At 37.6% G+C, this 72,089-nt stretch overlaps 4 protein-coding genes across 4 annotated transcripts in view; 3 read left to right on the top strand and 1 right to left on the bottom strand.

The window, feature by feature from the left end:
• LOC137261241 (DNA repair protein XRCC4-like) overlaps positions 1 to 325 on the top strand; it is a 14,599-nt gene extending 14,274 nt beyond the window's left edge. The window contains exon 12 of the mRNA XM_067798955.1: positions 1 to 325. This exon is cut by the window's left edge and continues 1,973 nt beyond it. The gene's annotated coding sequence lies outside the window, so the exon portion shown is untranslated.
• Positions 326 to 8,463: 8,138 nt separating this feature from the next.
• Positions 8,464 to 44,458, bottom strand: LOC137261860 (soluble guanylate cyclase 89Db-like). Its single transcript, XM_067799664.1, has 12 exons — positions 43,820 to 44,458; positions 35,733 to 35,888; positions 33,733 to 33,911; positions 32,536 to 32,665; positions 31,799 to 31,945; positions 30,568 to 30,714; positions 30,208 to 30,367; positions 29,600 to 29,709; positions 28,386 to 28,475; positions 11,625 to 11,740; positions 9,963 to 10,099; positions 8,464 to 8,835 (listed from the first exon to the last, which is right to left on the bottom strand). Exons 1-12 carry the CDS (start codon positions 44,456 to 44,458, stop codon positions 8,474 to 8,476), a joined length of 2,373 nt encoding a protein of 790 aa, XP_067655765.1. The 3' UTR covers positions 8,464 to 8,473.
• On the top strand, positions 19,074 to 26,749 carry LOC137261634 (fibrinogen-like protein 1). The gene is made up of 4 exons (XM_067799412.1): positions 19,074 to 19,276; positions 23,306 to 23,427; positions 25,139 to 25,718; positions 26,455 to 26,749. Exons 1-4 carry the CDS (start codon positions 19,074 to 19,076, stop codon positions 26,657 to 26,659), a joined length of 1,110 nt encoding a protein of 369 aa, XP_067655513.1. The 3' UTR covers positions 26,660 to 26,749.
• Positions 44,459 to 45,579: 1,121 nt separating the features above from the next.
• LOC137260858 (uncharacterized) lies at positions 45,580 to 46,137 on the top strand. Its single transcript, XM_067798412.1, has one exon. It carries the CDS (start codon positions 45,580 to 45,582, stop codon positions 46,135 to 46,137), a length of 558 nt encoding a protein of 185 aa, XP_067654513.1.
• Positions 46,138 to 72,089: the final 25,952 nt, after the last annotated feature.

Genomic DNA, 72,089 nt, shown 5'->3' on the forward strand with positions numbered 1-72,089 from the left:
CCCATCCCATCCTTTTATGTACCCCACCCGTATATCTCACCCTGCCACACCACCCATCAACCCTTTCACTGACATCAGTCAACAAGAGGCAGCATGTGAGTTAAAATTCTTAAGATATAAATGTTTATGTACTACCGATTATACTATGTGTGGTATAAGTAGTGCTATAGATTTTAGATTGTATGCAAGCTTTTCACATACAATACTGTGATCATTGTGACTGAGAAAATGAACTGATACCATTTATTTCCTATTCTATATATTTGTTTTACTTCTTACAGCGTTATTACAACAACCTGAAATAGGATAATAAAATATAATACAATATGAGAGATGTTTTTATTGCCTGGGTACCATTGTAAGTAATGACACGGTCAAAGCTTCAGGTGCCTTGTAGCTTCATCGTGAGTCTGCTGTTCAAATATCTAGCCCCTTAGACTTCAGGTGTTCAGTCTCACAATGTCAGTGTAAAAATCTGATCAAGATATATCATGCAGGTCACAAACCACACAGGGCAATGACAGACTCTTGAAGACAGATCATTGGATCACTGCATTACTAATCATGAAATGTTACAGTGTGATAATGGTAAGCGTATTTCATAAAAACATAAATATTTGTGTGATAGTTTATTCCTTTCCTGCCTCCATTGAGCATTAACAACCAATTCTCCATCTTGTTTATTTAAATGTTTCCTTTGTTTGTTGTTTAATGCCGCTCTCAGCAATATTCCAGCTATAAAGTGGTGGTCTGTAAATAATCGATTCTGGACCAGACAATTCTGTGATCAACAGAAAGAGCATCAGTTTACGCAATTGGGAAATGACGACATGTGACAATGAATTCAGCGAGTCTGACCACTCAATTGCATTAGTTGCCACTTTTGACAAACTTGGGTTACAGAAGATCATCTCTAACCCACATTTTCACGGGTTAGTAAAAAGTAAAATGGCTTGTCTACAAGAACGCAATCACTTCCATGTCATAAAATATGGTGAGTGAAGCCAGCGCTTTAACCACCAGGCTCCCCCTGCCCCTCATAGGATATAAATATTCATATCAGAGATGAAGGATAACAAACACAACATTGTTCATTATGGCTTCATATTTATTTATTCATATCTCTACCACATGTTACATTCCTGGATGATGCAGGCACTTGACGTTTATAATGAGAACAAAATATCTCTGTTGGTATATCCTAGTCTGGGTTCATCATGAGGCCATACAAACTAGGACATCACTACCACTAAACCTTAACAACAGTTTGGGACCTTGACTACCAGAGGTGCCCATAATATGCAACCACTCATGACATACACAAAGGCAAAATTAGCTGTTATATCAATATGTAACAAATGTTTAGAAAGTCTAAGGATTTACACGTCTTTTTGCAATATAACATTATATTTGGAATTACACTTTCTTTGTAAACTACAGATTCCTGAACTTTTATTTGGTTGAGTCCCATCTTGGATTCGAACCTCTAGTAGTCTAGACTGTGGACTTTGTGTACCGTTCTGATAAGCTTTTAGTAATATTTTGGCAATAGCAAGGAATATCAGAAATGTGCTTCACATTGTACCTGTTGGATTCAAACTTGGGTCTTCAGCAAGATGAGCAAACACTTTAACCACTGTGCTACCCCATCACTCAAAAAGATTTCTGGAAGTCTCTTCTGGTATTTAATCATGTACAAGCTTGTAACAAACGAATGGATACTATTTTGAGGTCGCAGAAACTTGGTTTATATTTGTGGTCAGAATGCGAATAACACTGCACTTACAGCAATCTACATATATTCATTTTTGATACTATCAAAATGTTCTGAGACTAAACATTAGTCGACAGCTGAGTCACCACAACTCACCTCATCCCTGATGACAGTGACTTTATTGTTACGCCACACTCAGCAGTATTCCAGTTGCATTGCAGCAGTCAGTAAATAATCAAGTTTGGACCAGACAATCCAGTGATCAACAACATGAACATCAATCTATGTACATGGGATATGATGACATGTCAGCAACCATGACCACCTGATCCCATTTGTCGCCTCTTACAAGTATAGATTGATGAAGATCAATTCCTACCCAGATCTTCATTGTGTAGCAACACACAGAATATCAACATGTATATCTATGTACATTAGTATTATCATTCATTTTTGTTGTATTTATGTGATTACTGGACTGGATACTATTAGGTGTACAACTAATGAATAGAAGTTTTCTGTTGGTAATCTAAGATTATGTTGTGATGTTGGACAAAAAACAGGCTTTATGACAATGACATAATAGAGGTATTTTGAATAAATGATGACTACAGTTAATTGTGCCTTTGAGCATGCATCACAAGTAGTTGTTGTACAATAGTATTTCATATATGTTTTATTTCAGATCTCACTTTCCAAGACTTACAACTCTATATACACATTGAAATATACACTGATAAATAACACAATACTAATCATAAACAAGTTATATGCTCATCTTTAAATAATAAATATGACAATAATACAGATGAAAAATATCACAGATTCTATAGCGAATAACATGAGTATATATAAAACACTCTCAACCGAGAGTTTGTGAAAATGGCTGTTTAAAATTTAAAGTCACACATTTCATTCCTGATGTGTTCATTTCAAATTATTCCAGTATGTTTACTTAAAGACAACTAGAATAAACAAAACCAATGTTTCCATTATTCCTGATGAAAATATAACTGGCTGTAACAAAAGGAAATACTTCTCAAGTCTTCACTTACTCTGACATGGGAGGGTGACTTGATCCCAAATAATCAACACCTTGAATGGCATGCATGTTTAATATGATCTTGTTTAGTGTTGTTTGGTTTGATTAATGACACTCAGTAGAACTCAAGTTGTATGATGGCAGTCGGCTATAAGTGAGCCTATTTGGTGGTTTGTTATTGCTTTGTTTTTGCTTACTCAGCAATATTCAGGTATACTGGTTATCTTCATTGAAGAACTCTGATACCGGCTTTTATCTCATTCAACTTTTTTATTATTTAAAATAAAACATAAAATAATAACAATAACAATCCAGCATGTATCACTAATAAACTGATTTCCAGAAAGACAATGTGGCGTTTCAAATCAACTGAAAAAACTGATGTAGAATACATTATCTTGACATCTGTATCGGTTTAGTATCACTAAACAATATCAGTTCTTAACCAACAGTTGGCCTTCTGAGGTAATACATTGTACTTTTATATACACTAGACGGTCATTATATCATTCAGTTCTCATTATTACATCAAAATGATCTAATGATCAATGCAAGAGGAACCATTTCATGTACATCCTCTTCAAGACTGGTCAGTTATTTCAGGGTGTGTGTGTGAGATTGGTCTCTGGACAGAACAACATTCTGCAAACCTTCATACCACTTTCTCATGCCATCCTCTCCAATCTATGACTCTTTGTGAAAACTTTTCAAATTAATTTGTAAAAGCTAAAAAGCAACTAAAAATCATTTTTTCTTGTTTCCCACCCCCCATATACTTTTTGATGAACATTGCTGACCCCCTAATTTTTCAGTGTCATTGTTTTGGAATCCACTTTAAAATGATCTTCAACCTTTCTAGAGCCACAATAATCACAATTTCATAAACCACACTGCACCTGGTTTAAAAAAATAATACATAGTAACAATTTTTTAAATCATTTTAAAATATTTTTTAAAGATCTATTTTGTTTGTCTGAGTTTTTTAATTTTTAATGCAACACTCAGCAGTATTGCACCTAAATGGTGTCGGTGTGTCAATAGTAAAGCCTGGGCAACACATTCCAGTGATCAACACCATAAGCCTCAGTTTAAGCAATTGAAAACAATGACATGTCAGCCACGTCAGCCTGCCTGACTACCTGATCCAATTAATCGCCTCAAATGACAAGCACAGGTTGCTGAAGACCAATTCTCACCTGGATCTAAATATTACATTTCTCCCCTTAAAAATTACCCTCTCTTTTAGTATTATAAGAACATATATATTTTAAAAAAGTAATTTCATGAAGTTGGTTAAATCACAGTCAAGTGAATATTGTAAAATTAACTGATAATGAATCTATTTTTTTAGTAGAAAGAAATAAAAATATTTGGTTGTTCAGAGAACTGAAAAACATGCAATCAATATGTGAGTTAAAGAAACATCTCCCGAAACACATGCATTTAAATTGCCTAATGAAGGTGAGCTTCAGTACCTCCATGTCAAACGATATGATCAGCTATGTCTCTAAGTTGTTTCAAAGGCATTTAGAAGTTGGAGGAATCAAACTAAAAATGCCTTATGGTTCAACTTCTTTATTATAACGTTGTGACCTTGTATAATAAAGAAATTGACCCATAAAGCATTTTTAGTTTAGGTAGCTATGTCTCTGGTGAAATAAGAACAGCCAGACTGACACAAGAGAGTTAGCTGACTTTACGCTACTTCAGCAATATTCCAGCAATATCACAGCAAGGGACACCAGAAATAGGCTTCACACACTCTAGCCACGTGGGAAATCAAATCCAGGCCTTCGATCTGACAAGCAAATACTTTCAGCATGATGATGGTATCAATCAGTTTCCCAGAGCCAGACCAGTTGTATTTGTGACTTAGTGAACATGTTGTTTACTCATACCACTTAGGTGAAATTGATTGTTTGTTTAGGCAGGTAATATTTCTTCCAAACGAATCATCCACAAGTACTAGGTGTTGGAAGAAGGATTCAATCCAACATGAAGGAAGCCACAGTTCACAGTTTCTCATGGTCATGTACAATATGTGTTGATGGACATGTCAATCATTACCTGTCCACATCACAACTGAAGACACACCTCACCTATACATGTTGCATTGTAAGACAACATAAGAGGTGTCTCCTTTTTAGCTTTATCCTTAAACTAGATGATGTTATTTACAATAATTTATTGACAAAATGAACCTGAGAAATATGCCTTAAATATAATCATTAAGAAAATCTTATCCCCAGGGTAGTCCATTTTTGTATGCTTTTTTGCATTAATCAACAAAGTCTACGTTCTTCATGCATAATAATATGCCAGATTTCATGAGAGAAGCAGTATTATTTCAATGAATATTTCTACACTATGAAGTAAAAATTTAATTTCCTATTTCTTAAATTTCATTTGTGACATCATTCCATTGTCTGCTCACTCCATTACTTTTTAGGAATGGAGCGATGTGTGCTTAAGAGTACTAGATTATTTCATATTACTATGGTTATTCTGTCCTGCCATATTTAACTGTCTTCAGCAACCCAGTCAATATAGGTGATAAACAGGATCATACTCAAAGACTTCAGTGACAAATGACACAGGTTCCCAATTGCATGGATCGATGCTCATGCCGTTGATTACAGGATTATCTGGTACAGACTCAGTTATTTACAGACTGCTGCAATATAGCTGGAATGTTGCTGAGTGTGGCATTAAACAACAAACAAACGATGCATAATCAACAATAGTTATTGCAACAATCAGACAGTCCTTAAGCTGTTTCTAGTTGCACATAAAGAACAAAATAAATTTATGCATTGCACTTTTGTCATGTTTAGAAACAAGACAGTCGAGAACCAAATTTTATCATTAATAGTAGTTTGTACCGTAACTAGAACAAAGTGTTTTACTAAGACACAGGCACAGGAGAAACATTTTCACTGATACTTTATGATGTGGCACTCTTGAAAAATGTTAAATACTCAATTTAAAAATAACACCACTGTATATTTGCATACATCTGCATACATTTGCATACATTTGCATGTGTTTTGTTCATAAGCTATGTCATGGCATTTGGCATTGTGATGGATATATGACTCAATACAAGTGTAAGGGACTGGTCATTTAATATAGGGATGAAGGACGTGAGATTAATGGATGGGCCCATGAAAAAAATGACACTATGAAAGATAGATGGTCTCAAAACTTATGAAAACTATATTGGGGATAAGAGTGGATGAAACTATTACACAGTACAGTTTTTTTTTAAATAACTAATAAATTTGCACATTATGATCTAATGACTGAAATTTATAGTAACCCTAAGCAAACTACCTCCATAGTTTGGCTGCAATCACTCAAAACCAATTTTCAGAATTTTCAATAGAGGTCACCTTCAATATCAACTGCACACAACAAGTTGTTCAGATTGCTAAGATCGATTTCTGGCAAAGATATAACAGAAGTAAAAGTATCGTTTACCACTTTTAAAAAACCCAGCAATATCATTGCGGAGGACATCAGTACCACATTATACCCATGATGGGATTCAAACCAAAGAGCGAATGCTGTCTCTACCCAACTACCCCACTGCCCCTAACAGAGGTAGTTCTGTGAGAATTAAAGGAATTTCAAGAACATTTATATAAAATAGTTCAGCAAAATATGACACAATCATCATAGTACCCTACCCCTAAACCACCACTCATCCCCTACACTCCATCCAACATAAAAAGAGGCCAGTCCCTTACAACTATAAAGATTTTATACAAATGATATGCAAGAAAATAGTAGGTATATTGTACAACTCTTTGCATATACCGATACAGTGAAGGCAACAATTATTAACTACTGAGACAAAATTGATGATTGTCTGTCATACTGGAATGATTCCTGGGCTTCAAAATGATGTTAAGGGAGCATGTTTTCATGAGCTTTCAAGCACCTGACATGTACCTTAGAAAACAAAAGCACATGTGTGAGTAACAACAATCCCTCCTACAATTTGTTAACCATTTTGTCACCGGTATCGATACATTGTCTGGGAATGTTGTAAAAATGATACAATCCATTCATCAATAAAGAGACTGGGAATTTCACTTTTGCTTGGTTCCATGATCTGCCGATGTTTTCTCAGATATGACACATCATCTACATATATACAGTTTGGCCACTTATTTTTCCAGACAAGAGCAGGTGTCATTTTAAGAAAAAATTGAAAACATAATATTATGTCAATGAATATACTATTAAAATGACCACACAAAAGTTTTCCTTCATAAACACATATTCAAGAGACTATCTTTTCCCTTGATAATCTTATATTCAAGAGGCCACATAACTACAGTTTTCCTTGAGAAACTTTTAAGAGACAGCATAACAATATTCTCCTTGATAAACATGTACTTAAAAGACAGCGTAACTACATTTTTCCTTGATAAACATATATTTAAGAGACAGCGTAACTGTATTTCTTTTTATAAATATATCATTTAAAGAGACAGTCTAACAATACTTTTCTTCAATAACATATGCTTAATAGAACATATATAAACATATATTTAGGAGACAGCATATCTATATTTTTCCTGCATAAACATATACTTAAGAGAACAGCTATGCCCCTGGTGAGGTGTGCCCCTACAAGGGAAACGAGAGACCACATTGATTACGTATCTACAATGAGTCCCACATATCAAAGACTTCAATACAATATAAACCAACTCCAACATCCCACCCTTGTGTGTGTATAGTTTGCTAGTACTAATCAGAAGTAATATAGTTTTATAGTAATAGCTAGCTGAGATACCATGCTGCATATCCCAAGGAGATAAGCTGCCTCCAAGCTGCCCAGTCCTTGTTGTCTCCCCTTAATGCTGGACATGAGGCAAGGCAACAACAAGTACCAAATTTCAACCTTCATGTTTCCTCAAAACGTCCCAATCATCCTGGATACAGTTTGAGACTATATTCTTTAATTGACTTCTATAAAAGTACCAGCACATCAGAATTAAAACATGAAGATGAAAGAGTCAGCCATAAGACCATTTTGAAATCCCCCATACAGGCCTACTAAAGAAAAAAATATGGATGCTAATAAACATCGAAATGAGTATACTATTTGTGTATTTGGTAACAGAAATATCAGTAGACTTAACCGAAAGTAGTTGGCAGCATGCTCAGAAAGGACGAGTAAGCAGTATGATTATTGCATTTCATCATAATCATCTGAATACAACTTGTACTCACCCCCGCAAACAACTGTAGTACTTTAGGTAGTGCAATATAATCATATCGTTTTGCATTCTTGTGAACACATTTAATGCACAGTCTAGTCATGTCACTTTTCATATTTTAGTGTATGAATTTAGAAGCACAAATTCTATTTTATTTTAGAGCACAAACATTAAAATATTAATTATATTTCTTTTAGCATTTACTGAACGAAACTAGAGCACAATCTAATCATATTTCTTTTAGCATTTTAGTGACCAAATTAAGTGCACAAAATGTAATCATATTTTTATCATAAGTTTACAAAATATAAGCTTACTGTGCAAAATCTAATCCTATATGTTTTAGAATGCAAAACAGATTACATGTGTCTATGTTTCTAACAAAATAGTTTTATCTTTGGTATACCTGTTGTAGATATGTTCGTACCATTGTCTCTTATCACAATCACTTCTTTCATTACCAAACACGTCTCCACATCATTTTTAAGAGAGACCTTGACCTTGAAAAGGCTGGTTGGGACAAGAACATGCTCCCTGCAAGGAACAGGAACAACTAGCTGTCACATCCTGAGTTTCTGAGTTTCCTGTCTTGAGATACGGCAGCAAAGTCTTGCCATTGGCGGAACCATTGTAGTGGCTGGTCTTTTCATGACAAGGTCCATTTTGCTGAGGTTTGTGATCTTGCTGTGAATTGTTTATGAGGCTACCAGTGCCCCCTGGTAGCAATGGTGACGCACTCTTTGATGTGGAAGGTAGTTTCCTTGCCCCGTTGAAATGTTCGTCCGTGTCATCATCTTCATCAATGAAACGGATGTCACTCAGACTGTTGCTGAGTCCCTGTCTCCCTGCAAGACACGATCAACACCATGTTTATACATAGAGTCACGAGGAAGAGTTGCATCTGCTGCAAAATCATTACTGTGCTACACACAGACAAAAACTAAATAGGAAAAATGGTCTATATTTAACATCATGCACAAAAGATCATCGAGATTGAGTGAGTACAGTTTTATGATGCCATTAGCAATATTCCAGCAATATCACAGCAGGGGACATCAGAATGGTCTTTTCATATTATTCTCATGCCAGGGAAATCAAATCTGGGTCTTTGGCATGAGAAACAAAATATCTTAACCACTAGATTACTCCATCACTTTAGCTTGGACAGAAACATGAACACAAAGACAACTAACATCAAGTCTCTGAATAGAACATATTCTACAGAAAAAAAAACAGTTAAGGGATTATAAAACATAATGAATAGGAGCACAGAATCGTTCATTTTAAGTCCAATGACTATCTCACAGGCAAATTTCAAGAGCTGACCTATCATTAGTTTTGACTGGACTACATTAAACATATTATTATTGTTCATCTGATGTTCATTCACATATTGTTATCCCTCCTAATTGATCCAACTTGTAAATGCCCCTCAGACACGTTATTCATAGGACTTCAAAACAAGGCTAACTTGAGAAGTTTGCTGAGTACAAATTAACAAAATTAACATCAGCAGAGCAGTTTGTTACAATTCTTTAGCTCAAAGCAAACTGTCATGGTAAAGGCATGTCTTTGTGTATTTTTTTAATCGCAAAAATAACGGACTCGGTGTTTAATGCATGTTTATCTTTAGGGACCATTAAATCATCATCCCATACCCTAAATTATGAACTGACAAAGATATATATAAAAGATAAAGTATACATTTTCACCACTTTGTCTGGCCACCTACTGGGTGAACTTTGACTCACATGAAGCTTGGAACCAGTTTGCAGAAGACTCTTCCATGTGTTAATTGGTTCCATTATGTCTGACCTTTCTCTTCCCGGTGTCAAGGTCATTCTGGCTTATCATGACGGTGGATTCTATTTACCTTCATGAATCTTCTGTAGCCAGCACAAAGTTAACAATCAACACTCTCAACCTCTGTTAAAACCACATGTACTTAATGCCTGTTACCATCATCCCTGACCTTTGGCCGTCTCTTCAGCTCTGAAGTCACTGTCCAGTTCGTCCTGGCTGCAGTTGATCTGGTTAAAGGTGGAAGTGAGGTTAGACCCGCTGCTGGACATATGAAGGCCATGCAGATCAAAGCCAGGCTGGTCACACCTGGAGCAGAAACAAACATGTAGCAGTGAGTCTGATTAAATGGCTGGAAGAACTGAAAGCAAATAAATTCGGAATTGATGCACTTAAAGTCTGTTGTGGTGAAAATCAGGCTAGCACTCACGCTACTCTAACATAAATAATCTTTATTACTCCACGTCTAATTCTTAATCTTTTCAAGGCTGGGTCCGTGAGAGTTATGTTTACCAAACTTGTCTGAACTTCTGTTTCAGTTCTCTGGCTTCAGCATAAAGGTCAACATTTGTGATATAAAGATTTAACTTTCATAAATTTGTGGACAAAGCTAAATCAAACATCCTGAGAAAAAAGTGGAAATTGTTTTGTGTATGATATCCAGATACCAGGCAATCTCATAATACCAACAAACACCTAAATACATTAGGATGCCTGATGCACAACACAACACTAGGACACTTGTTGAACACATACCACACTAGGTGATTTGACAATACCAAGACATATCTAAATACCCAACACTAGCAGGAGCACCTGCAGTACACACGATACCAAAACAGCTGCTATACACACACAACAACAGGGCAACAACCATACACACACAAGGACACCTGCTGTACAGATACCTCAATAGGACACCTGATGTACTCTCACACACCACTAAGACACCTGATGCATGCACGCACACAAAACACAAAAACACACACACACACACATAACAAACACACACACAAAACACACACACAAAAACACTAAGGCACCTGCAGCACACACAACACCATGACACCTGCAGCACCACTAGAGGATGTGATTTATACACACAATACAAGGACACCTGCAGCACACACACCATTAGAGAAACCTGCTTTATACACGCAACATCAGGACACCTGCTGTACACACACACACCACTACAGCACCTGCTATGCACACACATACACACAACTAGGGTACATGCTTTAGAGACATAACAACAGGACGTGCTGTACACACATTAGGGGTCCTGCTCTATACACACACACCTCTAGGGGACTAACAACATTAAGATGCCTGCTGGACACACATCACTACTGTAAAAGTTGTACAAACACACCACTAGGGTATCTGCTGTTCACACACACCAATGGGGTACTTGATCTATACACACAAAACTAGAGCACCTGCAGTACACACGCCACTAGGACACCTGCTGTACATACAACACTAGGTTAACTGCAAAAAACACATGACACATAGGGATCTGCTATACATACACTACACTAAAACACCCGCCTACACTCAACCTAAGACACCTGCACCCAACACTAGGGCACCTGCTGTATATACACACTACACCAGGACACATGCTGCACACACACAACACTACGACACCTGCAGCACAAGCACAGCACTAGGGCACCTGCTGTACATACAACACTAGGACAAGTGCTTGTAACACAACACTGTTGTACACACACTACATCAGGGCACCTGCTGTACACAAACAACACAAGGTCACCTTCTGTACACATACAACAGAGGACACCTGCTGTAGACACACACAACCACACACCTGAACCCAGGGACACTGAGATGGTTCTGTTCCTGCTGGATGAGTTCAACAATTTTGTTGGTGGTAGGGCTGCCGCGTCGTCCAGCCAACCAGTAGGTTTTCTGCTGTCCTTTACCCTGAAACAATGAGTTCATGAAATTAAACTTCTTCCACACACCATTCCTAAATGGTCATCCAAAATTCATGATGTTTGTCATCTGACTGATGGACAAGGCATTCAACATATCATTTAAGTGTCACATTTTCTCTGTTCAAAGGCTAGGAATCACATTCAGTCTTCAGTCTTACAAGGCACCACATACATCACAGGTCCACCTAATTATCAAAATTCCATTACAAGTTGCATAAAATAAAATTATGTATGTATTACTGAGCATTTTCAGGATAGTCCATAAAGTTCGGCTGAATTTTATTTAAAAAACAAACAAAATCATTGTACTTGGTTTCCATGACAACAGCATGTATAAAATACCAAATACACATGTAGTTTGAAGCAAACAAAATTTACAAATAACAAACAAAAATGAACGGCAGCATGTTGAAATCAACGCTGATAGGGTTAATGAGATGTTCGCCCAACCCGGGGTTAACACAGGTGTTAGTAACCACAATGGCCGCCACGACTGAACAGGAAGTGTCATCAACATGTTATCCTGTACAAGTAAACAAGTCGTCACCACCACTATGTTTTTCTACCTGACGGATATTGTCCAAGGAGATGGCTGTTGACTTTAATCTTTGCAAATGAAAACACTTGTTGAAAATTATAGTCTGGCATAAGAAACAGATGGTGTAGTATCACTGGACACGAGTCTGTACAGGCGTCAATGGTTCATGTTTTCTGGAACATTGCTGTAACTGAGCTCAACACTATATTTGTTTGAGATATTTACAACACAATATGTAAATCATGAAATTAATGTGAAATATGAAAGTGTTCCCTCATTAAAAAAGTGACACATTTTTAAGCCTATATTTTTCGACATACTAACGACTAACATATATTTTAGTTGGGATTACTATTTCTCTGTAAAACATAGATTCTAGTACTTTTCTTATTTTGAATGATTTAGGATTCGAACCCACACTCTAAGAGTCAGGCACCAAATCACCAGCACACAAAGTCAGCCATCTAACCCACTCAGCCACCATGACTTCCACATATTAAAGCATATTGTCATGTCAGATGTACATGCTGCCAGAAACAGTAGTCAGCAAACTAAATTGATAATGCAAATGCTTAAACAAACTGAAGAATATGACAACATGTTTTAGGTTCTCGATCACTTGTAGCATTTCTAGCATTTTTAGCATTGCCCTCCCTGCAATGCTAAAGCCCAATATGAAACAAGCTTAGATTTCCTCAGGTTCAGAGTCTCCTATCACACAAGGGCTCTTTTTCAATTTAGATAAGTTTATTTGTTACTATCAAAATCAAATATATTCAGAGACCAATGGCTGTGTGCTTTTCATCTAAATGCATAAACAGCACTATAGTTGTATAAATGATGAAATGAAGTTCCAAATTTAGGCAGTATTCCCACCTATGCACCATGTCAAGTCAATTAAGACTTTACTGTAACTGAGACCATCACATATGCCTAAGAATATTGACTTTATTTATCATATATGCTCTTTATGCTATTTTAACAATGTTAGCCAGGGTATGTGTAATTAACAGCTACTTGTCAATGATCCAGTGAAAGGTTAGTAATAGTGTAACTAGTAAAGATTAATAACTGTAATTTTGTCAGCTTTTAAAATAAAATTATAAAGAATCAGAAATTCCATAAGCAATACACAAAATGACTTTTTTATATACAGAACTTAAAAAAGCCATGAAAATTCCAATTTCAGAAATTTTAATCAGCAGAAACTAGATTTGTAAACAGAAATACTTCACAGTACCATTTTAGTTTGCAGTAAAAACATACCAGTGAAATTCATTTTAAACAAAAAAGTAAACCAAATAAAGTTACTTAAAAGTGCGAATCCTCCTTGAACTTTAAATCTCAGAATATTTATCCAACTTGGATAAAAGTTGTTTAACAAACGTTCATAGTTTCAAATCACTATTATTGGTTTGTAACAGGGGGTAAGCACGGTAGTTGGAACAGTGAAACAAATGCATGTGTGGTACATGATGAACGGTAACTTCGACCAACCATACGTTTTTCTCGGAATTTTATTTAATGTGCATTTTCTGAGATATCAAAGTTCAGTAAAATTATGATGATTCACCATCTGCAAATGGACTATAGTCTTCTGTATCACCAACCTTAAACTGCTTTTTTTGTTGTATGCTGTGACTTAGTATGGGGCTATTCAGCAGACATATTCACCAACTTCTACTTATATCAGAATCAGACTGACTTCTGAGAGTTTCCAGGATTCCTCCCTTCTAGCTCAGTGAAACCATCCAGTAGGATAAGACAGTAACATGAGTGACAGTAACATGAGTATGGTTTTACGCCAGTTTCAGACATACTCCAGCAATATCACAGCAGGAGACACTAGAAATGGGCTTCACACATTGTACCCTTGTGGGGAATCATAACTGAGTCTTCACCATTTCAACCACTAGGCTACCACACTGCCCCATATGACACAGTAAATATGCACCCAGTGGGATGAAGCAGCAGTATGAATATACGTGAACGTATTCCTTTGTGTGGATTCTCTCATGGAGCTGAGATGTCACTTTGAATTCAAATGGAAACACTGGCTATGATTTGTGGTTATAATAATATAACAAAGGCTTTTTATGAAGTGTCTGTTTCCATGCACATGTGCATGCTCAAACCCCTGACACATTATTATACTTGAAAGCCCAAGCTGCCTGTGAGGCACCAGTATGGTACCAGTAATAAGACTTATCCCACCAGGTACCCATTCACTGCTGAGTGGAGAGAGGCAATTTATGAACAAACTCACTTGCCCTAGGTGAGACCACATCTATCACATGTGCTTCATTGTGGAGCATGACTGACGTCCTAAAACTCTCAAAAATCAAGTTGTTAAACAGTCATCCATTCAAGAGTTGCTGAATTTCAACTGATCTGTGATCTGGCCTCTATGCACATGACTAGTAACACACAACCACTATATTAAGTGAACGCTTTAATGCGTTATGATTAATAAATTAAAAATAACTCAAATTTTCAATTAACAGTTGTTTTGGAAGAGCTTTGTGAACTGAACCACTTGTATTTCAGTCCTAACAATTCTGTACAAAAACTTGTTTCTGCTAAACAACATGCCGCCATTCTTCTACTGCGCAGATCTCCAAGTAAGCTCACTTTGTTTATCTTCAATGCAAACACACGCATCGCGAAACATATACCACCTGTTTTATTAGCTGTTTACATGCAAAAGAGCATGTATGTTTACAACAATCAATATCATTTTATTGTTTTTTTAATATTTTTCAAAAGCAAATAATGGTTAAAGGTCATCCTTCATATTTCAGAGGGCTTTGTATTTTCCATGAATGCAAATCGAGCATTACATCATTCCCAATGCATGCCAGGTATGCTATGTAAATAAAATTATACTATGTAAGAATGTAGTTAGCTGTAAACATGAATTCTTTATAAGACTTTCTTCCATTGTATTGTATGTGGAGCTTTGACTGACCAGGCCTGACCTCAGCTGAGGGTCACCTGTGTCTCGGTGGGAGTCGAGGCCATTCCAGAAACTCGACTGTTTCAGAAAACATCTGCTTCGATGAGTTCAGCTGGCAGGGGCTGAACATGTGAATATGGCTCTACACTGATGTTGGTTACAGAAAGCAATATCATGGAGAGTGAGTGAGTGAGTCTAGTTTTTTGCCCCTTTTAGCAACATTCCAGCAATATCTCAGAGGAGAACAACAGAAATGGCTTCACACGTACCCACGTAGGGAATCAAACCCGGGTCTTTGGCACTAGGCTAAACAACCACCCCGTTTCAGTCTGTAAATAATCAAATCCTGGGCCAGATAATCCTGTGATCAAGAACATGAGCATCGATCTGCAGAATTGGGAACCAATGACAAAGTGTCAACCAAGTCAGCAAGCCTGACCACCTGATCTCATTTGTCACCTTTTGCAACAAGCATGGGTTACTGAAGTCCAATATTCTAACCTGGACCTTCACAGTTTTTTCCTTTAAGAATATCATTCAAACATAAGAAAAAGTTGAAAACAAAATTTTCGAAGTCACAGAAGCAAATAATCAGCTTGAAGCACCCTCAGCATCTGTGGCCACGTTGACATTTGATTTCCGTAATGATGTCCATCTGGCAAGTCTGTTGTCAGAGTCGCTCCAATCTCTGGCGGCCATTTTGAGCAATACCCAAAGACCCCACTAGGGGGCACTATTTTCTACAGGGTGGTCATGAAATCTGGCTCAGTAAGCCTTCAACGTTTGACAGCGTAACATCTCCATCGCTGCTGACAACTCTGCTGAATTTTTCTGGACAGAGGTAAGTAGACAAATCCTTTCAACACAGTTAACATTTTAATTTAAATTTTAAAACCAAACCAATTATATTTATTAAGATGACAAATTATTTGAAAATTCATAAATTCTATAATTTGTATTCATCTTTTACCATTTGTTAATCATATTCTTTGTTTGACAACTAAGATTAAAATCTTAGTTAAATGTAACTTTAGAAGTCTATTTTTCTTTCAGTTAATCAGTATTCCTTATTAATTAATTTTACTGTTAAAATAAACTCTTTCAAATAACTTAACCCAAAACTAATTATTTTGCAAAAAAGCTTTTGCAACTTCAATCCACTCAAGTTAATAAACTCAACATGTTCTATATCCTTAGGCTGTTTAACACACAATTATCGTTTGTCGCTGTTCAGTTTCAAGACAACCAAAAAATGTAATAAATATTTTTTTGGTAAATATTTTTACCAAATTTCACATGTGGCAGCTTAAGTCATATCCTACCATGGGTTTTCAATAACCGTCCATGCACCACCATCTTAAAATAGAACGTCACATGTGGACAAAGTTTAATGATTGTCACATGTTCTTACTGAAACAACAGCCTCGTGTATTCACTCAGAATTCTAAGGGTTTGTTTGTTCCTGGAAGCTCTGGTTTCCGAAAACCATTCAGTGTGAATATTTAATGCAGTGACTAATACAAAATAGCACAGATCAGACCAGTTAAAGATTCCATAATTTGAAGTTTATAAGATAATATATTATCAACTGATTGTGTGAATGTATGTCCCATTATACTTCAAAACCACAAGAAATTTCGTTTTTGTTGTGAAATTTCGTTTTCATTGTTGAAATTTGTACAAGTAAATCTTCCTGTCTCTGAGGCATTCTGACTAGCAAGTGCTTCATACATGCGAGAATAATTAGCGCTGTATTACTGGGCTTGGGTAAGAATATTACATGTAGAACTGAGGTGATCTGAAGAACAAACCACTCATATAACACTACAACATACAGTGTTCAAAATAGTCATTGGCCTGCTAGATGGTGGATACTAAAATTCCACTTGGGCCAGTAAATCTCCACTCTCACTGACCAGACTGGCTAGTGAAGTTTCATGGGATCATTTTGTAAAAACATGACTCTCTCCGACTTCGTAAGTCATAATACCCAAGCAAGACTATGGCCTGATAAAAATGTTCATCATATTGGAGGCTTAACGATGAAACCCATGACATGCCGACAATATCTTATTCTCATCTATTTTGTTCAACCTTTGTGTAGTTCTTACATTCAAATTTCGGACTAGTGGGCTTTTGTGGGCTAGAATTACTTTCAGGTACAGCTAACCCAGCTGGCTAGCAAACTGTGGAAAATGAGACTATAATATGTACAAGGCAGTAGCCCTAGCATTGTCTGAAGATGGCACGTCTGTAATGATGCCATTGAATTCAACCTAATGTATGTTATTCAGCAACATCTTTCACAGAAAGTGATTTGAGTTTTATGCTGCTTTTATCAATATCAGGTGGAGGACACCAGAAATGTGCTTCACACGTTGCACCCATGCTGGGAATTGTGACAAGCGAATACTTTAACCACTAGGCTACCCCACCGTCCTACGTGTTTTAGACATCGTTAGCATCTGAACAAACAGTGGAATTGTGACAAGCGAATACTTTAACCACTAGGCTACCCCACTGTCCTACGTGTTTTAGACATCGTTAGCATCTGAACAAACAGTGGAATTGTGACAAGCAAATACTTTAACCACTAGGCTACCCCACCGTCCTACGTGTTTTAGACATCGTTAGCATCTGAACAAACAGTGGAATTGTGACAAGCAAATACTTTAACCACTAGGCTACCCCACCGTCCTACGTGTTTTAGACATCGTTAGCATCTGAACAAACAGTGGAATTGTGACAAGCGAATACTTTAACCACTAGGCTACCCCACCGTCCTACGTGTTTTAGACATCGTTAGCATCTGAACAAACTGTGGAATTGTGACAAGCGAATACTTTAACCACTAGGCTACCCCACTGTCCTACGTGTTTTAGACATCGTTAGCATCTGAACAAACAGTGGATTTATGAAAGATATTAGTTTCAGCAGCTTAGTTTCAGTATCAAGATTCAGTTTAATAACAGACTCTAAATGGAATGGCAGGATTTCCCTCAGATTGCTAGCAAAGCTTCTCAGATGAATGAACACCATTGGCTTTTGTGACAGTAACTTAAAAATCTTAAATGCTATAAAGTTTAGATGTCAACAATGACATTTTATCTGTCAACCAATGACAGTTTGTTTTTGTCAACCAATACCAGTTCATTTGTCAAGAAATAACAGTTTAATTGTCAATCAATATATTTTTGTTGTCAACCTATGTATGTTTGTTGTCAACCAATATTATCCAATTATAGACTGGTGATGAGGTCAAAATTGCTTTTCGCAGGTCCATAAAAACAGATATTGGCTGAACTTACCAGTCTATGATTTGTTTTGTTATGTAATTACAAAAAAAACTTCTACAAACTAAAACCTGTCCATATAGTCAAGAAAAGCAATATTATTTTCACTTCAAACAAGCAATGTTATGTCAGCAATACTGTGACATGTATACAATACAATGACATCATAACATGACATAATAGCTTATTTTTCGCAACACGACTCAGTATGACTTTTGGTCAGACCTGGGTTGGAGTCAGTACACCTTTTTTGTTGACAGTCACATAACTGCCTGTAGACCAATCAGGTAGAAAAAAAATATGCTTACATAATAAAACAATGTATTTGTCAACCAATATATTTCTATTGTCAACCCAAATAACTGTTTATTTGTCAACTAGTAACAGTTTACTTCTTAAATTTTAAAGACGAATTTTATGGTAAGCTAGATCACCTGGCAAGGAATAAACTTAGATTATTTCACACGCTGCAAATAATCAATTATCACGGCCTAATGATGGAAAGTATCGTGCAGATAACTCCACCATCATCATGCGGCTCATGTCGTCGCTGCTGTTCCTGGGAGTGATGGCAGTGACAACACTGGCCCAGGAGAACCAATGCACGACAAACAGATTTCGGAGCCTGCCACCAGCCATGCAGAACGAGCACATGTGTATGATTCTGGAACGGATCCAGTTTGACACCACGCAGGACCGGGTACAGAGGGACGTGCAGATTAACAACCTAGTCAGGTAAAAGAATGTTGGGTGGATGATGAATGAAGGAGAGTGTGATGATTTTTAGAGGGGGCACCCATTTTGTTCTCGGGAAGTAGGGCATCAGCATTTTGTACACATGAACTACGGGGTGGTGATGGGGAGTGGGTGGGTTGCAGGAAGGAAGGAGACTGCAGCTTATTAAGTGGGGAGGGGGCACCCATTTTGTTCTGGGGAAGTAGGGGGATCAGCATTTTGTACATATGAACTAGGAGAGTCAGCAATTGTGTAAATTAAAATGTAAAAGATCACACTTAAAGATTATGAGAGAGAAGGGAGGTCATTAATTTTGTACTTAACATGCAGGGGGGTTACTAACTTTGTACTTAATGTTCTGGGGGTCGTTCACACTGTAGATGGTTCTCCATAAAAATCATCATCCCTTCTAGCCACATATTATGAATGGTCCCTAATAGGAAATAAGATACATTATGGATGACTGCTTCTGTATTATATATGATGTGGCTCATGGACAATTGGTTTCCTCCTATTGTTACTGCTTCATTACCACTATAGTCTGCATGCAGTCACAGTGTAAGTAAACTTAGTCTCAGTACTTTTCACTACACTCCACTACTGAGCCTAACAAAACCTAGTAGGAGGTTGCATCAGGTAACCTTTGAGACTGACCAGTCAGAACACAGGTTACTAAGCCGCGAAAGTGGACATTCGCACATACCTTTTGAACTTTTGCCTCAGAAAGGTTTGTTCCCAAACGATTCCGAATGCTTTTTTCCATACGATTGCCACTGGGTAATGCACATGGAGAATGCTACGATACTGTCAACAGTGACTAAACGGTCGATGAAAATAGCATTCTTGTCAATATTCAAGGATGTCAGCTTGCGGAAATATTAGCTCATGGTAACCATATTTTCAGAAAGCCCTAACCATATGTACTATGAGTCAAAAACCTGTGTTTCATGCAGATTTTGGTTTATTGAGGGATCAGCGTCAGTGCCTAGTGAATTGTTTAAGCTTTGCCAAACCCTAAACAGTAGCCATCATCTGATTGGTTAAATCTGTTCGGCCTTCTTGCATTTGATTGGATGGTCACAGGTCACTCAAAGGTTACCTTATGCGACCTCCTACTAGGTTTTGTTAGGCTCAGTGGTGGAGTGTAACAAAAAGTACTGAGACTAAGTTTATTTAGACTGCTTGCAGTCAGAACGTACCAGTGAATTTCATGGTAAACCAAAAAGTAAATGGAATAAAGGGAAATCAGGATTGCAAATCCTCATAATTTTACCTTGCCAACTGAACATTTAAATCTTAAAATTTTCTTCAACTTAGGATAAACGTCGATTAACAAACGACCATAGATTCAAATCATTATTATTGTTTGCATTACAAGGGGTAAGGTCAGTATGTACTTGTAGCAGTGAAACAAATGCATGTGCAGTATGAGATGAGCGTTAATCTAGTCAAACCCAACTTGTTCTCGGTGTTTCATTTAATGTGCACACCCCCTTGTCATACAAACCAGTAAACCAATAAAGTGGTTTGAAACATTGATACAAACCAATAAACCAATAAAAAGGTTTGAAACATTGATTGTTTGTTAAACACCTTCTATCCTAAATTGAATAAAATTCTGAGATTGAAATGTTCAACTGGCAAGATAAAATTATGAGGATTCACGATCTTAATTTAACTTTATTTGATATACTTTTACATTTAAAATGAAATTCATGGTACATTTTCTCTGCAAATAGACTATATCCATTGTTGATGTTGTTAATTCCTTTGATGCATACCTTCATGTTGGTTTTAACTATTTCCCTGTTCATGTATGTAAGTCTCTTTTGTGCTGTAGTACTTCACTGCTTGACAACGGCATGAGAATCTATACTGAAATGTTATGTCATAATAAAATAGAGAAGTTGTCATCCATAAACTGTCTAACTTTGATATTACCAAAGATTCATCTAAGGCAGAAAAATGTTGTTGGTGACCCAAATTAACAATCGTCATACAGGGCTAATTAATATGCTTTTCTACTGATGTCATTTCCCCCTAGGTTAAGATACATGCTACCAAGAAAATAAATGATGAAAAAGTTTCAAGACGATTTTCATACAGGTTAAACATCTTCTCTTCTTTATTCCAATTAGATTTGTGATTATCATAAACAAGATCGGGCAATATGACCGTGAGTCACATCTACAACTATTTTCTCTTAGAATAATTGTACATTGATCGGTACATGCAGATAAAGATGGCAAGTCATGGCGCAAGAATGGTACTTTGCTTGGCTGATGTTTCTGACATTTTTGGACTTCTGCTTGAATCAAGAGTATTGGTTTTGCCAAAGGCCATTTCTTTGGGAACATTAATGAAAATTAACCCGATACATACGTTTTGGATTTCTCAGCAGAATAAATACAAAGAATGTAAAACACACCATCAGACATTCAAGAATTAAATTAGAATTTAAAAGAGAGAGTGACACTATCACATGGCAAGCGATATCCTGTATCGCAGACTTTGGCCATGTGTTCTTCCTGGAACTGAATTTAATGATTTATTTTAACAATACAGTCTGTTGATGAAAACAACAGCACACCCATCTAAAACTTACAAATAGGTCTGAAGGTTACCAAGGAATAAAATTTAATGTTGATGATGAAAACAAAACTGTACGGATCTAAATATTTGGAGTTGAAAAGTTAAGCTGAGAAAGCAAAAGCATGTCTAAGCAGGTGTATCATGATTGATGGCAGATTCAGAGTGAAGATTCCTGTGCATGAATGAATCATTGCATCGAACAAATATCCCATTGACATGCCGTGCACATGTAGGAAATAATTACTCTAAAACCTGACTAGAAAGAAAGTGAGATTCATTGATGGTGGTTGGGGTGGGGGTTTGGGGGTGAGTTGTGTCATGAAACAATGACATGGGAAAAGAGGAGAAGAGGAGACTACAACTGATCTCAGCTAAAGTGGGTTAGTGAATGTCATATGAACAATGTCATGGAAGGAGACACCAGAAATGGGCTTCACCTATTGTGGGGTTGATGAAGGAGGGTGGGGATGGGGATGGGGAGATAGCCATGAAACAATGACATGGGTGTGTGTAGGGGGGAGAGGTGATTACTGCTTGACAAGTAGTAGATGAGCGGTTAAGCATGTGCAACACATGCTGACCATGGCGTGAAATCAATACCGATACTGTTAAAGATGTGTCTTGTAGAGCGATTTAATTCAGCAAAACACCATCATGACACAATTCGCACAAGGAAATTGAACTTTTCAATATTTAGACGACAGTCTATTTCCCTCTTGTTTCAAATGAAATTTTCTGGAGGGCATTCAAATATATGCAAATTGGGTCATTTGTCTGGTCGTGGCTCATCTAATATTTGTCAAGCAGGTACATTGATTAACACTGACTCGCCATTTAATGAAGGGGTCCTGGAAATGTCATAAATGAATGTTATAATGTAATTGTGGATCAACAAAACATGACACTGGCCTAGATCATTTGTGTGATGACTTTCTGTCAGTTTACATGTATCTAGACTTTAAACTATGAAAGAGTACACAGAGGATGCAAGTTGAAAGATGTTCATAAAGACTTAGATGAAACCACCAAGCTGGCCTCACAATTCAAGTGTAAAACCTACAAGCATGTATTACACTTTAAATATAAACCCCAACAGCAAATTTTAAAATTTCAAAGTAAAACCTCAAATCAGACCTTACAGTTCAAATGCAGAAGACCACACACCACCAAGACCAATGTCAATGTGTCAGTCACTGGATATTCTGGTCCAGACTCATTTATTTACAGACCAATGTCATAGAGTAAGATGTTTGAGGAGTGCAGGGGAAAATATACAAATATTTCACCATAATGATACACATCAAAACTACCATCTGTTTGAGCTTTCTTCCCTGCCTCTGTAGCAAATTCCAATAAAACTGAACAATGGTTCACTGTAAATTAAACAAGACTCACTATCAGAGCACTGGACTCACATACAATGATTGTCCATTCCAGCATGGTGTCTCGTCTAGAGGGCAAGTTGTCACGTGACCTGAGCCGAATTTCCAACACTGTCAATCCCAAGGTCACTCGAGTTAGAGGTTTCCCAGCTCTGAGTGACATTCCCGTAGCCAGAGGTAGGTTTCACTATGCTATAGAGAGGTTTCCCAGCTCTGAATGACATTCCCATAGCCAGAGGTAGGTTTCACTATGCTATACAGTCTGGTCTTTTCTGAGGCACTGGAGCCTGTCTGAGGGTTGTCGGAAAAACAATCACGTATGGTTCCAGTTGTTACACATTTGGCGCTTGTAGCTTAGTAAGCTCTGTGTCCTTTAAGATCTGATTGATATAACAATTTTTATTGTCCAGTGATTAGTTTAGACTGTTTTACCAAATATACAGGAAATATAAGCGGTATGTCAATGTTTAATAACTATCATCTTGAAAATATATCAGTTTGGAACTATCATTCCAGCTTTTCTTTTTTAAAACAGATCATTTCACCAAAAAATACAGTACTTATATGGAGTGTGTCAATTCTTGGAAACTATCATCAAAAATATCCTTGGCCTAGGTTATGGGCTGTACTTCACAATCTCTGTTAACAAAGTTAGCTTGTGTATGGTCAAAATATTTCAGATAGTTTTCCTTACTGATTTATTTGTTCAAACAGATTATTAGCTTGTCAGTATGATGACATTCTAGGACTGATACTATACAGATTATTGGTTTGGCAGATCTACTATATAGGAGTAATGTCCCTTTGAACTTTTAAACTTGCAGTTCTGCAGGGTTTCGATAATCCCAATGTCCGACATTGGACCATGTCAGTTTTCATTTCAGGCAATCAAACAATGGTATCTTACTTATCCTTGGGCTACTAGATAATTTCTACTTAGGGTTTATGACTGCAAGCAAACTTAGATTTCATATCTGCTCAAAATGTAGTTATTAAATTTCGAAATTATAATGACCAGACTTATCTTTCTTTCCTATGTAAAACTTTTCAGTAAATAGTCCAGTAAACATTAACATCAAATACCATCTTGATTTATCCTATCATTACATAATCATCATGATTATGTCATCAAAGTCAGGGCAAGTGGAAAATTAGTCAGGACAAGTTGCTTTCTAAAAGTCACTTGGCCTGTGGCTAATGGCCTTTAAAAAAATTGTTTATCCCCTGGTTGTGCGAGAGTATGGTTTTATGCTGCTCTCAGCATTATTCCAGCAAATACCATCATGGAGGATGCAGGAAATATGCTTCACAATTTGCACTCTTGAGGAGAATTGAACCCCATTTCTCCCTTTTTGTAACAGAGGCTGATAGAGTTCTATTTAAAGGATCATGATACAATATAAGTGTGAGAAAAAAGTATCTTAACTGTAGGATTAGTCAAACAATTTATTGTGAAGCATTCATGAAAAATGTATCAAACATTTGCTCTGCATGAATTGAATCTTCACTGTGTATGATAATCATGCAAAAATCTCATAAATGTTTAATTAAACAATTTAATAACAAAACGAAACTAGTGAGTGTTTGGTACAAAAATGGAAATGCTTTAATGCCCCCATGTTTCCAATGACTAATTAGCATTCCCATTATTTCCTATTTTACATTCAGCTTAAGAATTTGTGCTCAATTCACATGAGGTTTCACTGCAGTGTGATTTTACATTTTATATTCAAGTTGACAACCTAAAACATTATTATTCCTGCCCAAGTGAAATAAATATTATGCACTGGACAGTCCAATTGGTAATCTTGACAAACAGGGCTTTACTGTTTTCATCACTCTACACTGATAAATAATGATTTTTTTCTACTTGTTTCTATGGCAACAGACTGTAATGAACTCAAGATGAGTGGTGTCAACATCAGTGGCATCTATCCTCTCAAGCTGCCAAACAACTTCGTCGTCAACGCCTTCTGCGATATGGATACTACAACCGGTGGGTGGACAGTGATACAGCGACGTGTAGATGGATCGGTCAACTTCACTCGCAAGTGGGATGACTACGCTTTCGGATTTGGCAACGTGAACACCGAGTTCTGGCTGGGTCTTGACAACATCTACCACATGACGCGCAGCATGAACTACACCCTCAGGGTGGAGATCTGGGACTGGAACAATGACCACACCTACGCCCTTTATGACTACTTCAGTGTTGGTCCAGAGGATGAGTTCTTTCCCTTGCATGTGTCTGGATACGAAGGCACTGCAGGAGACTCTCTCAAGTACCACGACAAAATGCCATTCAGCACACCAGACAAGGACAATGACCAATGGTGGACAAGTTGTGCCAACAAAGATCGGTCGGGGTGGTGGTTCAAGGCTTGTCATTACTCGTCCTTGAATGGTGTGTACTATAAGAGAGGCAAGAACAACATCACACCTGACGGGGTTATCAACGGAATCATATGGTGAGTGTGGAGAGCGGAGCAAAGAGTGTGGAGAGTAAAGAGTGGACCAAGGGGCGTGATGTGGAGAGTGGAGCAAAGGGTATGGAGAATGGAGTGTGGAGAATGGAGTTTGGAGGGAGGAGTAAGGACAGGAGAGTGTGGTGTGTGGAGCATGGAGTTTGGAGGGTGGAGTGTGGAGCGTTGAACATGGAGAGTGCGAGTAGAGACTGGGGAGTTAAGACTGGAAAGCGGAGAGTGGAGTGTGGAGTTTGGAGCATGGAGTGTGGAATATGGAGAGTGGAGCCTGGAGGGTTGAATCTGGAGTATGGAGAGCGGAGAATGGAGTGCGGACAGTGCAGAGATGGGAATTTGGAGCAGAGAGAGCATGGACAGGGGAGAGTTAAGTGTGGAAAGTGTAGGGTGGTGCATGGAGCATTGAGCATTGAGCATGAAGTACAGAGTGTGGAGTATGGAGCAGGAAGTGTGGAGAGCAGAAAGTGAAGAACGGGGAATGGAGTGTGGAAAGTAGAGACTGAATCATGGAGTGTAGTGAGTGAGGTGCGGAGTGTGATGAAGTTACATAGGTTACATGAAGGCGCCCATGTATAACAATCAGGTGTGCACATGCTTTGTCCATATCATATATACAAGTATGTATCAGGCCACTTTACTTGCACGGGTTGTTATACCTCACATACCATGTCAGAGTATAAGTTGGGGATATATAATCACTGTGTTGTTTTTTCCATGTATCAAGGTACCATCTGAAGAATGACAGATCTTACTCATTGAAGAGAGTGGAAATGAAGATCAAACCACGTGTGGCCATTATGGAAGACACAGCCAAAAAGGAAGCAGAGGATGCAAGGTCAAAGAAGAACAAGAGGAAGAGAAAGAAGAACCGTCAGCCATTTAACCCATTTGAAGGACTGGACGATGGTTCGTCTGGGGCAGTGGGCTGAAACCCAACAGGCGGTGGTTGGTCAGTTTCAGGAGTGAAGGCAGGGGTCAAGGTCATTTGATGAGGCATCAGAATAACCATCTGTCAGTGAAAACTACTACACTATGTTACTAAGGAACAGTTTTAGTACACTTCTTTCATGGGTATTTTAGAAGTTGATAATTTTAAGGAAATACAACATCTTTATTCTGTGAATGGTGGCATTTCAACATAGATTCTAATGTCGTTGTCAAGGAAGTGATGTGATCATTCTTCATCACTTTCATTACAGGTTAACAAGAATCAAAAATAAATTTTTCAAATATTAAAAAAAGCTGTGCGGAGCAAGAGGAGGATTAACAGTAAATCTTAACATTAGTTATACAAGGAATATTGCTGAATTTGAGGTGACAGAATATATTTTTTCCCCTTCGTGCAACATAGTTAAAAAATTACTTTGCATACTGACCCATGCCTTTTCTCTTATAAAAATATGTATCATGCAAAGCCAGTATTGACAATTTTGTAGAGGATGCTCCACAATTTCAGATTCACTGAGAACATCATTGCAATTTATTGTTTGGTTTACTCTTGAGTGTTTACACAGAAAATGAAGTAATGCTGATTTGCACAACTCAATACAGCTGTTACCATGTATCTCCTGTACAGAAACATTAATAAACTCTTGCAGTGAATCTATCTATCATGTCATGATTTTATCCAAAAGTCAGAAAATACTTCACTGTTACTGTAGCTATATACACCAACATATGGACTGGAATGAAGGTTATTTTTTTCTCCCTCAGAAATATAGAGTTTAGATAAAAGTAAAGTTGCATGACACTTGTGTAATTTCTAGTATTACCAGTACATTGAAGTAAATTCTTACCCTGGGACACATTTTAATATCTGATTAGAAATTTCTGGAAAGGATCATAAACTCTTACAAATTTGATGTCATCCTGTCTTTTCTGATATGTCTGCAAACATCTGTTTGGAAACTGTGTCCTGAGGAGATTTCTTCTCAACATTTTATGTCTGTTCAATTACTTGAAAGCTGTTTCAGGTAAACATTACATCAAACGATAATAGTAACATTTGGGCATAGTTTGAGGTTAATGTTGTACTCAGCAATATTACAGCTATATGGTGGAGGTCTGTAAATAATCAAGTCAGACAATCCAGTGATCAGCAGCATGAGCATCGATCTGCACATTTGGGATACCATGACATATGTTTTATCATATGTGGTAGTTTTCATATTATGGCCAAATCAGCTCTAAATCCAAGGGTTGATACATGGATCTTACGGGCAAAGAAGGATAAGTTGGACAAGATGTAGGCAGTGCACAGCAATGAGCAAGCCCATTTGGTTCTGGAAAGGTAGAACAGATGTAGGCTTGTGCATGTGCATGTGCAGTGCATGGTGATGAAGTTGATTCCGCGCATAGCTGCACATGCCTTGCCCATAAGACTCTCACATGGTTGGTGTAGCAAGTCAGTGCAACCTGGGGCCCTTTCGCCACCCAGTGGGTGCCACTCAAAGTTGTCAATTGTCAGGTCGGTGCTCAACCTATCCTTGTTTGCCAGTAGCTTGTTATGGGACTAAATAACCTCTACATAACATCTGCAACACTTTCAACATCTTTAAATAATGCATAGCCATGACACATACAATTGGAAAGGAAATAATCTTTAAAGGAGCAAGGTATGCTCACATGTCAAGGGTAAGACCTTGCAGTACTGACCTTGACATTTACCAGACCTCTGAAGATGGTCAAGAACTCAGATCCTTGGAGATTCTCGTGACAGGTCTGGCTCACGTGGATTCTACCTGGCTGAAATATACACAAGTTCATTTCAGAATTGTTTGCTATTTTGTTCATTTGTTGTTTATTGCCACTCTCAGCAATATTCCTCCTTTAACCCTGAGATCCTTGAACAGTACCTCAAAACCTGAATCAGTTTGGTATCAGTGACAAATATCCAGTACTGTTCATCCCTTCCCCTAAACTAGGCAAGCAAGAGAGTTAAAGTCACATCATTTGAGTGAGAGTGACTTCATATTGAAGAGTCTGTCCAGTACAACATGTTACCTTCACGTAGAGGGAAAGGCAAAATAATACAGATCTACAATGTATACCACTTTGATCTACATGTAACTCAAAAGTAAGTCTCATTGGATTCTGTCACATCTAAGGGAAGCAACTACAGCCATATGGTGGCAGTCTGTAAATCATCAAGTCAGGACCACACAGTCTAGTGATCAACAGCATAAGTATCAATATACCTAACTGGGATACAATGACATGTGTCTACCACTTCAGTGAGCCTGCCCACCTGATCTTGTAAAACACCTCTTATGACAAGCATGGGTTACTGAAGATCAATACTGACGATCTTCAATACTGACAATGATTAACCAGGATCCTACACTGTAATCGGGTAACATATATTATGCTTGGTATTACACTTTCTTAATAAAGTACAGATTCTTGTACTTTTGTTGGGTAAAGTCCCATCTGGGATTCAAACCCACACCCTCAGGGTCTGGTCAGCACACAAAATTAACCACCTCACCAACTCAGCCACTTTGAGTTCCTATCTTGAACACGTTAGACAAATAACTTTGTGTGATGGCGATTAAGTGCCCGACTCAAAAAACGTACAGGAATCTATGCTTTGCTATGAAAGTGTTATCCACTTTCTAAATTACATTGTGTAATCACTGTAAGCAGGCTTAAAAAAAGCTAACACATTATAAACATCCTGTGCCTGTCAGTACCATATGAGGGATCTATTTAAGTGACAGACAGTGAAAATCTGGCTAAGTTGGGTCTCTCCCTATATTAAACTGATCAGTTCTAACACAGGACAAGTAATGTCAAGCAGTAATCAATCCTGTGGTGCTGCAGAGCTATTTACTGACTCATCGTCCTGATTCAGAGCACCAGCAACCTACCAGACTGTATGACTGCATCCGAGATGCGGTGTTGACTGTGTCCCCAAACAGACAATACTGAGGAGTCCTCTTCCCCACAATGCCGGCCACCACGCCCCCAACATGCATCCCTGTACACACAAATAGACGCATGGTCACAGACTGAAGTGATATGACCAATTTATGGAATTGCTTTTACAAATATTAAGGAGAAAATTATGAGAAGTGTAACACACAGTATGCAATCACATGAGTGAGTGAGTGAGTGAGTGAGTGAGTGAGTGAGTGAGTGAGTGAGTGAGTGAGTGAGTGAGTGAGTGAGTGAGTGAGTGAGTGAGTTGAGACACATGGCCGACATTTAAAAAATATAAATATAAATAAGTTGATCTGCCTGTACAATCAGTTACAAATCCAGAATCTAGAAGTTTTGTTTCCAATCATTGTCACATGGTGTCATCAATGAATTTCAGGAATCCTGTGACTGGGTATTTTCTGATGTTGATACTATATCACTCAAGTCGTGCTACAGTCAAACAGACTGTAACAGACTGACAATATCATTTTTTCTTCTTCCAAGCTTAACCTTTGTTAAGCTGTAGCAAACTAAAGTTTGGATTTGGATCCTGTACCTATTCTAACTTTAAGGCTGTTCCCTGATAAGGGATCTTTGAGGTATTTGGCGTTGTCCACAAATTCCAGAGCAAGACCTGCTACATGTTGTGTGTGGTCTGCCCTTCTGTCTGGCACCCCTCCTGCCACCATATAAACAGCATCGCCCAGAGTCTCCACCTGTAACACATTGACATAATGTAACAGTGAAACCATCTCTCCTCTCTTTGGTACATGCCAGCAGAAGCTAAAAAATCTTCAGAGACCGTGCCACTAAAAGACATTCCTAACCTTGATAAAAGCAAGGATCATTTCACTTAAAAATCCTGGATTCAAACTCAACATCAGCTGAAAAACCTTTCTAAGATACAAGAACCTACCTTAAATGCTCTATATCTGTCGACGATGTTGTCAAACACGGTGAAGACATTGTTGATACATTCAACCACCTGGAATGCTGTGGCATTGGCACAGATATCACTAAAGCCAATCAGGTAGCTGAACATGATTGTCACCTTCTCAAATGTCTGAAATATTAGAAAGACTCATCAGTTTACTTTAACTGACAGCCCTTGATATGAAAAGCAGAGTGTGAATAGTTCTTGAGGGATCACACCAAGTGAATTTTCTAATCAATAAATAGCTGTTATTTAATATATTTTCCATTTATCAGTCACTCTTTCTATAGCAGTGACAGTAGTGGACCTGGCAATCTTGTCACAGGTAAAGTGTGTTCCATTATATTACCACTGACACGCCAAATTCTGAAGACTAAACAAAGCAGTCCATAGAATGGGGGAAGGATTATCCTCAGGTGTGTTACCCACCAAACGTTTTTTCTGGTGACCAGTTACAAAACAACATTGTAGATAATATTTACCTCTTCGGTTCTAATTTCTTTTTGCTGGACATTGTATTATATGTATGGATTAATATTACTGTGTGTATTTGTCCGATATATAGAGCCAGAAATTGCAAATGGCTGTGCACACATTTCTTGGCAATCTACCAGTTATTTACTCAAAACAATTTCATTAATATAACAGGATGAATTCTAATGCAGTGATCAGAAAAAAATAATATCTAAACTGGTGCAAAAACTATTCTTTCACTAAGAGAAATATATGCATTGTGTAATTTTAATTCTTGGTTTTGGTCTTGGAATTAAAATATGTATATGATTAATACTAAGGTTATAAGGATATATCAGTGTAAGATACAGATATTAGTACTAATCTAATCATAATCAAATGGGAAAGGGTACAGGTCCTTGTCGAACCCCTCATGTTAAACGTTAAAGAGATTCAACACATAGAAACACAAACGTAACATTGTCAGGATCTCTCTAATACCAAATACTCAAAATATACAATTTATGCAAAAATATGAATATTAATAACATTCAGTTAAAAACAACACAAATGCTATTATAGAAAATATCTACATTAACGACATGAGTCCTAGATAGGGCAGACAGATGGGACATTCAGTGAATCTTAATGGATACAAGGTGTATCTACAAATAGTAAGTCTGGATCAGACAATATAGTGACTGATATCCTGAGTAACTTCAAGGGTATCAGCCATTGTCCAACCCTCTCCTTACCCTACCTCGCACGTCTTGATGGGGTCCTCGCCATGTTTCAGACGGACAGCGATACTCTCTGGCATCATGGAGTACAGGAGGGCGTTGCTCTTCTGCCGCCACTCATCCAGTTTTTGGAGGTTCTGGGCTATTTTATTGCTAGTCTCCATTTGCTGAAATAAAAAATGATTTTCTATGGCCTCCTTCAACAGACCTGTGGACTTTGTCAGGTATTATGACTTGAATAAAGCATGATTCTGAGGTAATGGTTGGGAAAGTAAGCCTATATATTTATCTATCTACAAGATACCCCAACATACCTGGTCTACATAATACCCCAAAATACCCGGTGTACATTGTACCCCAATATACTTGGTCTACAAGATACCCCAACATACCTGGTCTGCAAGATACCCCAACATACCTGGTCTACAAGATACCCCAACATAAGTGGTCTTCAAGATACCCCAACATACCTGGTCTACAAGATACCCCAACATACCTGGTCTACAAGATACCCCAACATACCTGGTATACAAGATACCCCAACATAACTGGTCTACAAGATACACCAACATACCCAGTATACAAGATACCCCAACATACCTGGTCTGCAAGATACCCCAACATACCTGGTCTACAGGATAGCCCAACATACCTGGTCTGCAAGATATTTTGACATACCCATTCTCCAAGATACACTTACATACCCAGTCTACAAGATACACCAATAATACTCGGTCTACCAGGTACACCAACATACCCGGTCTACAAGATATTCCAGCTGAGAGGCATGGTGCCAGCCTGCCAGTACCATATCCTGGCTGTTGTCAAACATATTGAGGTCATTGACAAATAATCCTGTTGTCTCCATATCTTCTAAGTTGCCTATTCTGAAACAGAACATCCATGTGTCAACAACAGCAAAAAATACGTCAAGATGCCGTCATCAAGAGTAACTTAAACAACAACTGCAGCAACTATATGTCAAGATATTGTCACCAAGAGTAACAATAAATAACAGTATCAGCAACTATAAACGTTCGACAAACAGCTGAACTGAGGTTATGGTGTCAGTTTGAATCACTGTCATCGCTAGTGAGTGAGTTTAGTTTTATGTCACACTCAGTAATAGTCCCCCAGACAATCCAGTTATCAACAGCATGAGCATTGATCAGCTCAAATGAGCCTGACCTCCCGATACTGTTAATCGCCTGTTATGACAAGCATGGGTTACTGAAGGCCAATTTTCTCACCCAGACCATCACGAGTTTGTCATAGTATGTTATTAACATTTCTATTATTTCAGATGAATCAGATGACTTGTGGATGTGTGTAAAGTTTATTGTTTTGATAAAACTTATCAGCAGAACTTCGGTGTTTAGTGATACCTTGAGTGTTAAATGATATTCTGATAGTGTTGAATGTTAGTATGGGAGTGTTGAATTTTACTGATACTGTTGAATGTTACTATGTTAGTGCTGACTGTAACTGATACTGTTGAATGTAATTATGTTAGCACTGCATGATATTCTGTTGGTTACTTTGTTAATGTTGAATGTTACTGATTGTGTTGAATTTTATTCTGATCAATAACAGAAAGTTATTCTGTTAGTGTTTAATGGTACATTGACAGTACTGAATGTCTAAGTGACAGTTTAGAATGTTACAGAATGTTATGCTAACAGTGTTGAATATTACTGTGATAGAGTAGAAAGTTACATTGATTGTGTTGAACTTTACTCTGTGACTTTATACTGGTACAGTCACAGTGTTGAATGTTACACTGACACTATTGAAAGTACAGCATTGAATGTAATACTGCTTGTTTGAGAATGTCTGATACATCTATCTGCAGATCTGCCATTTTTCTGACACTCACTCTAGAGTATCTGTAAATCAGTACCTGAGGGTCTGGCTATCTAGCTATCAGTGAGTCCCCTATATGTGGTCAACTCACAGTGGTGTACACAGGAAGGCCATACAGGACCAGTCTTTCATGTACTTCATCTGTCCCCGCAGGAGTAGACCAGACCTCTCGCCCCCAGCAGTTGCACGCTTGCTGCGGTCAGACCTCCTCACTTTATGTAGCTGCTGCTCCGATTCCATTTCAAATATAACTTTCTGGAGGCACATGATCTGGTGTGGAGAAATGTCATGTTAGAAGCGCTGTTTGCTTTGTAGAATGAGATGGATAGATGCACATAACTCTAATCCGTATTGTTTCTGCCTAGTCCAAACACCCCGTGAAGACTCTGGTTAGAACTGGTCTTCAGTTACACAAACCCAAGCTTCTCGTAAGAGGCTAATAACAGGACTGGTTGGACAGGCTCACTGACTTGGTTGACACATGTCATTGTATCCCATTTACATGAATTCATGTTCATGCTGTTGATCACTGGATTGTCTAGTCCAGACTTGATTATTTCCAGACAAGCACCATATAGCTGGAATACTGCTAAGTGCAAAATTAAACAACAAACAAACAAATCGGATATATCAAACAGTCCATCCATGTTCTGTCAAAAAGTCTCCTTTTAATTAAATTATCCACAAAATTCCATCTATATAATGGTGGTCTGTAAATGGAGGTTGGACCAGACAAGTCAGTGATTGACATCATGAGAATCAGTTTACGCAACTGGGATATGATGGTGTGAAGAGTCACCACCCAGTCTCATTGGTCACCTTCATGACAAGCATGATAAGCTGAAAATCTTCACATGAAGTCAACCATATCAGTATTTGTCTACCCGAGTCTCTGCTTTGATGAGCTATTTGAAACACTAGGCCCTGGGTTTATAAAAAGAGTGTGATCAACTCAAAGTCAAGCTCATGCATGAAAATGTCCTCAGACTTTTAATAAGCTCCATTTACCAAGTCTGAGTTCTAAGCTGAGCACAAAATTGGAGCATGAAATCAGACAGTTTGATATCCTCGGGGCCAGACTATCCTGATTTACTGAGTGAACTTTACACTGATATCATACATATTGGTGTGAAATCAGTAGGAAGTCATGTCAGATAAACTTTCCAATTAGGCAATCAGTGTCAAAGATTCAGTGTTTATCTCAGAATTAATGAGCTGAGCATTCAGATAGCTTTCTGATTTGAATATTGCATAAAGATCTGAACTCAACTTTAATGTCAATGATCACACCATTATGTTGTTGTGGATATTTAGTTCATGTTTTCTGTGTGCCATGGTATTCACATGAAAAGTGGAGTGTTATCAATAGGACATTTTTCGGAATTTTCTGCAGTTAAAGTAAACATTTCTGACTCCAGGCCATAAAATAGGACAATGAATCACTTTAGAAAACAGAAATCTAACTGGGATACATATTCTTCATGGTGTCAGATATTATATATTGTATTATATACACTGTTTCTCTTTCATTGTTACTCCTACTAGTCTTACCAGTAGAATCTCCTGCTCACACACTGGGTGATGTGGACACTTTCGTATGTTACATAATGTTGCAGAACCGAGGAGAGATGATTTCAGTCACCCAGCTAGTTTCCAATATATAGGTTTCATAATAACATAATAATGTACATTTAAATTTGTGCAACCCTAAGCTTTCAATTTTACATGTCATAAAGTAATTCTTAGAAAATATCAATATTTTCAGAAATCTATAATGTTGTCAGTATATTTGATTATCTTTTATGTTCACATGCCACAGACTAGGAGTCTCATCTCGCTCATCCAAAAGGACATTGATCTACACTGAAGCATCCTTTTCACAGTAAAAGCTACTTTTAACCCTCTACATCATCTCAGTCCATCTTAATCATCGTCGGCAGGGACGTTCATTCAAATCTTGTCAGCGACATTCATTCATTCATATCTGGAGGGTTTGCTGATGCTATCATCTAAAGAGTGGTTGTCACATCTTCACGTAGAAAGGTTCCAACTGGAGTCAAAGATCTAATTATTAAATGAGATTGCACTTACATTTTCCCAAGTGAAGTCAACCAGAGGTCTACGTAGCCCGAACTTTTCTGAGATCTTGCATCCAATCAGCGTCCTATTCTGGAAAACGCTGGTTAGGTTGTGCCCCATGTAACGAATCAGCATTTGGTTGTCAAACACGAGGCAGAATGGAAAGAGCTGAAAAAGGCAAAAACAAAATAGATTGCAACAAAAATTGAAATAAATGGCAACACCTTTTTCATATTCATAAGAAATATCTAAAGCAGAGTAAATTGAGATTCCTGAATATTTGATGAGTACATCCTTAAGAATCAAATAGTGATGAATACCAGATGATCGCATGATTTTTTATCATGTCTTATGTCCATCAGAAACACATGCAAAGACAGGGCAACCATTAAAAAAAACTGAAGTATATATAGTGTAAACCAAATAAGAGTTAGTGAGTTAGTTTAATGCCGCATTCAAAATACTCCAGCTATAAACCAGTGGTCCATAAATAATAGAGTCTGGACAGGACAATCTTGTGATCAACATCATGAGCATTGATCTTTGCAACTGGTATGCGATGAAATGTGTCAACTAGTGATACAGATCATTTTTTTCAGTACAAATTATATGTAGCTTCACTGGAGGCTGATAGTTAGTATTAATGAGAGAAATGCGATATTGATTTTTGGAGAAGACTTCTCACAAGGTGTGCCTTTTAATTATCTATCTCTATGCTGAAGCATCAGTAAAATCTCAAACCCATGCTATCCGCTTGATAACATCCTGATCATACAAGATAACAGATTGAACAGGGGCCCTTGTCAAGTCTAAAATGAGTTGGCAAGATTAGCATTTTTCTAGTCTCCTTCTGGACTTTTTTTTAAATAAGGCAAGACCAAGTCTGTTCTTGTTTTACAGATTTTTGTCCTCAGAAAACCCAAAGGCAGGAAGGAAAAAAAAATACCAATCAATTTGAGTAATATTCCATTTAAGTACTCAAAGTATTTTACATTTGGTAATTTATTAAGTCTATATGGGGCAAAACAAAGATTTTCTTTTCAGTTTACATTTTTGGCCAATAAAAACAATAGGATTTTATTTTTTGATCAGGGAAAATTCACTTTTATGAATTTTTTTTATTCTTGAAAAAATAGGACAGGTGGATTTGTAAAACAAGAAATTAAATTCGTCTTGCCTAAGGTAAATTTATTTCTGGGACTTCTACAGCTGTGTTAGAGCACAAGCAAATACTCTTAACAAATGGGTGGTCACTATTTTGGGGTCAAGAAGAGTACAATCATAAAATACTGTAAGTTGAAAGCATGGAACTATCATGCTTTGTGAAAATGTTATTTTTCAGTATGATCAGCCTTCGCTCAACTGCATGAACCAGGCAGTGTATATTACATCTTACAATCTGCTTTGAATATGTACAATTCTGGAAATTAGGATATATATGGGATTGAATCAATGTTGATACAATAATAATGGATGTTTTGATAATGCATCACCACATGGATTTAATTGAAAGCAAAGCTGTTCGTTCGGTTCATGCCCACCTAGCCCAAAACTGGCTGTAACTACTCTCTTGTACAAACAAACACGTTGGGCTATGTGGAAATGGTTGTAACGTTTGGCTTCAGGGATTAGTCTTACTAAATAAACACAAACTTCTATACAGATTGATATAGTCTGCTTCAGTTTATCATCTGAACATACACTTTATTTATAATTTATAAGTCAACATTTATTAAGTAGGAAGCAGCATCAGCAAACATGACAACATCAATTTCGACACATTGGTATCTGGTCTTCAGAGTCTGGAGTTGAATCTGCAGATCTCGATACTTCTTCTTCTTGTACTTCAGTCTACCTGTGGCCTGGAGCTGGATTATTGAAATTTCATTCTTGGCCTGCATGGTTTTGATGACATTTATAAACTTGTACAGGTTAGGATGGGGTGTCTTGATGGCGTTATTAAGCTTATCATCATGTGCCATCCTTCAAGATGGTTTGTTGTATGGGGACCCTGGGTGTCATAATGGTTCCACGTCTGGCGACCTTCTTTCTGAACCCACCTCTCAGTAACATAGTCTGCAAACCTATCTATGTTGGGTACTTCTGATGGTCGGTCTTCCAAGGCCTGAACCCATACATCGTCTAGTTTCTCTAATGGCACTAGTGGTAAGACTGCTGCATGTCTGATGAATTTGTTGACTTCTAGAATGTCACGGCTGACCAATCACTGTTGCAGAAAGGTACATAAATATAAGATAAAAGTAATGAATGATTTACAAACGACAAAAAAGTGTATATAACAGTTTCTAAAACATGGCTGTTTCGGGAGTGAAATGAAAACACACTCACCTGCAAGCTCTTCTTCGTAAATTGCTGAAACAGGGGTCACTTCTTCCCTGCTTCTTTTCTTCATCTTGTTCACGATTTTGGTAACTTCAATAGAATGGCGGTCACTCTGGTGGTTGTGGTTCTGGTCAGACTTAACTAAGGCAGAGTTCCGTGTCGAAGCTGTCACTCGACAACCCCTGGGATGATGTCTACATCGCTAATACAGTGTGTCCTTATGCCTGTTTTTAAAGCTGAGCTGAAAGCCATTGTAGACTAGAAATTGTCCACCTCTAAGGTTATCAATATATTCAACTTGTACCTGTGCCTTTGCCATTTTCACTGAAGCTGTCTAAGTAGTCTGAGATTTTATACTATTAACTGGATGACACTGAGTGAACACTAAATTCGAACGCTCACTCAAGGCATCAGCGGTCGAAGTTGTCAGGCTCTTTATCCAAGGAAGTGGATTACCTTGAGTGAACACTCACTCAAGGTATCGGGGAAACAGGCTATAACTCAGAGCGTTAATCCCTTGCAACAACACCGCTCCTTTGGGCTTGGGACTTACTGGGAACAGGGGAAAATAGATTTTGGGCTAGGTGGGAATAGGGAAAATTGGATTTTGGGCTAGGCGGGAGGACACCGTTCATTCAGCTATCCCCTTGTTAGGTGACTGGAGTATGACATGAAGATTTCAGCTTTACAATTTTCAGTCGGTAGTGTGTGATTTGACCCTGTAAACCAGGGCCATGAAGAGATGCAATAAAATTATCGTAAAAAATGGTCTGCAGTGATTTATCGATCTGCCTGCAAAACATCAAGATTCATAATGACACCCAATGCATGTGACTCTAAGGTAGGAGGTTCCTTCCCATGCATTGTGTTTGCATGTGATGATAACATCAAATGATGCTGCATACACAAGATGAACGTCATTGTAACATTCCTCAATAGGTTTTCTTTCTGCCAGACTTCAAAGTTCAGGTTCCCCTATTTTTTTTAAGAGTATAGTTTAGATTTTGAGTGTTTGCCTGTTCTCTGAGATAGGATGAAAATTTGTTCTAGTATTAGGTGGGCAAGTATTAGGTGGGCATGGTGGGCAAGCTGGCTAAGGCGTCAGGCTAGTGATCCAGTGAGGTTTCGGTTTTGGGATCTAGCTCACCTGTGACCGGGTGTAAAAACCTTGGAGTCAACACTGTGTGCAGACTCTTTCAGTGTTGTCACAACCCCTAGTGTACAGTACACAACCCTGTGCACGTAAAAGAACCCCTGAATCCGTTGGTATATTACCAGATGGTGGCCACATAAACACGTGCATACACCTAGTTGTGGGTACAGCAACGAGCAATAAACTTGGACAAAGTGCTGTGACTCTGTGTACCAGTCCACCCAGCTGTCAACTGGGTACCTCGTTAGGATGAGAGAGCCACAATAAACTTGCTGCGCCTAGTGGTAGCAAGAGTTGTATACTCCCCAGGGAGTTGAGATTGAAATACGATGTGCAGTTGAGATTGACGTCCAGTGAATGAGGGGAAAATACCTGCGTCTTGAGCATGCACTAGTGCGTGGATATGTGCGCTATATAAATATCCTATCCATCTATCTATTACTTGTTTGGTGCATAAAGCAATGCTCCAGCCACATGGTGGTGGTCTGTAAAATAATTGAGTCTGGACCACAAAATGCAATGATCAACATCATGACAGGTGTCAACCAAGTCAGCCAGCTTGACCACCTGATCCTGTTAGTTGACTTACGATAAGCATGGAATGCTAAAGGCCCATTCCAACTCAGATCTTCACGCGTAATTTGTCAATACGTTAGTGGGATGAGATAAATAAAGAATTTATGCCAGTGTGTATTTAGGATAAGGTAGCTATAGAATTTGTGCCAGTGCATCAATGGGACATTATTATAAATCAAAGGGCTTGACCTTAGGTCTGCTTTATTCTCCAGGAGCACATTTATATCCCCATAAAGTATCCCCACTCACCCCTTCATAAAAAAAGATAAACTCATTTACATTAATATATTTATAAACTAAGACTTATACAATGACACTCAATATCCCCCTGTGATAATGACCCTGTATTGTGACGGTGCCATTATAGCCTTGCCATTGTTAGTATACCGCTGATAACTGACAACTCTGAGGAGGGTGATTACCTGACTTACAGTGTTTTTACACCAGAGACTCATCCACCCTCATGATCCCATAGTCACAGATCTACATACAGATACATACTGTCCGGACAGGAAACAGGATATCAACACAGTTGGCCATAAGTGGTTAGTTACAGTTTTATCACAATATGATCTTACTAATGAACTGCAATAGATACTAAACAGCTGATAAGCATGCCGAACTCTGTGGGTCACTAGGATGACAGATGTGGCATTAAGAGGTTTAGATACATATTCAATACAAAATACTTATCATTTGAAACAGGCATTAAACAGACAAATGACCATTGTAGGTTATTGGGCTGACAAATGTCAACATTAAGGCAAAAGACATGAAATACTAAGGCAAGGTTAAGGGCATTAATTACATATCCATCGTTTGCAAGGTATTTGCTTACATATTCGATACAAATAAAATGTATTTATTAAAGGCAAAAGACATTGAACAGTTGACTAACATAGCTGGCCATTGTAGACTATTGGACAAGATAATTGGTTACATATTCTCTACAAATACAAAACATTTTTCAAATGCCAAAAGACATTAAACAAGCTGATAAATACTGTGAGTGAGTGAGTGAGTAAGTGGGTGGACGGGTGGGTGGACGGGTGGGTGAGTGAGTGAGTGAGTGAGTGAGTGAGTGAGTGAGTGAGTGAGTGAGTGAGTGAGTGAGTGAGTGAGTGAGTGAGTTTAGTTCCCACTGTCCAACAAATATAGGTGGACATTGAAGAGACACACAAATGTCAGGATCAAGGTATTTGGTTACATATAATAACCAAAACACATTATCAAAGGCAAAAGACATTAAACAGCAGACAGATATAGCTGGTCAATGCAGTTACTGGACAGACAAATGTCTCATCAAGGTGTTAATTTACATATTTTATGTACATTTTTTCATTAATTTCAACTCGTCTATATGTAGGTTAGTTGGGTGAAACAGTGGTTCAATGGCACATCAACTTACATACTTATTAGAAACACAAAATAGTAATTAATCACAAATGACATTAAACGGACAATAAATATAGCTGTCTATTGTAGGTTACTCAGGTGACAAGTGTGGGATATATAGTGTTTAGTTATGTAGCCCAACACCAAGCACCCCACATGATTCATTACAAATACAGTCTTTTGTATGACATTCAAACTTGTAATAAATATAGCTTCAGGGCATACTAAAGTGGCACATTAATGTACTTAATTAAATGTGTGAGAACATATTATGTAAATAGGTGACTTTTTCCATTCTTTATCTAATACAGCTGGGTCTGCTGCACTTTGAATTCTAAATGACCAGTAGCAACAGCTTTTAGGTTATTCTATTGAACACAGTTGAGATTTGACCAACTGAATAATAATTTTCCTATAGCAACAGATTTGTGGTTATTTTGATTAGTAAAGCTGAGATTTGGTACTCTGCATAATAAGTTTCCAATAGGAACAGTTTTGAGTTTGTGCTGGCTGATCACTTGTATTTGTAGGTCTGTATGGCTGCAAGAAAATTTTGGGAGAATATAACATTAATTCACATTTTAACACCTGAACAGGAAAGAAATCATTTATGGTCCCACACACCCCTTGGCCCAGGCAGGGTAAGAACAAGCACCAATATTTTACCACACAACTGGGAATCAAACTAATGACCTTGGTCTCTCAAGACCATCACAGTATCCACTAGACACAAGGGTGGTCTACTGGTGTGATTCAAGGTCTTGGACCTTTACATTTTTAGGCATGGTACAGAGCTTTAACGGAAATATTAGAGAGAATTTGTGACAAGCAAACAACCAGGAACCAGTCTATATTATACAGGGAGGCATCCAGCTTGTCATAATATTGGGCTATTGCCCACCAGTTTCAGAGAGATGACCAACTCCTATCTGAACAAGATCATTTCATGGTTCTTTTTACTCCAGGAAAAGGCTGCAATCTGACTCACTCAATCACAATCACTCACAAACTAAAAGAAGGCTAGCAGAACATTTGACTTCACCACAGATACCTCGGGATATTACAGTGAGTCTTGTTTTCGTTAAAGTCACAGCACATGAGTGAGTAAGTATGGTTTTACGCTTTTTAGCAACATTCTAGCAACATCACAAGAAACGGGATTACACATTGCACCCATATGGGGAATCGAGCCCAAGACTTCAGCAAGGCAAGTGAACACCTTAACCACTAGACTACCCCACTGCCCACTCAGTATACGATTTTCATGGCAATAACTAAACTGTTACTCATACATTCTCCTATAGGGAGAATCCAGTATGTCAGACAGAGTTAAGCAAGACATATCAGAGGATGAGGTCAAGTATGTCTTGCTTTAAATGAAACACACTGCAGGTGATGCAGAAATTAAAATACAAGTGAGGACTCATGAACTTAATTGCATGTGACAGTGAGGCTGCGCATAACTGATATTAGCTAAAACGTTATCTATATCAGTAATGAGAAACAGAGGCACTAGCTCATAACATGACTTCATAATGACTGCATTATTCATTGAAGGAGAAAGAACTGTTTCATAAAGCAGCATATTTGTAATGAAATCCACTGCATACTATCTCCGTGCCTAATTATGCACCCATATATTAGCTGGAACAGTATAACAAATGCACATTTGGTTAATCATGCATGTTATGTTAGGCCAACCCTACTTGTTCTTGGTGATTCATGTAACATGCGTACTCCCTTATACTACAAACCAATCATAGCAATTTTAAACTATGATCGTTTGTTAAACAACCTTTATCCCAAGTTGAATACAATTCTGAGATTTAAATATCCATCAGGAAAGATAAAAATTATGAGGATTCAAAATCTTAATTTCACTTTATTTTATCTACGGTACTTTTTTGTTTTAAGTGAAATTCATTGGTATGTTTTCACTGCAAACAGACGCTAACCAATTAGTTTCCCATTCAAAGATGTTGACGTATTCCTTTTACCTCTTGTTTCACACCTAAAGCTGTTTATGTATTCATAGATACACTGACTTCCAAAGCTCAGGATGTACATACTGATCAACTGGGGCTATGGACAACAGGCACATTCCCTGCATTGTGAGTTAACACGTATTTACCTGTTAGTTATTTACCTGTTAGTGCAACAAGGCTCTGTAGCCCACTTAAATACTGAAAAATGAATGGAAGTAAAGTCCTCTTTTGTGACTGGTTTGTTATTTAACGACACATAAAGAAATAATCCAGTTATATTGTGGAGGGCCGTAAATAATTGAGCCTGGACCAGACAATCCATTGATTGACATCGTAAGCGTCGAACTATGTAACTAAGTAAGTCTGACCACATGATCCCATTAGTTGCCTTTAACTACAAGCATAGGTTACTGAGGACTGATTCTAACCCAAATCTTCATGGGTTAGCAATCACTGAATACTGACTTTACATGCCTACACATGAAAAGTACACCTCTGGGTACAGATTTTAAAAGCTCTCTTAGGGCTAAGATAGTCGTAAGTGTCATACATTAATACTGACTTATGACTATCTTAGCGCTAAGAGAGGTTCGAAAATCTAGGCCCTGGTCAATATAAAGGAAGACTAAAATAATAAGTGATTTTACCTTGAAAAAAGTACTGCTGGCAATCCGAGGATATCCCAGAGTTCCTGAGGTAGCGTAGGCGGTAATGGGCGGAGAGTAGCCTGTGTTGGGGAAATTAAGTCGGTACTTTACGTGGCAGCCATGGTCTGTACGAATCTCTTGCAGAATATGTATATCCACATCCACATTGTACAGTCTCCTTGCACACTGCGTCAACTGACCTGTCACGTAATACACAAAACCAACACGTTTTGAACGATACGTCAATACACATCCACCACTGTCTTCCATTTCCACGATAAAAGATGGACTCTGAAGCTTGGGGTAACTGAATCGTATTGTTTCATGTAAGTTGTCGATTCCATTTAAAAAGTCCCGATAATGGCGCCCGGCAACACGTAAAACTTTATCGTATCCGTAATGCCGACAGAAGTCCACGAAACATTGTCCGAAGTAATACATGTACTCGTCAACATTGCGGTCTTGGAGGACAGCGCTGCAGCTAGTGGCAAGGTTGACCATTATCTCATCCTTGTAGACTTTATGTGTGGAGAAGATCATGTTCTTCATTCCGGCGTGTTCCAGGATTTGCTGCCAGCTGTCCAGTCCATAGAACTCCTGGACATAGTGCTGGATGCTCTCCAGAAGCATCCCATACATGGTGCCGCGCTGGCACTGGGTCTTCCAGTAGTGTTGCTCACACTGAAACACAGGTGTCCACATTATACAGGTGCATGTTTAGATGATATTTACTAAAAAATAGGTGCTTGTATTATACAGGTGCATGTTTATGTGATATATACTGAAAAACAGGTGTTTGTTTTAGACAGGTGCATTTTTACATTATATATACTGAAAAACAGGTGTTTGCATTATACAGGTGCATGTTTACATGACACATACTGAAACACAGATGTCTATAGTATATAGGTGCATGTTCACATGATATATAATGAAACACAGATTTCTACAGTATATAGGTGCATGTTTACATGATATAACAGGGGTTCAAAAATCCCATCGACTGACACCTGGGAAAAGTCAGTTTTCATTTCGGGCAATCAAATAAGGGTATCTTACTTGTCCATGGACAACTAGATAACTTCCACTTACGATTTCAAACTGCAAATAAACTTGAATTTCATTTCATATGTGCTCATAATGTAGCTACTACATTTCACAATAATAGTAATTTAGAGCTATCATTCTTAGAAATTTATCACTCGTCAATAAGTGATCCAGTAAGTATTAACATTAAACATTGTGCCGTAAAATCAGGGCAAGTGGAAAATGAATCAGGACAAGTTACTTTCTTGAGCTCACTTGCTCTGTGGCAAGCGGCTTTTAAGAAAAATTTTGAACCCCTGTAAAATTTGAAACACAGGTGACTAGTATGTAGGTGCATGTTTACATAACATATACTGAAACGCGTGTGTCTCCAGTATACAGGTGATTGTTCAAATATGCAAGATTTGTAGAATGGCATAAATCATTCTATTTTCAAATGATCATTAAACAATAAACAATAGTTTTATGTTTATCATTTACAATACATACATACATATACCATGGCTCATGAGCCAGTTTCTCCTATGGATCTAAGTTCAACCACATATCCTGTCCCTGCCATGGTTCTAAGTCCTACCACCAGATACACCTCCTGCCATGGATCTAGACTGCGGCACATCCTGCCGTGGATTTAAGATCCATCAGGACCACATCTTAACATGGATTTGAGTTCCACCACAGAGTGACTTCCTGCAGTGGACCTAAGTCCTGCCATGGGGTCACATTGTGCCATAGATCTAAGTTCCACCACAGAGTCAGATGCAACCATAGATCTATGTTCCACCACAGAGCCAGATCCAACCTTAGACCTAAGTTACACCACAGACCTAAGTTACACCAAAGAGCCAGATCCAACCATAGATCTAAGTCCCACCACAGAGCCAGATCCAACCTTAGACCTAAGTTACACCAAAGAGCCAGATCCAACCATAGATCTAAGTTCTACCACAGAGCCAGATCCAACCTTAGACCTAAGTTACACCACAGACCTAAGTTACACCAAAGAGCCAGATCCAACCATAGATCTAAGTCCCACCACAGAGCCAGATCCAACCTTAGACCTAAGTTACACCAAAGAGCCAGATCCAACCATAGATCTAAGTTCTACCACAGAGCCAGAGCCAACCTTAGATCTAAGTTACACCACAGACCTAAGTTCCACCAAAGAGCCAGATCCAACCTTAGATCTAAGTTCCACTACAGAGCCAGATCCAACTATAGACTTAAGTTCCACCAAAGAGCCAGGGCTCATATTCTCGAAATGTTTGTAGCTCTAAGGATTCCAAACTTTGATCGTAGCCAATGTGTGGGCTTAAGAAGTTTGTAAGGCTACGAATGTTTCGAGAATAGCTACCCAGATCCTTCTATGGATTGGAAACCCACTCATCCTAATGAACCATATATTTTGCTGTGGAAAAACACAAGGACTGATTGCCTGCTATTCCCATCATCATCTACCCACCTTAAGGTACGCTGTGACTTAATACATCAAACAGTTCAGAACATAAAGAGACTCACCTCTTCTGAACAGCTTGACATCATATTAAGCCTGTCTCAGTCTGCTTTGCTAACACAGAGCGAACATTAGGAGTGGCTTTGTAACATTACCACAAAACATAAAACACAATACACAAGGAAGCCACAATCAATGAAATCAAAATATCTTTGTCATGATACTGATTGGAACAAAAACAAATTAAAAAATAAATCAAAATGAAAATGATACTCATAGAAAAAGATCCAGAAAATTAACTTCTGCTTCTTTGATGAATTCATCAACATGATCCGTTTCTTTAAGCATACGAATTAGAAGTTCTGCTGAGTGGCAACATGAAAACAAGGTGTTTATCTAGAGGTTTAGCTTAAGCTCAGGTATATTGATGATCAGACATAGATTGATAAATCCAGAAGTAATTTCCATTCCACTAATTTCACCTCTGGATGTTGGAACAAAACAGACCAGTGGATCTGATATAATATGATGGAGACTATAACTGGTGAACAATTAATATGTTACTCTTTATTGCACCAAGAATGGTTGTCAGCATTAAAATACTAGCTAGGGACTCTTAATTATTACTACAATTTTTCACAACATGAATATCAAACGGAACATTTCAAACAATTAACAATATATATATTGTTGTCCTTTGGAAAAACAGAAAAGGAGCAGTGTAAGTCTGACTGCTAAGAATGACATAAGTCTTTGGAATCTATATTAGCCTTGCCTCAAAAAATGTGGAACCTAACAATGCAACATATGACTTCAGAAGTCCTACTTTGACCTTTCAGCAGATTCTTTGAACATTCTGAATTGTGTTTTCTGTGAAAAAGTGACAAAATGTTTTGGAACTAGATATTTGAGAAAAGATTCATGTCTTCTGGTTTGTTGAATGAATGGTTCTAGTTTTGGTCAAGTCCAGTGACTAAAGTAACATAACTTAGTAAGAAAAAGACTGCTTTGAGTACTATTCCAGTCATGATACTGCAAGCAACACACAGCACTGAGTGAGTGGGTTTAGTTTTATATCAATATTCCAGCAATATCAAAGTGTGGAACACTAGAAATAGGCTTGACACATTAAACCCATGTGGGAAATCAAACCCAGGTTTTCGGCATGATGAGGCATAGGCGCTCGACTCTGATATATATTTGGAAATATGACCTAAATATATAAGATACAGAAAGGTGTGACACTAAAAATAGCTCGCCTCAGCTCGGCTCGTCTCGTCTTCAGTCTAACAAACGAATTTTCAAAATAAGTCAGGACATATGCCAAACAAATCTACTCGGTGCTGGTTTGTAACCTGAGATTTGTTTACTTCCGGTTATATGTCTTAAAACTATTAAAAGCTTTAAATGGAAATAAAATCAGCAGGTAAGTGATATGCAAGGTACTTTACAGAGGTCAATGGACTATAAATTGTGTAGTTTTTTCAATGATCAAAGCTACAGAAGCATTTGTCAGACCTCAAACAAGCCGAGGCGAGTCAGGCCGCCATTTTTAGTGTCAAATATACAAATGAATATCAGAGTCGAGCGCCTATACGATTTGGGTATTCGGCATGATGAGCGAAGTCTTAACAACCAGGTTACCCCACTACCCCTATGCACATTGAATTGATACCGGAAATCAAACCCTGTGCGATTAGCAAACACTTTTAAAACAGGGACACCCAAATCACTCAAACAATGATACATTTTAACATTTATGTATGATAATTTCTAAGATAATTAAATATTATTTGATAGATGTTGCTTTTAACAAAATCAACAACCACTGCAGGCTATCGTTAATGCCAATATGGCAGCATAGTTTGCACTACTTTTAGACATAGTAGCCAAATGGGAATACAATTCATTTCATGAGCAAATACTTAAAGCACTAAACTACATCAAACGTTTGCCAAAATGACATAACAGGCATGAAACGCATTTGCCAACTCAAACATAATTTTTAAGGATGCCTGCACTGAGACAGATGCAACTGCACTGAAATAACTGAGATGCATTGATCAACTCCGTACTCCCACATAGCAATGCGTCATACTATAGACTCCATGCTCCAACACAGGGTCCATGCAGGTGGCTGGTCTTACAATCCATACTCACAGCTGAATGTGTTTATCTATCAGCCTGGGTAGCCTAGTGGTTAAAGCGTTCTCTAGTCATGTAGAAGACCTGGGTTTCATTTCCCACATGGGCACAATGAGTGAAGTCCATTTCTGATGTCCAGCAATATTGCTGGAATACTGTAAAACCATACACACTCAGTATCAGGTTGTATACAGACCAGTCATCAAATACGTCAGAATGAGAGCAACAACATAATGTTTGCTTGTTTTATTCCCTTTACAAACCTGTGGGTCAGTCATTTGAACATATGACACAGTTTCCTCTCAGCTAGCATAACTATTATCTACAAATTCATTAACTGATCTTTAGCAACCCATGCTTGTTGTAAGATGCGACTAACAGGATCTGCTGGTCAGGCTCACTGACTTGGTTGATACATGTCATCGTATCCCAATTATGTAGATCGATGCTCATGATGTCAATCACAAGATTCTCTGGTACATTATGTACAGACCACTGTCATCCAGCTGGAAGATGGTGGCCATAAACAAAACAAAGACAAAAAAATCTTGAAATGGAATCTGCACATTTAAGATGCAGTTACACGTTTCATATTCACCTTTTCCATCTACCAACAATAAATTATTAATCAAAACTGTATTACAAATTCCAATATTTTCTAATGTTTTCAAAGTAGGGCTTCAAAACCTTTCCTTCCTAGCACATCAGGTCACAGTGGCTGAACAGGTAATAAGTTTAGAATCTCTTATTAGACTGAATTGTCGTGCAGTGTGCAGTATTCTTTTGAATCAGGATCAGGAACTATTTAAAAATCAATTAATTAAGTATGACAGGTAATGCTATCAGTGGTAGATATCAGTAAAGATTTATTGCACATGACAGAGATGTATTACAATGTTTCTAAAAATGTCATTCAGTGGAGGCACTGATTTTAAATAAGTATAAAACAGTGACGGCACAGGTCAGCACATTATGGTAACAGTTCCATTAGCATTATGTTCATGTTATATACAACTGCGGTATTCTCTGCCAATGTCTTTAATTTCAAAGACATCAAGAGGGCACTATGTCTTCATTTCAAAGTCTCTGTACATCCACACACATTTAACATAATTAAGTTTGCAAAATATTTGAAATATTTACTCTGCAAAAGATTGTTTGCAAAGTAGTTTCTCCAAGCCATATTTTTTTAATTATTTCTATGTACACATTTTGGCCACCCAACTACACTATGTACTACCTTATATAAACATATCTTTACAAGGTTCACATGAGGATATAATATTTGTAAAATATTTCAAATTTACTACACAAAACACTGTTAGCAAAATCATCTTCTCTGTGCACATTTGGCAACTCAATCATACTTTATGCTATTTTTTTATTTTTATACTATATGTTACTTTGTTTTCTTACATTTTGTAAGCATTGCAACTGCAAGTGTCATGATAGTCTTTGCCAATGTCTTATTCCAAAGACATCAAGTGGGCTTTACATCTCCACTAGAAGTCCACGGACATCCTCAGATATTTACCTTAATTAACATCCTTGTGGAAATAACATCTGAAGTATGTTTATTCTGCATAAAATTGTTAGCAAAATCATTTCTTCGATCCATACTATGAACCCTTTTGGTAACCCAACTATAATATGCACTTTTTGTACTGAAGGTTAAATGGCCTTATGTACAAATAAATTGCTCTCTCTCATTAGCATAAACACTGCCTTCATTCTGTGACTGAGCAAAGTTAAACCAGGCTTATAAACCTCCATTAAGGTTACTCTATTGTCTCGCAAGGTTCATCTTTTACTGAATAAACCTCCACAGGAGTTTCATAGGTATTCGCAAAGAAATAACAGCTATATCTCACCAGAAGAGCCATGGTCCAGGTCCTGGGATTTCCCAAGGAATTGTCCTTGACTATAACACTTGTACATGCTTGGAATATTGCTGTATCTTAGTTTAGCTATTACTGAATATGATCATGACATATCACTTTATTGATAATGTCTAATATATTGTGTTGATGCTTTGTTTCAAACCTGACACTATTCACTCACGAGCTTGGCAATTTGATCCACCAGTCTTGAAGGATCCTACTGAAGAATGTGATTGTTTGTCAGTATGAACCATGTGTTAATCACAATGCAGGACACCTCTCCTCACTTGCCATCATGTCACCATACCTACCATCCTGTCACCTCACCTACAATCACATCACCTCACCTACGATCACATCACCTCAAATACCATCACCTCACCTCATTTCTATATCACAATAGAATATCAGAATAGGCACCCTCATCTCGTCAAGACGTATCCTAATAAAATCAGGTAAACCATACAACATACTGCTATAAGTAACTACCAACCTACAAACACACATTCCAGCAGCAGAATATACCCTCCACCAACCTTCAAATAGTCACATTCCAGTGAAAAAGACAACATTCCACTCACTGTACAACTCTATCTAAATCAACCATCCGTTAAGTTACACGCAATCTCAAAACACCTGCATGACTTGAAAGAAGGAACATTCAATTTTCTGGTGTCCCATATCCTCATCATCTCTATCAGTCTGTCTAAGTCCGTTCACCATCTTATTCTGCTTTCTAAAACAGGCTCCTTTATCTGTCTACAAAGTGATCCCTGAACCAGGGTGCCCTCCAACACAGACAGAAGCTAAATGTAGATGCTCTAACCAAGATGTATGACTCCATTTACAGGGTGGGATTTCTTCAAGACCACAGATGTTCATACCAGTTAATAAAAGAGTTTCAATAAAAAGTAACCAGTCTATTAACTGAAGGTATCAGAAAATCTTTCTACCTTTGATGTGATGTTTCTTAACCAGTAACTATTAGGAATTTATTAAAGATCTGCTTCTTGTGGGTGTTACTGGAGGTTGTACGTTAAGGAAATATTTATGTTTAATCATTCAGATAAAGATAGTCTTTTTCCGTGTCTGTCTGAGTCTTCCTCTGATTCTTTCCCTTTATCTATATGTGTCTTTATCTCTGTAATTATCTGTGTATACATCTGTCTTTGTCTGTGTCTTTATCTCTGTCTTTATCTGTGTATATATCTATGTCTGTGTCATTATCTCTGCATTTATATTTGAATCTTTATCTCTATGGGCTGTGGGCTAGTCTAGTGGTTTAAGTGTTCACTCATCATGCCAAAGACAACTGCTCATCCTATTGACACAGATAACATATCAAAAGACATAGATAAGATATCTGGAAGACATAGATAAGATATCTCAAGATATACATAAAATATCAGAACACATAGACAGGGCATTGAATGATATGAGATATCAAAAGGCATGAATAAGCCATCAGAAAACATAAATAAGATATTGGAGGATATAAATAAGATATGAGACGACATATTACCTCGTACAACTTTTCAACTGTTCTCTGATACTTACAAAAAAAAAATGACAAACAGCCAAGGCGTCCTATTCTTTTTCTGAGTGATGTGTACTCAGAAACACAACATATATTTAGCAAGGCCTTATCACCCTGTCATGAGCAGAATACTGACAGTTTTGAAAAAAAAACTCTTCAAACATAAAACCCCTTAAATCACAGAGAATCACAAAAATAACCTCAAAACAAACAAAAAAGCAAGAAAACACAAATACCAACAGACTCATTCACAGGGAAATGCACATCTCAATCTGGTTAACAGAGAGGCATATTGTCAGCTACGGACTCTTTGCGGAACTATCCGTCACTGTTTATGGCTGTTCTATGAGCCCCCTCAATCTCCAACCACACTCCCTTACTGTATCCTATCAACAGAGCCGTCAGTATTACAGAAACCCATGGCATCTTGGCTGTCAGCACTGATAATTATCGACATAACTTTGGCATAAGCATCAACTAGCCTCCGACTGATGAGCCAGTGTCTAAATGTTTTCATAACCACTTTCATCCTTACCAAGTGATGTGGCACTCGGGAACTTTTTCCAAACCATTTCTATCCCGTTTTAGGATTTGCTTCGTCATGTTTCAAAGATTCTTATCAAAATAAATACTTATCACTAATATTCCCACAGGTGTTTGAGATTGCTGTCCAACAAAATCCTCTTGAATGAAACACATAGACAAAACAAAATATGTTCAAAACAAAAAATACTGTTGAAATGTGTTTATAATAATAATTTACATTGATAATACAACATATGTCGTATTTGAGATTTCACTTTCTTAGTAAAGTACAAATTCTAGTACTTTTTGGTTGAGTCCCATCTGGGATTTGAACCTGCACCCACATGGCTGAGCGGGTTAGACGGCTGACTTTATGTGATGGTGATTAGGTGCCTGACTTTGAGAGCACAGGTTCGAATACCCGATGGGACTCAATCAAAAAATTACTAGAATTTGTACATTACTAAGAAAGTGAAATCCCAAATATCACATATGTTGTATTTGACCACTTTCTAAATGGCATCGTGTAATCATTGATAATGCACTTATATCCATGCACTCAAGACTCCATTTTCACAGACTGCCACCATACAGCTGGAATATTGCTGAGTGTGGCATAAAACTAAACTCACTCACTCAAAGTGCTAGGACATCATAATCCTGTTTCACCCAACATGCTTGAAGGTTAACTATATGACATATCCCACCAGGTACCCATTCACTGCTCGGTGAACAAGAGGCATTCTTGAACAAACTGACTTGCCTAACATGAAACCATATATGTCCCACATGCTTTGTTGTGAGTAAGGATGGAACTCTTAAAAACTCTCAGGGGTTGAGCCATCAGACACCGTCACCCAGCCAAGGACTCTCTGTGACCAGTGTTGATTAACTTTAACTGATCTGTGACCTGGGCTCTATACACAGGACCGCAAAGCACCATAGTGCTCAGTAAAAACATGTGAGTAAGACACCAGGTTGATGGCAAGTGTTATTAACATAAAGATAATGTACAACCTTCAACACATATGTCAAATGTTTCTGAAAATCAATTCACTATACATGAATTTCTGGGTTGGAGTCCTCCATGCATTGAAAGCATGAAGCTGATCTTTTTATGCTCCAATCCCTCGAACCCACTCTGTGATATTTAGGGAATATCACTAAAAGTAGCATCAAAACATACCCACTCACTCACGTTTTATGGCATTATGAAACTACTATCTAGTGGAAACTATTAATATTATTGGAGATGGGTGTAATATTTAAGACTAACCTTATGTTTAATTGGAGATCAGTGTAATGGAAAAAACTGAAATAACCAGAATTTAAAACTAACCTTGTTTTTCAGTGGAGATGAGTTTGATATCAAATATGCAATACCAGAATTATGACAATTATTTTTTCTTGGAGATATTTTAAAGATCAAATCTGTGATATGCACTGCTATAAATATAGACTCATTGAACATTTATAACTGATGGACCATTTATCACTTGTTCACTGATCACAAGGGGAACATGGGTTGATGTACCCTTGATGTTTGTTTATGCTTCCTGAGATCAAAGGAACATAAACAAACATGGATCTGAATCCACAGGTCTTGAGGGATAAGTGACCACCTCATAATGATTGTTAATTTTGAATTGTTTGACACATGGGTACAAAATTTTTGGTAGCAATTGCTAGATGTTGCAGACAAGAAAAACGGATTTAGAGTTATCTCCCTTCTATTGGTCTGTATTTGCAAAGCATCAGTACTTTCCATACATCATAGGTCATTCAATGTTTTTCAAGATAAAGAATTACTACCACGATGTATGAAATGAGTTCAGCAAATGAGAATACATTACAATGTTACCTTGCTTGTAACAGGGTACATTTACAATAATAGATGAGCCCTCAGCCAATCAGAAAAAGCCATTTATGTGAGAGGTAAGATAAATTTGATTGTACCCTAGGAGACAAACCATGCTGAAACACATTATAATGCCCCTAATACATGTAGCATATTTAACATGCCACATTTCATAATTCTTTACGGGTGATCGGGTAGCCTAGTAGTTTAAGAGTTTGTCTCACTGAAGGCCTGGGTTCCATTCCTGACATTGGTACAATGAATGAAGCCCATTTTTGGTGTCTCATTTCTGGCATCCTCCAAATTTATATGGTTGGCAGCAAAATAACCAAACTCACTTACTCATTAAATCACCATAATCCATTCAGTGGATGATTATCGATAATCCAAAACAGATATGCATATCATTTAAATTTCAGTCTTATATGAGCTTCAGTTTAATCACATGACTCTGAACATTCTCCCAGTGCAATATGGGGGTCATGTTAACATGTGTCAACATAACCGATTGTCTGTGTCACTGGTTGTTGTGAGTTGATGTTTTTCTGTCATAAAAGTTACATTTGTGTTTCTGTCTCTCATGTTAACTGACTTCAGCAACTGCAGGCCAAAAGATGGCGTGCTTGTAACAGAGCTGCTTGCACTATGTGATACTCTACAGCATCATGAATCAACAACTTGAGGCATGAAATGGCATCATGCTGAGATGAGCGTAGGTGGAAAGCCAATGTCCTCAGACTGTTATGATATGCATCAAAAAGTGCACTTGCACTTACAGAAAAATGAACAGTCAGCACTTTTGATGTGTTTGCGAATCATTCAGAATAAAACAAAATAGGCAGATGTTACAAATAATGCCTTAAATGTTACTCAGAGGTAAATGTTTACAAATGAAATAAAAAAAAAATATAAACATCAAGAACTGAGCATCACAGGTCATATATTCACCAACATGCAATGTGCATTCAAAGAAAAAATACAAGTATAGGATTTATGATAAAGAATGACACATGATTACAATGTGCAAAAAAATGCAAATGTTATCAACTTAATTTTTGCTACCTACATATTAACATTGTTTGCTGACACAATCATTGCTTATCATTATGATTACTATTCAACTATTAAAAATTGCAATCTACTTAGATTGATGTATGTTTGACCCAAATTCAAGAGGACCTTTGAAATGGTATGAGTTAAAGGGTATCTAAATATATTTTTGATAAGCAAACATCATGCTATGAGAGTTTATTGCAAAAAGTTAGTCAACTTTGGATTCATGCTATTTTTCAAGGTCGAGGTCAATATTGAAAAATGTCATAAAACACATGTAATGTGCTATATTGTTGTCATATATTCATTTTTGTAACACTAGATTCTAATTCAAACTAACTTATCTTCAGACAGTCTCATAAATCACAGTTTGCTATTCTAAGGTCAGCTGGAGTCAAACAGTTCAAACACTCCCAGTTTCCATGGATTTGACCTTGACTGATGACAGTGGTGTCACTCCATCTGTAATGGTTCATCACAAAGAGGAGGCAACTACCACAAAGCAGAAATGACAGGCCAGGAAGGTCAGTGCCAACAATTTCCTAAGGAGGCCACTCTCATTTACTGCCAATAACATGAGCACAAATTCTGTACAATGGTCAGCCTAATAAACCATCTGCAGACCCACATCCCCCTAAATCCCACAATGACTGAAGTGGACAAAGTACCACAGCTGACATGATACATTCACTAATATAATCTCCATCCATTATACAAGTGTCAATGGCAGCGACATGTGAGCTATCCAGGAGTTTAAGTGGCCACCAATGAGTACACATTTAGCACCATTCATATTTGATGCAAGACATGCATGTTAATTAGGACTGACTAAACAAAAGCAAGATGTTGAGAAGAGTTCTGTCAAAACGTCAGCAACTGCAATGAAGTCATTTCTTTGAGTAGCATTTTAGAAGATGAAAAGTACAACAGAGACAAACTTTATCTATCACAACATCTTCATCCCTGCCTGACAATGGTACTAAAATTTGTATCAATTTAAGCATTGCACTCATGTAGTAAAGCAGTTTGTATCCACAACTTTGTCTATAATGAAGTCACTTGGTTGTGAGGAAATTTTGACAAGTGTCAGTGAGAGAGCATTTATATTTTCAACTGTTCTTCAGTCATTAGAAGAATTTATGCCTATTTAGATACCAGGGGCACCCATAAGAGTTCAAGAAAACATGGAATTCAACCCCTCCTTTTCAACAGATCTAAGTAAAAATGATAATACAGAAAGGAACAAGCACAATTTGAGATAACAGAAATCAGGCACAATCAAATTAGCCACAAGATGAGACGTTTTCAAGAATTACCTATGAAAGTACACGTTTTATGTATCTACTTAGCTACAACATTAAAATTCAAGGTTTACCGAAAAAGATTCCTGGCAGAAGATCATAAATAGAGGCCTGTATAAATATAAGATCTTTCAAAATTCAAAATACTGGCACAACTCCTTTAAGAGTGATTAAGTGATAGCTGCAGCTATAGAAAGTATTTTCCTGCAATTGGTGACTGACACAGCAATATCAGGTTGTCTGCAGTGTAGGAGTGTTTGGCAGGCAGACAGGCCGTGTAGATGGAACGCTTTTTGTCACAGCATGTAAGATAGCAATGTCCATGTGTGGCCCATCTTCCGCAACCACACACACACATCAACATCATCAACTGCAATCTGTTTACCTACTCATGAGATCCAACAACAGGGACCTTTCGGAAATAGTTTCAGCGGAACTGACAATATCAAGATGGCTGACAATCAACACTTCTTCAATGGCTTGTAATTGTTCAGCTGTCACAACCATGATAAAATTTATAGCCACACAGGAACATAATGTAAGAAAAAGAACAAGTAAGCAATTATATACATCAATTCACTTTCACACCTAGATCTGATATTTTAACGTTTCAATAATTTCGTACAAACTGATATTTTTACATACTCATGCCTGAGTTTCTCAACTTTATGATTCAACAAAGATGGTTGAAAAGTTTGTGTTGTATTTCATAGAGACAAAGATAACTGAAATGGCAATCAAAAGGTTAGGTAAAATCGTTAAATAAAATGAGCAGAGAGCAGAGTTAAAAGAACATCCGGATAGATTTTTCTTGCACTGATGTAAACCTTAAAGATTGTCCCATAAACCATCCTGGAAGAATCTGCCAGTTATCAGGTGGGGAAAGGAATTTGAACAATCAGTTGCATGTCAGTCAGATGGATCTTGAAGGTATTTTGGTTACAGACTTTGCATGAACATTACAACAGCTTGATTGACTGATAATAAATTAGGATGCATTCCTCAAGGAAGCCTTGACAGCATAGCAATGCAGGGCACATTGACAAGGTTGCAACTCAACCAAGCTTCGTTTTGGATCAAATTTACTTCTGAGACTTCATCAATACAAGACTCCATCTCACAATAACAATCCAGTCATCACTGCTACAAAGATATCATGAGACCAGTATTGACATTAGCCCAAATGTAACCAGTTTGCAGGAAGGTAAAAAGGAAAATGGGATTTGGGCATCTACTGATGTCTGTAAATAGTAATATATCAGTGTCCTGAACACCCGACCAAACTGGTAATTGCAGCAGTGAAACTATGTTTGACTTGAGTCTCAGTTGACCTTCTGGTCTGAATTCAGCTACAATGGACTAGAATAATGCACAAGATCACAAGAATAAAAAACACACATTTTATTCCACTACTTCTAGGTTATTCATATATTTGAATACAATTCAACAAAATGTTTCTGAATGATAATTCACCCATTCTCTCCATCCACAATGTGTAAAAGTCAATACTGGTGACATACTGCTGATAAAGATTGTGAAAACCTCACTCACTCACTCCCTCACTCACTCCCTCACTCACGCCCTCACTCAAATTCCTCACAGAGACAGCAAATGCATATTATGCCCTTCCAAATACCTCCCACTGAGTACCCTTATTTCTGGCATTTCCAAATACCTCCCACTGAATAGCATCATGTGGCTGTCACCATTTTCCCATTTGACAACCACAGAAATTATCTTCATGACAAATGTAATAAATATAGCAAGTTACACAAAACAAAATCCATTTTTTTTACCAATCAAGTCAAATTTAGTCACAAATATATCTGACACTGACATGTATAAATATTGCATGCACACGCAAAAAAGCATTTGGGAGAAGGCAGCCCAATCAAAAAAGTTGATGATCCGTCAGATAATCAACTCACCTGACATGAAGATGACAACAAAAGTATTCTGTCTGTCGGATTGTATAGAAGTATCACAATGTTCTGACACAGAAAATATTTTGGGAACATTTTTCAGTTAACTTGTGCGACATACAACCATTACTGGAAAAAAGCAGCAAAAACAATTCTTGTTTCATTTCTTTTCATAGTGTATATTTATACTGTATCATTCTTCTGACCAAAATCAATTTTAATGTAAAATATAATGCGAACAATCCTAAAATATTAAATTCAAATTACCATCATCTTTGGTTGTTGTATAATGCTCAGCAATGTTCCAGTCTTGACCATATAAGCCAGTGATTAACAACATGAGCATCAATACACCATTAGTATATGATGTGTCAACCAAGTCAGCAATCTGACCACCTGATCCCATGAATCATTTGTTATGACAGACATGTGTTGCTGAAGACAAGTCCAAACCAAAATCATCAAGGGTTTCAAATCACCATCAGCAGATCACATCTTTTCATGTCAGACACTTGACTGTCATCATGACATTTGAAGGTTGCTGTTTCTGATCTCAGAGGTTTAATTATGTCTTTTCAATTATATACATTCTTTGAAATTACCATCATTCATGATCACACAGAATGCTAACCTCATTCATCAAGTTATTTACTGTGTTTCTTGAAAGTGTTAACCTAAAAGCATAAAACATTATTCCTGTTATCCCATATTTGGTCAGTCAGAAACTGGAACTAAAGGTTGAATCATCCCAGGAAGATCAAACTGAAAGCGGAAAGGATGACGAACCAGCCTCCAACTTAAATATCAGTAGCTGGGGGTTTGAATTCTTTGCGCACTATTGAGAATGAAATGCACGTGGAAATTGTGAGAATTTAGAACTTATACAAATTATTGCCTACGTACGTACCCTTTTAGCACATTAACAGCACTTCCCTTAATTTGCTCAAGTTAAAGATCAGTCATCTGTCAAGGAAGGTCAGGTGGGCTTGGTAGTATCTGACAGGCTAATGTACAGATGATAATTAGGCAGCTCCATATGGTGGTCATATATTTGGAGGACTCCCTGTCCAAGTACATGTTTTCATTAGGCCAGACCAATTTTATTTCTTGTTTTACAAATCTGCTGGTTGTTTTTTTTTTCAAGCATAAGAAAAAGTATATAATTAATTTTCCCTGCTCAAAAAATACACTCCTAATGTTTGTTTTGGCCAAAAATGTAAACTTACAAGAAAATATTTTAGATTGCTTTTTGCCCCATATAAAGTTCATAAACTGACCGAAGTAAAATACTTTTAGCATTTAAAAGTAATATTACTTGGATTGGTGACTTTGTTTCCTCCTGACTTTAGGTGTTCTGAAGACAAATTCCATAAAACGAGAAATAGAATTGGTCTAGCCTTACCCTCAATAAACAGAAAGAAAAAGGTGCTTTACCTTTCTTATTGAATGTCAGTACATTCCTGACCTTTGCCAAATACATGTGACCATCAAAATGAGACTGTACTATATTAGGTGACATTCCCCTAATTCCATCCTGACTCACCTTCCCTTGTAAATGACCAGTCTTTCTTTTGATGAAATGCTGACACCGAAAATCAATGTTTTGCCTAATTAAGCACCAGTAGTTTCAAGATTTATATGGTTATAAACTGACGGTCACAGACTTTACCTTCAAAGCTGATAGGTTCAAGCTGATTTTAAAGGAACCAAATTCACTTGTGGCTTTTAAAATGGAGGCAATCGTTTCGTCCCAGTATTGCCTGAAGTCTGACTGACAGGACAATCGAGATATTGACCATCTGAGAAGAATATGTGAAAAAACAAATTCATTCAAATGTCATTCAATTAATCTCAGTCGACCTTTGTTGACCTTTGTTCTTGTTTATATTCAGGATCAATATTAGTCAGTTGTCTTCAATATCAGTCAGTGGTCCTCACTATCAATCAGTGGTCCTCACTATCAGTCAGTGGTCCTCAGTAGAGGTCAGTGGTCCTTATTATCAGTCAGTGGTCCTCAATATCAGTCAGTGGTCCTTATTATCAGTCAGTGGTCCTCAATATCAGTCAGTGGTCCTTATTATCAGTCAGTGGTCCTCAATATCAGTCAGTGGTCCTTATTATCAGTTAGTGGTCCTTATTATCAGTCAGTGGTCCTCAATATCAGTCAGTGGTCCTTATTATCAGTCAGTGGTCATTATTATCAGTTAGTGGTCCTTATTATCAGTTAGTGGTCCTTATTATCAGTCAGTGGTCCTCAATATCAGTCAGTGGTCCTTATTATCAGTCAGTGGTCCTTATTATCAGTCAGTGGTCCTCAATATCAGACAGTGGTCCTTATTACCAGCCAGTGATCTTCAATATCAGTCACTGGTCTTCAATATCAGTCACTGGTCCTTATTATCAGTCAGTGGCCCTCAGTAGAAGTTAGTGGTCCTCAATATCAGTCAGTGGTCCTTATTACCAGTCAGTGGTCTTTAATATCAGTCAGTGGTGTTCAATATCAGTGGTCCTAAATATCAATCTTTGATCCTCAAAATCTGTCAATGGTCTTCAATATCAACCAGTAGTCCTCAACATCAGCCAGTGGTCTTCAATATCAATCTGTCGTCCTCAGTATTAATCAGTGGTCCTAAATATCAGTCAGTGGTCCTCTACATCTATTAGTGGTGCTCAATATGTCAGTGGTCCTCAACATATGCAACTCAGATCCAGGATATATATAAAAACATTTTTAAAGAGACATGTCTGGCTTCAATGACTACCATACAGAGAGTGTAATAAAAAAAAACAGTGTTATAGATTTTCAGAAATATTGTAAGGATGCTTGATTTAATCAGTGTGATTCATGTGTTGGCAACAGATGGACAAAAATATTATATTCTACATTTTCCAGAAATGTTAGTCAAGCTGACTGTGCCTAGTTTTTGCTACCTAATCATGATAAATTAAGTGAAATATGAACATCGTTTATAGACTAGCAGAAGTCTCAAATGCAATAATTAAAAGTATAAATGATCATTTCTAAAAATATAAAAATTCCTCAACAGACTGACATCCTTGTCCACTTATCTAGACAATCTATTCAAAGGATAGACTTGCTATACATCTATTGGCGCAGCATTCTGTGCAGTACTTGCAGCAAGGCTACCATGTTTTAAATGGTTCAGTATATTACAGTTCCAGATTGAGTTCATACATATTTCGGTTTTGAGTAGGCAGTTAGGTTGCCCATGGCTAAACCATTCACCCGTCACAGGGAAGATCCAGGTTGAAGTTACTACATGTGCATGTGTGAAGACCATTTCCAGTGTCCCAAACTGTGATATTGCTGAAATATTGGTAAAAGAGGCAGCAAACATCACTCACTCACTCACTAAATGACCCCTTTCGTTACTAATGAACAAAGCAACTCACTCACTAACCCATCCTCACTTCAACTAAGGAACAAACAAAAGTGAATTCTGAAAATAGTTGATGATGAACATTGCTCTTATTGTAACTTAGTGTCTGAAAATTTGATACATATTTATTGGGAATGTGAATGTGTGAAAACATTCAGGCTGAAACTGAAAGAATATAATGACAATAAAACAACAGAAAAAATTACCCTGACAAAATATACAGTCTTAATTGGCAGAAATAATACTGACTTAATGAACCATATACTTCTTGCTGGTAAAAAATACATTCATGTATCAAGTATTAAAATCACCAAGTTATCACTGGATGCATTTCTAAAAATACTAGGTGATATTTTCAAAACTGAAAAGTTTATTGCTAATAAGAAAAATAAAATATTACGATTTGACCAAAAATGGTCACCACTGCTGCCATATTTCCAGTATGTGTAATTTCTACCCACATGAACTTATGTCTTATTGTGTACTTGTTCTGTTGCATCATTTATTAGTGTATCTGTTTACTGAGTTGAATGAATAAAAAAAACAAAAAAAAAAGTGAATTCTGAATGTTAAGGACATTTGTGACCTCCTCTGAAGTTCACATTACCCATTTCCCTGTTTTATCAAATGCTACAGCATGTCACCATGGAAACAGTCTATATTGCATTAGTAGATCTACACTTGCATACTGTTTATTAACTAAACATAACATGTCAGCCCAAAATAATAACCAGACCTGATTATTATGATTCCGTCTGGTACAGAAGAGTGAGTGAGTGAGTGAGTTTAGTTTTACGCCACACTCAGCAATATTCCAACTATAAGGCAGTCCTTTGTAAATAATCAAGTCTGGACCAGACAATCCAGTGATCAACAACATGAGCATCGATCTTCACAATTGGGAACCGATGACATGTGTCCACCAAGTCAGCAAGCCTGACCACCCGATCCCAATGTAGTAGTCGCCTCTTAGGACAAGCATAGTCGCCTTTTATGGCAAGCCTGGGTTGCTGACGGCCTATTCTACCCTGGGACCTTCACGGGTTGGGTATAGAAGGTGATACAGTGATTAGAACTATATGAACAGAACAATTAAACTCGGTTATGACATCTAGTTGTACCCACAACTCACACCATCTGCTGAGGTGTTCGTTATCTGTGTCAAGTCGACTTGAGTTAGGCTTTGCATCCATGTAGTGACATGAGCAAGTCTAAATTCATAAACATTCAAATACAAAATCCAAATGTGTTTTATTCTAAAAAACATGTATATTACATTGTTATCTAAAAACAGAAAATGTCAGAAAAATTGAAAAGCAAACATTCAATATTCTATGCACATCATATAGTCACAATTAATAATACAGATCTACCTCCTTCAGGTAGTTCACAAAGAGATGCCTGCTCATGTAAGAAAACAGATCTTTCAGATTTGTCGCATCATGATGTGAATCCCTTGCAGTTGAAAAGTCCTCACAGTCAAGCAGAATATGCTATATGGTGAACACTTCATCGCAAGGGACACCCATGGGAGGTCCATCCCCATCCCTTTTCTACAGATAGTCAAAGTAAACCAACTGTGGCCAATACGACATCATTATAAAATTATCTCATCACATCTTGACTGACAACCCAAGTAGGTAAATTTTCTGTACTGGCCAATTTTCTGACACAGAATAGCACAATGGTGGCTTGTTGACAAACAAACCTATCACAGTGATTGAGTGTAATACGCTTTATGGTGCTTTTAGAAGTATTCCTGCAATATCATGGCAGGAGACACCAGAAATGGGCTTCACATATTGTACCCATGTGGGGAATCGAGCCCAGGTCTTTGGACAGCGAATGCTTTCACCACTGGACTACCCAAATGACCCTACAAGACTATAAATGAAATACTGGAATCAATACAATAGCACATGCTAAACATTTCTTGACTTGTGCTTCTAATCTTTCAAAACTGTTGGACAAAAATATATATTTCAATGGTTTTGACGTGGTAGGTTTTCATGAAAGGTCAATGAATCCCTACCACACAAATTGGAAAAAAAGGTGCTTGACATATTTCCTAAAGAGAAATGACATATCATTACCGATACACATAAGATTTTCTATTCCAGAGGCTGAGATGAAGTTGATCAAAGAAAAATGCATACTTGTACCATTGTTTCAGTTGTGCCCTTGGCTTATTTTTTTCTATGATGTAAGGACAGTTTACATGATCAGAACCTCTAAGAAAACCATTCTGCCAACACATTCTATTGACTGTCATGTTGAATCTTGTCATTCTATTCTCTTCTCCATCACTGCCATGAATTAATATGTCTTTCCTTTTCTGTAATTGTTTGTAACTGAGAATGTCCCTTGCGTCTATATGAGAACATAATTTAACCTTGGCCTTGATTACATAACCCAAATGGCTACAATGTTTAGTGAGAGGACATATTTCTGGATGAGAACACATAACTTCATCCTTGTAGTCTTGAATAATAGCAGTTTCATCTTCACACAAGAAATGGGAGACTACTGACAATTTGTACAAAGCACGTAATGGCCAAAGACACATTCCAGAAGCATGTAAGTGATATTCACCTGTCGGAAATAGCAATTTGTTTTCTTGCTGCACAGTGCCTTCAAGTCTGTGATGTGACAATCTACATTAGATCAGGATTGCTCACAGCACTGATAGATGAACGTAGAGCGTATGATTATAGATAATACAAGCCATTAAAAATGGTTTTAGAGCATGATAATGTTCTTATCGTACCCTGCATAAAATGTCACAGACTGATCACAAATTTTCCAGTTTACTAGAAATGTTTTATTTCAAAAATATTTTTCATGAGCATTTTCGTATGGACAGATTGCCTCAAATTATATTGTACATTCTAATTTTTTTATCATTATTTTCATATCAACCCAACAGAAGTTTCCTTTGTCCTGTATTCCTAGTCATATATTCTACAACAAACTGAACCAATCAGCAAGATTCCAATAAGATGATGGAACAGATATTCTTTGATGCCATATATCTGGATCGTTATTTTACTGAATCACGGGCAGATTTGAACAAAACATGTACACAACTGATTGCTATTTCTGGCTTAGCTGAAAAACAGGTAGCACAACAGGACAACAATTGAATGATCATGTGTAGTGATGATCGACTGCATATATCTATTTTCATGTACAAAGAGCAGTTATGCAATGCACATGGAAAATACAACTTTATTCAGCTGTTATTTGGTGTTATATATATTGTGGTTGTCCAAGAACGTGGGTGTCATCCTTGGACACCAAGACCCAAGTCTTGTGGGCAAAGGATGGCTGCACTGCAACAAAAGTGAACCAAAGTGGTTGAATTCACTAAATAGGAGATATACGTACTGTGTTGGGAAACTAGTTGAACATTATGCTGAACTGATAGTCTCTAAATTTCATTTGAACCAAACACATAATTGAATATTTTTATAATAGAGAGTAATATGATAGTGAAATTCCCATATGACTGTGGAGGAAAAATCATATAACTGTATTTCTTAATAAATGATTTATCAGCATTTCCATCACGTCTGTTGTGTTGATATCAGTCATGCTGGCAGTCATGCTGAAGAAGTGCAGCAGAGTTGTATATACATGAATAGTCTCGTACCCAACCACACACAAATCTGTCATATGCTTCCAGACTCCTGTAGTTTCTCATGTCGGATAAACTATAAAAAGGACTTGGGCTGAACACCAGATAGTTGACGATGTCGACGTAGCTTGTTGCCGGCAAATACTTGTGGTCGTCACTCCATTCCGATCTGGGAATCCTGTATGGATCTTCGTTGTCTATCACAACAGTCTTCTAGAGATATAGTGCGCGAATACTTTATCGAGTAGGTTTGCATAATTCTCCATGGCAGATGGTTAGATGACAGGCAGAGGCAGATAGACGTATGAGTAGATGACAGTTGCTAGTGACGCTATGGTTGCTGGGGACGCGAATGACAACCAACATGGCGGCGCGTATGGAATCACGGGGTAACTCTGAAAACCCTCTATACATGAATAGTGATTAGTTCCATGAAATCAGACACATTTTCACTCTCAAATTGTATATGTGGAAAATTCTAAAGCCTGTGTCAGAATCCATGAAGTAGTTAAAATTGTTATGATTTGCCATCACTGCAGTCAAACGGAAGCAGTTCTCACAATAAGACTTGTTAATGTGCGGTGAAACAACCTAACATCAGATGAGCATCAATCCAGCATTGATGGCGTCTGATTTTTCTGAACTACCAATCAGAATCCAGGATTTTCTTGTGTCATGGTAGAATCAGCAATATCCCAGTTATGAAAAGTGGTACTGACAAAACAGTGACCAAAAATTATCCACACAAGATCAATGTGGCTTGCTGAACAGACTGGTTACCTCTCGTGATGACTCATGATAATAATAACAATGAGAATGTTTGTACTGCACCTTTTCCAAGGTAGACATCCTGCTCAAAGTGCACAATCTGATCATTATTACCCCCAATAACCAAACCTGCCTGTTAGATGCTAGGAGGTTAATATTTCTACTGGTACCCATTTCCTGCTGGGTGAACAGAGGCAATTTTTAACAAACTAGCTTGCCTAAGGTGAGACCACATGCATTATGTGAGTTATTGTGGGGCAAGTAATAGAGTCAAGTCTCAGGAGTCAAGCTGCCAAACACGGTCACCCATCCAAGGACCCTCCACCGTCATCACTGCTTAACTCAAACTGACTTGAGGCCTAAGCTCTATGCAAAGGACCACATGCCACCATGTAAGAGATGTTTATCAGGAAAGAGAGGTCAGGCTTGGTGACTTGGTTCATGCATACCATCATATCCCAATTTTGTGGAACAATGAACACATCGAAAAGGAACACGTTTGCAACAGATACTTCATTTCAGAGTAGACACAAAGAGTGCTATCAAGCAAGTGAAGGTGTTAGCATCTACACTGAAACATCACATCCCTTGCAATATAGAAGCTGGCAATCCATACAACGGTTCATACAAGTTCTAAAAAGTCACTTAAAGAAGAAATTATCATCACGTTAACCCCTGGATTGTCTGGTTTGATCTTGGTTATTCACACACCATCCTTGCACAGCAGCATTATTTGTGAATGTATATGCAGTGAAATGAACAGATGAATGACTGCAGAAGCAAACAAATGAACAACTCAATGCACAAATGAACTATGGGAGCACAGTACTACACGTTCAAGATACTACTTCTGGGAAATTACCATACAGCAGAAACAGACGGACAACTACATGAATGAACAAACAAATGAGCAAATAAGTCACTAAATGAATGTATGAACAAAGAAAGTACAGTACCACACTTGCAAGGTACTATTCCTGGGAAATGAGTGGTCTTTCTGTGAATCTGACCATGTATAATCAAGATATTTGGATCATGAATTTAGTCAGATAATTTCACACGTATCAAGTCAAATGAAGGTTACTTCTTCTAATCAGAGTCATACAGCCAGTCATGGTGAAAATGACACTGGCCTATACTAAGTGATGACACAGTCATCCAGAAAACATCTCCATTAATTTGCCATTCTTGGTGACCTTAACCAATTGCTTCTACACAAGGAAGTCAGTCATAATTTAATCAAAATCTCTGTTCATGTGTGGACGTTTAAAATATATCAATATTTTATCTTAATAACGTTAATAACAAATGAATTTATATTGCACTATTTTCCATCCATTGCAGTTGCTCAAAGTACAGGTATCAAGGATGGAAGCCAACTAAGATGGGGGAGATTTTGATATCATAAGGAACACAGTTGCAGAGAAAAGAAGCACAGAATGAGAAAGATCTCTGGGTGAAAGATTTGAGACTCACATCTTGGGGATGGTAAATAAAAGTTGATCACCCGATCTCAGGTTTTTGATTGAAATATATATTTCTGGGGAAGTTCTTGGTGTAAAATCATGGTGACAGCTGTAGGTCAGGGAAACACTTTGAACACGATTCTTCCCATCACAGTGACAGAACAAGTCATGGGTGATGATGCATTTTTGTTTAATTTATTAGTTAATTTATAAAAAAACAGCTTGATAATGGACATGTACTCAAACAACCTCGGTCTCATTGTTGCATAATAGTGTTTTGAAACTTTATGACTGATGTAATAATTGTTTTGTACCCAGAGTAAATTTTGTTGGTGAACCAGTCAAGACTCAGCCTAATCTGTACAACCTTCCTGATTTGTGATTTGTCCAAATTGATTGATTCTATTCTCCATTCCTTCACTTGTCTCCAATGTCAGGGAAATGAGGGCATGGTCTAATTGAAACAAATATATACTATACAACATGATGGCAAAGATGGATCTGGAAACCAAGCCAAGGCAGATAACACTCAACATAAAGGATGGATACGTCAGTTTCTCTGATGATTAGTTCCACGTGGAGTTAGCTCATGCAGGAAATAACACTGCCACAGCAAATGTATTGCAAATCATGTTCCCAATGAAAAATGCCCTATGGAAATAATATCCTTAGAGGAATATGGTACAAAGGAATATTTTCGCTACATGAACAGATACTCTATCACACCAATTCATATCAGTGACATGTTCAGCTGAAAAAGGAACTGTTCTTGACATTTAGAATTCACTTTCCCGATAATGAATGTTCACTAGTTGAATGAGTGGTGCATGTGGCATTTGAAATGGCTTGAGATAGGGGTAATTTCTCTGGAAGGTATTTGGTAGGGTCAGAGATAGGGGTAGGGGTAGTCACTCTAGTAGGTATTGGGAAGGGCCAGAGATAGGGGTTGTTTCTCTGGGAGGTATTTGGAAGAGCCAGAGTTAGGGGTAGTTTCTCTGAGAGATACCCGGAAGGGGTCAAGATGGGGGTAGTTTCTCTGTGAGATACCTGGAAGGGCCCAAGATAGGGGTAGTCTCTTTGGGAGATATTTGGAAGGGTCTGACATGGGTTTGCTATTTCTGTGAGGGATTTGTAAGGCCATGGGCAATGTAGTGATTGAGTAGTTGAGATCAATAACTGAGAGGTTTAGAGTCAGTGAGTAAGCAAAAAATGAGCAGGATAAATACAATGTACTTCTTTGTATACTGTTTCAGTAATATTTCCTACAACTTATTATCGGAAGTAACCTTATTGCAATATGGATCTTTAATCAAAGTGCAGCTTCAATGAATAATTATCCAATTAACCAATTCTGGCTCAACCAATCACAAAGAACCGCTTGAGATATCTTCTTTAAGATGCATGAATCTGTCTTAGATAGTACCAATCTACTAACAAAACATGGCTGAACCTGGGTACCTAATTGGATACTAAAGGGCCTGCTTAAAATTCCCATCAATTCTCATTAGCACTGAAGGCTGACTTTGAACCAGGTACTCAGTAGTTGAAGTGTTTATTCCGTATTATGCATCGTCTTCAATGACAATGAATAATATGAAGTTTTAGCTAAACGTATTTAGAACTCTAACTTGCCTTCATTCATCCCTGGTGGTTGAGGGACAGATAGATATTAAATTCCTCATCCCTCATTTGTTCAGTCTCCACACGTGACAGGGTTTGAGGCTCAACAGAGCAGATAATTCCTCCTGATGCTATAAATACTAAGTAGTTATGCCAGCTCACAGACAATAGGACTCGTTGTGAGGCATGCGATATGATAATGCTGAAATGAATATTTAATTGTTGGTGAAACCAACTCAAACTGGTCAGATGTTACAAATATCAGCATCATTACAAGGAAATTGACTGATGGGGTAAAGCATTTGCTTGTCATGCCAAAGACGGTGGCTGGGTTTGATTCCACAAATGAGTCCACTGTGTGAAGTCCATTAGTGGGGGTCAACTCGTTAAACCATACTCACTCACATGGAAATGCTTTTGGCAAAGACAATGCTTTTGTATCGAAGATGAAAGTACTCTGCAAATGGACATCTTAACTGCCTTTACATACGTGTTACCATGGACTGCTTGATTTTCCTTATCATTGCATCGTTATCCTTGTATAGTATTCGTACCTTGTGTAAACATATCATTGTATCCTTGTATAGTATTCGTACCTTGTGTAAACATATCATTGTATCCTTGTATAGTATTCGTACCTTGTGTAAACATATCATTGTTTTCCTTATCATTGCATCGTTATCCTTGTATAGTATTCGTACCTTGTGTAAACATATCATTGTATCCTTGTATAGTATTCGTACCTTGTGTAAACATATCATTGTATTGTGTATGTTTGTGAACAAATCAGTGCTTGTTTCAATATGATTTACTAATTATCCTACCCATGAAGATCCAATGGTCAGTAACAGGATTGGGCGGTCAGGCTTGCTGACGCATTGATGTATTTCATTGTATCTCACCTGCATAAATCGAAGCTTATAAAGTCAGTCACTGGATTGTCTCATCAAGACTGGATTATCAAGAGACTATTGTTGTTTAATTGGAAAATTGCCGAGTGTGGTTTTAAACGAAAAAAAACAATGAATTCATGTTAGTGTACATGTTGATTAATATATATTCAGTTGATGTTCACAAAGGCCAAAAGTACTGGCAACACGTTAATGTTAAAAAGTTAATGTGTATCCAGACAGTTTACGTCTATATGGGATAGAGCCAAGTGCATATATAACAAGGTAATAGGAAGTCAATAGGATTTAACGAGAAGCAAGTCAATGATTGAGTCACGAGGAGAGTGACATGAGCCAGGTGGAAAACAAGAAACAAAGCCTGCTGCATGATCTTTGTTTGTTTGTGGCTAGTTAATGCAAATTCAGCAATTCTCCAGCTATGTGACAATGGAACTGATATGGTAGAACAATGCTATATATTTGTATGCTGTTATTGTCTTAATTACTTGCCTATGGAATATACTGCAATGTAATATTTTTATGGCAATATTGTTTAATACTGTTAGATGTTTACTGTTATGACATCACAGTGCTTATACTTCTGTCACAATGGTATTAGGCCTTGATTGACTCACAGAAAGCTGAGTGTCATCACACTGTAGGCAGCTTCAATCATTTAATGTTGGAGAGTAATAAAAAGAATACTAAACCTGCTTCCATGAAATACCATTTTTATTAAACTCATGAAAGATTTAGTATCAAATCATAAACTTGTTTAATAAATATGATATTATGTTGAAGGTTGCTTAGTAATCATTTTGAGGGTTGTTTAGTAACAGATCAATGAAGGTCCCGGGGTAGAATAGGCCTTCAGCAACCCATCTTTGCCATAAAAGGTGACTATGCTTGTCGTAAGAGGCGACTAACGTGATCGAGTGGTCAGGTTTGCTGACTTGGTTGACACATGTCATCGGTTCCCAGTTGCGTAGATCGATGCTCATGCTGTTGATCACTGGATTGTCCAGACTTGATTATTTACAGACCGCCACCATATAGATGGAATATGTATGGCGTAAAACTAAACTCACTCACTCACTCTCTATAACATTGAATTCTCCACATAGATACAATGTGTTAATATAAGTTCACTTCATGTCTCCCACATTAACTTATGGAGGTGGTATTCACTTTGTAACTTATGGCAACTGCCTTATACATCTTTAAGACACACACAATATTTAGTTTCTTTCTTTTTTTGATCCTTTATTCATAAAGAACATTCCAGGGCCTAGTTTTTCAATGCTGTCCGAGCACTGAGATTGTCATAGGTTAATGTTAATGTATGGCATTTATGACTATCTTTGCGCTAAAAGAACTTTGAAAATTTAGGCCCAGGCATATACTCACATTCTGTAAATTATCAAGTCTGGAGCAAATAATCCAGTGATTGACATCATGAGCATCAATTTATGCTGTTGGGACAGCATGGCATGCATCAACTAAGTCGGTGAGTTTGAACAACCAGACCTGTTAGTCATAAAGAGAGGCTCATGTTGCTGTAGAACATTGTTAACCACAGAACCTTTGAGAATATAGTTTAGCACTCATGTTACACTGGTGTGGTGGATACCCCAGATGTCAAAGTGTTGAAAGTTGAAGACCTGGGTTCAACTCCCTAGACAGGTACAATGTCTGAAGCCCATTTCTGGTGTCCCCCATCGTGATATTGTTGGAATATTGCAAAAGTAGCCAAAAACACTCTGACTA

The sequence above is a fragment of the Haliotis asinina genome, chromosome 14 (assembly GCF_037392515.1).
Source record: "Haliotis asinina isolate JCU_RB_2024 chromosome 14, JCU_Hal_asi_v2, whole genome shotgun sequence".
Lineage (NCBI taxonomy): Eukaryota > Metazoa > Mollusca > Gastropoda > Lepetellida > Haliotidae > Haliotis > Haliotis asinina.

Coding starts and splice junctions, on each gene's coding strand:
- LOC137260858 (XM_067798412.1), top strand. CDS start 45,580: ATGGGGTCACATTGTGCCATAGATCTAAGTTCCACCACAGAGTCAGAT.
- LOC137261634 (XM_067799412.1), top strand. CDS start 19,074: ATGCGGCTCATGTCGTCGCTGCTGTTCCTGGGAGTGATGGCAGTGACA. Junction 19,277..23,305: donor CAGATTAACAACCTAGTCAG/GTAAAAGAATGT, acceptor TGTCCATTCCAG/CATGGTGTCTCGTCTAGAGG. Junction 23,428..25,138: donor TGACATTCCCGTAGCCAGAG/GTAGGTTTCACT, acceptor CTATGGCAACAG/ACTGTAATGAACTCAAGATG.
- LOC137261860 (XM_067799664.1), bottom strand. CDS start 44,458: ATGTATGGGATGCTTCTGGAGAGCATCCAGCACTATGTCCAGGAGTTC. Junction 30,368..30,567: donor ACAGATATAGAGCATTTAAG/GTAGGTTCTTGT, acceptor AATGTGTTACAG/GTGGAGACTCTGGGCGATGC. Junction 29,710..30,207: donor CAGCCTTAAAGTTAGAATAG/GTACAGGATCCA, acceptor TTGTGTGTACAG/GGATGCATGTTGGGGGCGTG.